Source organism: Phyllostomus discolor, chromosome X (genome assembly GCF_004126475.2).
Source record: "Phyllostomus discolor isolate MPI-MPIP mPhyDis1 chromosome X, mPhyDis1.pri.v3, whole genome shotgun sequence".
NCBI classification, from domain to species: domain Eukaryota; kingdom Metazoa; phylum Chordata; class Mammalia; order Chiroptera; family Phyllostomidae; genus Phyllostomus; species Phyllostomus discolor.
The window spans coordinates 23,301,955-23,374,043 of NC_050198.1; the positions used below are offsets into that span (position 1 = coordinate 23,301,955).

A 72,089-nucleotide genomic window follows, 5' to 3' on the forward strand; every position below is an offset into this window, starting at 1 on the left:
CTTTTTTTATTTAGAAAAAAAGACAGACAGAAAGAGAGGAAAGTGTACATGTGAAAACAACAACAACAACAAAAAAACCAGCCCCCACCTCCTCTCTAAGAGACAGCAAGCAGGTAATACACCACAGATAATACTTCTGGCTTCTTGGTGAAGAGAGTGGAGGAGGTTCCTGGGCCAGCCCCAGGAGAACTTGGCCTTCCCCTGTCACCTACTTTCAGCTGCTTTCAGGTACCAGGGAGCAACTTCTACAGGTGGAGTCCCCTCCTAGCAGTGGGGTAGAGCCTGGAAAATTCTCCCATAACTACTCATGGATGACCCACAGCTGGCACTGTGAGGCAGTAGGGAAGAGAGAGAAAGGATGCTGAGAGCTGAGGCTACATGACATGCACTGCTTGGATCCCTCCACTCCACTCCATGGCCCCTTTTCTCTCTGTGGCTGTCCTTTAATTGGTTCATGCAGCCTGGCCTAGGAAGGACCACACTTGTCTTGCGTTGGCCTGCGACCTAAGAAAACAGGATGATTCATGTATTAGTTTGCTCAAGCTACCATAACAACACACCACAGATCGGGTTACTTAAAGAACAGAAATATGCTGCCTCCCAGTTCTAGAGGCTAGAAGTTCAAGATTAAAATGTTAGCATGGTTGGTTCCTTCTGAAGGCTGAGGGCCTTGAGGAAATAATCTGTTCCAGGCCTGTCTCCTTGGTTTGTAGATGGGTGTCTTCTCCCTGTGTCTTGACATGGTCTTCCCTCTGCGTGTTTGTGTCCAAACTTCCTCTTCTCATAAGGACACCAGTCATATTTGATTAGGGCCCATCCCAATGACCTCATATTAAATTGATAACCTCTATAAAGACTCGGTCTCCAAATGTACTGACATTCTGAGGTCCTGGGGGTTAAGGTTTCAACATGTGAATTTGGAGGTAACACAATTGAGCCCATAACGCTGTAGCCTAAACATTAAAAAAACAATATGTTCATACCCTCAACTCTCTTTCCTAGCAGCAGTCTAGGCTACCTCTGTTATTTATCCTCCTGCCGTGCCTAAGGCAGTGGAAGCCCAGACTTTGCAGGCAAGTGGTTAAGAGGCTCTTTGAAAATCAGAACACTCGCGATGGACAAAATCTTCACACTCAAAAGACAAACACAGTTAACATGATCTTGATCTTGCTGTTACTCTGTCGTATCTTCTTCAGCTGCAGAGAATCAGGCGACTTCCATCAGGACAACTGGGCCTTCCTTTCCAGATCATAGCTGTAGACCCAAGATTCACCTCTAATTAAGACCTTCTTGAGGAAATCTGGTTCATTGGTAGCATTTTGAATCAAGTCAGTAGCAACTGCAGCACAGTGTTCCTTCTGCTCTGGTAGCAGAAAAGCTGTAGTACGAATTTTGTCGTGACACATTTCATGCCAAGATCCTGCATCAAAATCTCAGACACAGTAGTTTTTGGAATCCTGAGATCAGTTTCTAGTTCTCACACTGTCAGCCGCCGATCTTTGTTGATTGCAGCCCACACACATTCAACATCCTCAGGTGTTCTGCTTGTTGCAGGCCTTCCAGAATATAGATCACTTTCAACAGATTCTCAACCATATTTGAAAAGTCTGTGCCACACTTTTATTTTTGCTGCAATCATTGCGTTGTCCCCAAATGCCTTCAGAATCATCCAAATAGTTTCCATGGAGGAATGCTTAAGCTTAATGCAAAATCTGATGCAGATTCCTTGCTCTACTTGCTTACTTATTTTGAATGTGACAGCCACACAGTATACATGGTCACTCAATGGCATCTGCCATCCCCACTGACTAGTACAGTGATCATCATTTACACATGTGCATTCCAGTCCACTCTGCTCAGCTGCCAGGTTACATCAATGTCATGCAAACCATTCTCGTTATATTAACAATAACTGGACTTTTTCCAAACATACCTCATGCTTTCAAATTATGTTCAGAACTGACTACTTCTCACCTGCACTGCTTCCACTTTGGTAGGCCACTATCATCTGTCACCTGGATTATTTCAGCAGCTTCCTAAGTAGTCTCATTGCTTGTTTATACATACAAAAACCCCTTTCCTCCAGTTCAGTCATTTCTCAACCAACCAGTGAAAATGAGCTTATTAAAAGGCTAAATCAGATTATGCCACTCCTTGACTCAAAATCCTCCCATGTCTTAACTCAGAGGAAAAACCTATGACCTCTTAGGGGCCAACAAGGTCCTCTGTGTCTGGGCCCCTGTGATCTCTGTCCTCACTTCATATTCTTCCCCTCACTACTTGCATTCCAATCACATTGCCACCAAATTCCTCAAACATGCCAGGGCCTTCTTGTTTCCTCTGATGAGGACACTTTTTTTTTCCACCTTGTTCCCTGCTTCTGAAAAGGCTATGGGAAGTGGAAGAGGTTCTATAGCTTTCTTTTCAGGATCCAAGAGGACAGTTAGCATCCCTTCAAGTACAGGGTTCTCTGTACCTACCTCTTCCCTGGCCACAGAATGCCAAAAGGGACCAGTGCCCATTCCTTGCAACTTCATCAAAAATCAGTTGGCCATACTATTATGAGTTTGCTTCTAAATGCTTTATTTTGTCCCATTGATTTATATGTCTATCCCACTATCAGTACAATACTGTCTTTATTATTGTAGCTTTTAACTAGTCTAAAAATCAAGTAGTGTAATTTCTTTATTCCTTTTCAAACTTATTTTAGTTCTTCTAGTGCCTTTGTCTTTCTATACACATTTTAGAACCAGCTTGTCCATATGTACAAAAATCCTGCTGTGGTTTTATGTGGTGTTGCATTAAATCTATAAATAATTTTAGTGAGCATTGGCAGGTTGAACTTTAACAATCCATGACTATGGCATATCACTCCATTTCTCCAATTCTTTTAAGTTTTCTTTGATTTCTGTCATCACTGCTTTGTATTTTTCAGAATTCAGATCCTGTGCATATTTTGTTATATTTTATACCTAAGTAGTTCATTCTTTTTGAGTAATTATAAATTGTATTGCATTTCAAAAATTGTGGTTTACAATTGTATGTTGATACTGCATAGAATTACAATTTATCTGTGTATGTTGACCTTATACCTGTAACCTTGCTAAACTCATTAGCTCTAGGAGTTTTTGTTTTGTTTTGTAGATTCCTTGGGATTTTCTATGAAGGCAATTTCATTGCCTGAAAATAAGGAAAATTTTATATTTTTCTTTTTCAACATTATCACTTTATTTCTTTTTCTTGCCTTACCCACATGCCTAATCCACTGGTATTGAATTGAAGGAGTAATTGTGGAAATTCTTGCCTTTTCCCAATCATAGGGAGAAAGCATTCTGTTTTTTATAATTAAGTATGATGCTAACTGCAAGGCTTTTATAGACCCCCAGTTTGAAGAAGAGCCCTTCTATTTCTAGTTTGCTGAGAATTTTTACCATGAATGGATACTGAGTTTTTTCAAGTGCTTTTTCTCGGTCAATTGATAAGATCTTGTGGTTTTTCTTCTTTAGATTGTCAATATCATGAATCACATTTATCCATTTTTGAATATTTCTTTTTTGAGATAAATCCCACTTGGTTGTGTTATGGTTTCATATATTTATGGATTCAACTTGCTAATACTTTATTGAAGATTTTTGTGTCTATGTTCATGAGAGATATTAGTGTGTGCTTTCTATCTTTGTACTATTTTTGGCTTTGTTATCAGAATAATGTTGGCTACATTAAATAAGCTGGAAAACATTCCATACTCTGCTCTTCTCTGTAAGATATTTTACAGAATCAATGTTATTTATTCTTTAAATGTTTGGTAGAGTTTAATATCTGGGCCTAGATACTTCTTTTTTGAAAGATTTTTAACTACAATCTTAATTTCTTTACTAGTTAAAGGACTATCCCTGGCTGGTGTGGTTCAGTGGATTGAGTGCCAGCTTTCAAACCAAAAAGTCATTGGTTCAATTCCCAGTCAGGGCACATGCCTGGGTTATGGACCAGGTCCCCAGTAGAGGGTATGTGAGAGGCAACCACACATTGATGTTTCTCTCCCTCTCTTTCTTCCTCCCTTCCCCTCTCTCTAAAAATAAATAAAATCTAAGAAAATAGTTAAAGGACTATTCATGTTATTTTTATCTTAGGTAAATTTCAGTAATTTGTGAGTTATGAGGAATTGGTCCAATTCATCTAAGTTATCATACTCACATGCATATGCATAGAGTTGTTCATATCATTCTCTTATTATCCTTTCAATGTTTGAAGGGTCTGTAGTGATAGTCCCTCTTTCCTTTCTGATATTGGAAATTTTTGTTTTCCCTCTCCTCCCTCCCTCCCTCTCTCTCTCTCTCCAGTCTTGCTAGACATTTATCAACTATATCCATCTTTTATCTATTCCTTATTTGTTTTTCATTTCATTGATTTCTCCTCTTCATTACTTCCTTCTACTTCATTTGGATTTATTTTGTTCTTTTTTTCCTAATTTCTTAAAATGGAAGTTGTTGGTTAATATTTGAGACCCTTCCTTTTCTAATGTAAGCATTTAATGCTATCATTTCCCCTCTAAGCATTGCTATAGATGCACCACACATATTTAATATGTTGCATTCTTATTTTAATGCAGTTCAAACTATGCATATATTTAAATTCCCCCTGATAATTTCTCTTTGAATCAAGGGTTATTTAGAAGTATGCTGTTAACTTTCCCAGTGTTTGGAGCTTTTTCTGTTACCTTTCCTTTATATATTCTAAGTTTTAATTTAACTATGATCTGAGAGCATACTTTTTATAATTTCAATTCTTTTAAATTTGTTAAGATTTGTAGGATATTGTCTATTTTGGTGAATGTTTCACGTTCATTTGATAAAACTGTGTATTCTTCTATTGTTTGGTGGAATATTCTATAAATATCAATCAGATCTGGTTGTTACACATCATTGTTCAGTTCTGTATGTTTGCTGATTTTCAGCCTACCAGTTCTATCTATTTCTGAGAGGTGAATGTTGAAAAGTTTTTAATGATGATTGTAAATTTGTCTACTTTTCTTTTCAGTTCTGTCAGTTTTTTTGCTTCATGTAGTAGATACTTTTTTTTGTTAGATGCATGCACATTTAGTACTATTATGTCTATTTGGTGAATTTATCCTTTCATCATTATGTAATGCCCTCTGGTTCCTTAGTATTTTTCTCTGCCCTGAAATCTTTTTTGTCTGATATAACTATAGCTGCCCCAGCTTTCTTTTGATTACTGTTTGCATGGCACATCATTTTCCTCCTTTGAATTTTAACCTTCCTGTATTATTATATTTGAAATGTGTTCTTGTAGACAGTATATAGTTGGGTCATTTTTTTAAATTTTATTAATCAATTCTGACTGTCTTTCTTTTAATTGGTGTGTTTAAGCCATTTACATTAATGTAATTATTGATATGTTTGGATTAATACTGCCACTTCATTATTCAGTTTCTGTTCCCTCTGTTTTTGTTCTTCTGTTTCCCCCTTTCTTGCATAATTTGGATTATTTAAACATTTTTTATTTTAGAAAAAGTTTGGACTTACAAAATGTTGTAATGATAATACAGAAAGTTCTTATATATCCATCACCAAGTTTCCTCTAATGTTAACATCTTACATTACCATGAAACATTCATCAAAATAAACCAATAATTGGTTCATTATTATTAATTAAACTCCAGAATTTATTTGGGTATCACCAATTTTTCTACTCATCTTATTTTTCTAGTCTGAGATTGAATTCAGGACACCATGCTGTATTCAGCTAGTGTTATTTGAACATTTTTGTATTCAATTTTAACATACTTATTGTGATTTTTTACTATAACTCATATAGGTATTTAGTGGTTGTTCTAGGTACCCCTCTTATCCACATTTCAAGACCCCCCCAGTGGATGCCAGAAAGCATATAAAATACTGAACATTATATATACTATGTTTTCCCCTATACATACATACTATGATAAGTTTAATTTATAAGTTAAACAATTTCATGAACAGAAAACTCATTCTTACCATAAATCTTAGCAACCTAAGCATACGATTTTTTTCTTTTCTTATTAAGCAAAGGACTTTTTACCTTTTTACTTAAAAAAGAACTTTATGGCTTCTCTTTGGAATATCTGAATTGACAACATCACTACTCTTGTGCTCTGGCCCATTACTAATTAAAATAAGGGTTATTTTAACACAAGCACTGTGACACTGTGAAAGTCTACCTGATAACTGAGAAGGCTAATAAGTGACTGACAGGAGGGTAGAGTATATATCATGGATGTACCAGAGAAAGGAATGGTTCACATTCCAGGCTGGATGGAGCAGGATAGTGTTAGATTTCATCACACTGCTCAAAATGGCATACGATTTAAAACTTATGAATTGTTTATTTCTGGAGTCTTCTATTTCATAGTTTTACATTGCAGTTGACTGTGGGTAACTGAAACTATGGAAAGTGGGACCATGGATAAGAAGGTACTACTATTTACAAAATATATATTTAACTTTTCACGATCAATTGAGAATTAATATTTTACCACTTCAGTGGGAATGTGTAAAATCTACCACTGTTTAGAATCCCTTTGTGCTGTGTGTATCTTATATATTACATTTATGTATACTACAATCCTCAGAAGATAATGTTTTAATTTATGCTTTCAATGTGAAACATATTCTAAATACCTCAAATAGAAAAATATATTATATTTACTCTGATTTTGATAATTTCTGTTACTCTTCCTCTATTTCTGATATTCCCAATTTCCTTCTGTTATCCTTTCCCTTTTGTTTGAATAACTTGCATTAGCAGTTCTTTAGAGCAATCTGCTGGCTACAAATTCTTTAATTTTTCATCATAAGAGCACATCTTTATGTCACTTTCATTCATTCCTGAAGTGTATTTTCACTCCATTTAAGATTGTGTTTATAGTTTTTTTTTTTCTTTTAGCACTTTAAAAATATTGTGCCACTTCCTTTTGACCTCCATTATTTTTGTGAGCTATCAGCAGCCATCCAAATTGTTGTTCCCCTATAAGTAATGCATGTTTTTCTCAGGCAGCATTCAAGAGTTTTTCTTCAGTTTTAGTTTTCACCAGTTTCTGATGTCTCTAGTCATGAATTTCTTTGAGTTTGTCTTATTTGGGGTTTACTTAACTTCTTGAATGCATGGCTTTATGGCCTTTGCCAAGCTTGAGAAGCTTTCAGCCATCATTACTTCAAATATTTTTTCAACATTGTACTCTTTTTTCTCTCCTCTGGGTCTCTGATGGCATGCATGCTAAACTACACAGGTCTCTGATACGCTACTCATTTTTAAGTATTTTTCTGTATGTTATTTATATAAGATAGTTTCTATTGATCTATCTTCACATTCATAGATACTCCCATCCCCACCCTCTAATATAGTCTGTTCTTAGCACAGAAGCCAAAGTGATCCATTTAAAACTTGATTTGGAGCAAGTCACTCATCAGAACCCTCCATCTCACTCAGAGCCAAAGCCGAAATTTTACAATGACCTACCCAGACCCAACAATCTGGACCTTACTACTTCACTCATTTCATCTCATTTTTCTAGTTCTCTTTGTTCATTTCATTCTGGCCATTGGCCTCTTTGCTGTTCCTCTAATACTCCAACATGTTATTACTTCATGAGCCAATTTGCATTGGCTGTTCTTCCTTCCTGGGACTAACTATCAAGCTATTCATAAAGCAGACTCCCTCACCTCTAAAAGTCTTTACTCAACTGTCATCTTTTCAGTGAAGAGTTCCATGACCACCTTGTCTAAAACTGCAGCCCCACTTTTGCCTTTCCCCACTTTATTGTCTCCTACTATATTATGTAACATAGTATGTAATTTATTTATTCACCAATTCTCTATAATGTGCTCCATGAGGTCAGTTTTTTTTTATTTCCTCCTGTATGCCCATGGGTTGACACATAGTAGATGCTTGATAAATGTTGAAAGAATGAATAAAAATATTCCCTAGATCTGCGTCAACCATAGCCTAGAAGACAGAAGTTTTAGCCTCTTACTGAGTGTTTCTGAATGTGGACATCAGAAAGTTCCTAAGTATTTGCAAGAGCAAATTTGATGTCAATGGTGGTATAGGATCTTCTTTAAAAAAAAATCAATAGTTTAGACACTTCTTGCAACTGCATTTTCCTACAACTGAATACCAGAAATGCCGAGAGCATGATGTTCTGCACAGATTGACTCTTTGCAAGGTGTAAAAAACAGGTAAAAAATTAGAAACTGAAAGCTTTGTACTTGGATTAATTCACAGGCTTAAGCTTTTATACTTCCTAAGCATTGCAACTGCTGCTAGTTTCTGAAATATCTCATAAACCACCATCCCAGCTCTTGATAGTGTGTGAACATGTACGCACAGGTGCACTCATCTACTTCCCTACACCAGGTGATGATCCAACATAACTGATTCCCCACCCCACCTTAAGTCTGGAGTGCTAAGATGATTGTTCAAAGAAGCTTTTGCTAGGACAGAATTTTCCAAGCTCCCTGGTTCCTGAAGGAATGATATATGTCTGATAGTGTCCACAGTTCCCTCCCACATCTGTCAGCACAGTAATATAGGGCAGATAATAGGATTTCATTGCATTGTGGCAGTTTAAACAGGCATGACAAGATTGTGGTTTCAAACCTGTTTAAGTCAGACATCTAAATTATTGTGGCTTCTTTTCCATCTTACTGACAGGCAAGGTAAAATAGCCTAGTGATTCCTCAGGCTTAGGCCTGGCCCTCAGCCCTTGCTTTCCTTCCACCATGCAAGATTGGCCTTGTACCCCTTTCAGGACTTCCCCCTTCCTTTCACCATGGCCCTGAGTTCCCAGGAATCCAGCTCTCAAGGGCTAGCAAGTTCTGTGAAGGAAACTCCATGTTGGGTTTGTCACAGAGAATGGTTATTTGAGGTCCTTTGGGTTTTCTATGTCCATGTTAAGTGAGTTGGAAACATTCTTGTAGATGTAGAATCTGAGGAAAATGAGAGAATTTTTTTCCTGAAAAATACACTTAGGCTCACAATTGACTATATCATTTTATGGATGCCAGATCAGAGACTCCAGAAAGCCCAGGACAAGAATGCCACATCTACTATGTCACTGACTTGGGTTTTTTAACCAGCTTTACAGATGTGTAATTAACATACCAAATATACTAATTTTAAGCGTACAGTTTGATGAATTTTGACAAATGCATACTAACCCATCAAAATAAAGAAAATTTGCACTTCTGGTCAAGATGGAGGCATAGGTAAACAGGACTAGCCTCCTCACACAACCATATCAAAGTTACAACTAAACTACAGACAAATGATCACTCAGAACCCTCAGAAATTGAGTTGAATGGAAATCCAACAACAGCAGAGCTGAAGAAACCACATTGATCCAGAAGGGTAGGAGACACAGACATTAGGAACAGGCAGGTCCCACACCCACGTGTGATGGATAAAAATTAGAGAGGGATATTTCAGTAGCAAGGTGGTCCCAACCCCACACCAGAACTCCCAGCCCAGAGTTCCAGTGACAGAAAGATAAACCCCTATAACTTCTGGCTGTAAAAACCAGTAGGAGTTGAGTTGGTGAAAAAAAAATATTACTGGACTCCCTGGCAGTTCTTCTTAAAGGGCCCACCAAACTTACACAGATGCACTCCCTCTGAGCTGCAGCACTGAGTAGCAGCTTGAAAGGCACCAGTGGCATACAGGGAGGAACTGAAGTGTCTGACATCAAGACAAGAGCTGGGGGATAGCTTTCTCCCAGAAATAAAGATGGGCAGAGGCCACTGTCCCTTTTGTGAGCCCTACCCCCTCGGAGTCACAGAACAGGCAAGTAAGAGCTATATCTGAGACTTCACCAACCTGGCTTACACTGTTTGCCCTGTCCTACTGTTTACCTGAGGCTCTGCTCCACCCAACTTATAGGCCTTCTCCAAGCCCCATACCTCTGGCTAAGTGGCCCCAGGCCCAACACTAGTAGTAGCCAGCTTTGGATCACAGTTTGGCTCTGCCTGGAAATCTCCAAGCACAGCACAAGTAGCAGCCATCTGAGATTGCTTTGTAGCTCACACAGGGTGGCCCTGGGCAGAACACACATGGGAGCTGACCTTGGCCTGCATCACCTGGGAAACCCCGGGCCAGTGCACCTAGTGGACAGCTACAGACCTTGTTGGAGCACCACCACACTTCCCCTGCACAGCTGCTACTCCATGGAGGGTGGAGACTGGTAGTCAGTGGTCATAGCCAGTCCTTGCAGCTGACTGACCTGGGTAAATCCTTCCCATAGACCTGCCGACAGCAACCAAGGCTCAACTATAAGAGAACGGTGTACTCAGCCCACATGGAGCCCACACCTTGAATATGCAGTTTGGGTGATATGGAAGGCTGTGACACTGGACCCAACAGGCCATGCTACCAAGACAGGGAGTCACAGTGACTCTACCTAATACACAAAACAAACACAGGGTGGTTGCTAATGAAGAGTCAAAGACACATAGCCCAAATGAAAGAACACATCAGGCTCTAGCTGATGTGGCTCAGTGGATAGAGTGCTGGCCTGCAAACCAAAGGGTCACTGGTTTGATTCCCAGTCAGGGCACCCGCCTGAGTTTTGGGCCAGTTCCCTAGTAGAGGACGTGGAAGAGGCAACCACGCACTGATGTTTCTCTTCCTCTCTTTCTCCCTCGCTCCCCCTCTTTCTGAAAATAAATAAATACAATCTTTTAAAAAAGAAAGAACAGATCAAAACACCAGAAAAAGAACTAAATGAAATGGAAATGAGCAATCTATCAGATGCATAATTCAAAACCCTGTTATAAGGATGCTCAAGGAAGTCACTGAGTACTTCAATAGCATAAAAATGAGCCAGGCAGAAATGAAGGATATACTAATGGAAATGAAAAATTTATAGGCAATCAACAGACTGTATGAAGCTGAGAATCACAACAATGATATGAAACACAAAGAAACAGAAAACAAACAAGCAAAACAACAAGAAGAAAAAAGAATCCCAAAAAATGAGGGTAGTGTAAGCAGCCTCTAGAACAACTTCAAGGGAACCAACATTTGTATCATAGGGGTGACAGAAAAAGAAGAGAAAGGGCAAGAAATTGGAAATCTATTTGAAAAAAATGATGAAAGAAAACTTCCCTGATTTGGTGAAGCAAATAGACATGGAAGTCCGGGAAGCACAGAGAGTCCCAAACAAGATGGATGCAAAGAGGCCCACTCCACGACACATCATAATTAAAATGCCAAATGTTAAAGGTAAAGAGAGAATGTTAAAAGCAGCAAGAGAAAAGAAGTTAGTTACCTACAGGGGAGTACCCATAAAACTGCCAGCCAATTTCTCAAAAGAAACTGCAGGCTAAAAGGGATTGGCAAGAAATATTTAAAATCATGAAAAACAGGGAACTATAACCTGGATTGTTCTACCCAGCAAAGATATCATTTAGAATCAAGGGGAAGATAAAGAACTTCCCAGACAAGAAAAAACTAAAGGAGTTCTTGCTCACCAAACCATTATTATATGAAATGTTAAAGAGAGTTATTTGAGAAAAAGATCATAACTGTGAATAATAAAATGGCAAAAAACACATATCTATCAGCAATTAAATCTAAAAAACAAACTAAGCAAACAAGATGAGTTGAGACAGAATCATGGATACAGAGCACATTTTAAATGTTACCAGATGGGAGGGGTGTTTGGGGGGATGGGAGAAGAGGTGCAGGTATTAAGAAGTATAAGTTGGTAGTCACAGAATAGCCAGGGGATGGAAAGCACAATACAGGAAATGGAGTAGCCAAAGAACTTATATACATGACCCATGAACAAAGGTGTGGGGGAGATTGCGTGAGGGAAGTGGGGGCTGCTGAGTGGAGGGCAAAGGGAGAAAAATTGGGACTACAGTAATAGCACAATAAATAAAATATTGTTGTAAAAAAGACAGAAAATTTCCATCTCTCTAGAAGATGTGCTGTGTTCTTTTCCAGTCAAAACACACCTCCCTCCAAAGCAATCACTCTTCTGACCTCTATTGCCGTAGATGAGTTTTGTCTATTTTAGAACTTCACATTAATGGAATCATACAAAATGTGTGCTCTTTTGTGTCTGGCTTCTTTAAATCACCATGTTTTTGAGATTTATCCATGTGTGCAAGTGATTTACCAAATGCAGGAATTGCAATGGCATTGATGACATAGGTTCAACTGTACAGACTCTCACAATTCTAGAGCCTTTGGGTTCAGGCAGAGAAGCAGAATGAAGTTGCAGATGGTACCACTTCCTGGGAAGGGGCAAAGTTTTATATAGAAGAGCATCCTGCACTGCTCCCAACCTAAAGCCTTGGATGAGAGCATCGGCTTGGGAAATATATACTAGAGATCTGGGTCTGAGTTTCTGCTATGTTAGCAACAGATAGTATACATTTTTTAGCCTTCTAAAGCTAAAATTTCTTCACCAGCAAAGTGGAGGTGATATTTTCTTTCCACATCTCTTGAGCTGAAAGAACTTTGTGAAATAGAAGCACCTTCACAATCTGCCATGCTGTCTGTATAGACAATTTGCAGTGGAAGGATGTCTGGGTATGGGGCTGGAGGTGTCAAGTCAGATGAGAGACCCAGACTCAAATCCTGATGAAGTCCCATGCCCTTGCTTAGTATCTTGAACCTCAAGCCTCTCTATGTAGAATGTGGTTAGCGATGTCTTCAGGGTTAAAGTGAAGGAGTAAATGAGTCAAAGAATGTAGATAAAGTGCCAGGCCCAGGGTTGGACAGAGAGGAGCTGCTCAGTAAATGTGGTAGTGGCCACTTATGCAAAGGTTAAAACTACTTCCACTGTCTACTAGCCATGTGACTTTGACCAGCTGGAAGTTACTTATCCTCCTACCTCAAGTGTGGGGAAACAGACAGATGCAAATGGAGATGTAAGTGCAAGAGCAGCATTGAGGAGTGCCCTTGGGATCAACATCAGTGGGAGGGTAAAGGAAACAAGATTGGGCTAAGGGAGGAGTTGAGCTGCAATGCAGCCACAAAAAAGATGTAAGTGGACCCCCCTGGTGAGCAGTGGAGTTAGGGTGACCATGCTAAGTTTCTCAGAAGAACTGGGGCAAAATGGTAGGCTTTTATACTTCTGTGTGATTTTGTCATTGAAAGTGGGTTGCCCCTGTAAAGGGGAAGTGACCTTGAGGGGGAATGAAACTGACTTCAAGGGCAGTTTCTAAAGGGGTATTGAATGTGATACACCTTAAATATGTAAATTTTTATTTTTAAAAATTTTATATGTGAATTATCTGCTTCCTACACTCCCAATGGCTGGGGAAATGAGTATCACAGTCCTGAAGGGACATCTGGACAGCCCACCACAATCTCCACTATATACCTCTCTGTGCATAGTTTCCTTATAAAATGGAGCTAATAATAGTGCCTTCCTTATTGGGTTAAAATAAGGATTAAAAGCATATATATATATTATATATATATACTTTAAAATGGTGGCCAGTGCATATTGTTACTAGCACTAACATTTTAAAAAACATTCAATATATCCTTCTTTATCAAATATATGAATAGATGAATGAGCTCTTTCAACCCTGTCCAGAATGAAAGATAAATGTGGAGTTTGGCCATTTGGGAAATAACTCACCAGCCATGTGACAAAGCATTTGGCTAGAAAGCAGAGTATTCAATATATTTTTAACCATGGGACTTGTGTTCAGAGGAAATTTAAATCTCCCTCTCTGAACCTTTTCTGCACCTGAGGGTCCAACATTCCCTGTGTAGGCATTGGCAAAGTCCTTTACCCTCAGTGTATTGAGCTGCAGTATGGGGATTTGACAGCTGAAGACAGCTCAGCAGGTGCAGGAAAGCAGACATTTTATGTGCTTTGACGATACAAAGGGTTATATAAATGACCCAATTTCTGTAATTTTGCTGTAACTGTCATGGGAATTGCTATAGACAGATACAGAGAAGGTCCTGTTTATGCATTTAAATTTTAAAAGGTTTAACCACTAAACACACAGTCTCTTTCTCTTCCCCTACCTTCATAATCCTGCTTTTAAATTGTACTGGAGCAAGGGCTGGGGGAGAGGGGTTGGCACTTAAAATAAAGGGGTTGGCTCTATTTGCCCAGGTCCTGAACCAGAGGCCCATTTCTGACTCCTGGGTCAACTAGCCTGGCCAGCCTCCTCCTGGGGAGATTTCTTTACTTGCTCCCAGCAATCAGATGCAGAAAGTGGAAGAGATGGCAGAAATGAAATGCACACTCTCTGAGCTCAAGGCTTTTGCCCAATTTAAATGTGTTTCCTATCCCAGTGTTCAAAGCATGTTGCTGTTTGATTCTTGCCATCTCATCTTAGAAGACTTTTCCCAGGGTGGGGGTGAGGATAGTTCTAAAGCCAGAGAGGTAGGAGGCAGGAGGGTTTATACAGGCAGATACCACAGGCTTTCAAGCTAAGTGTCTTAGTGGGGAAAGCTCCTGCCTGCTGCTGACATCTCTCAGACAGGAGATCAATAAGTGGGCAGAGCTTGAAAAGCAAATCATGCTTCCACCTGCCCTGGGGAATCCACAGCAACTGTCATGGCAGAGGAGGCATCCCAGAGGAGGCCGGGGAAAGACAGGGGTATGACGATAGCCTTGATACAGCTGAGATGGGGGCGGGCAAGGAAATCAGGACTGTCCAAGGAGATGAAAGGGACAAATTCTGCATACCCCACCCCCACCTTTCCTTCGTAGTTTTTGCTGAATGTGATAAGATTATTGGGGGCCTCCTCCCAGGTAAAATCAGACACTTGGAGGTGGGTTTGCAGCCAATGTGGCATTTCCAGCTCAAATGAGCCTGGCTTAAATATAGAAAGTTGCCCCAGGTTGGAGATGCTATATCCATGATTGGGTACCTCCAAAAGACAGAAACCTTATTCCCTGCCCTACCAGCACCAGAAGAGGACTTGAAAGATTACTCCACACTTCACTCAGATTTACAAAGAATTTTCTATGTCAGACTTGAGCTTTCTTATGAGCCTGACATGTCTTTGCAGGTGTGTGTGTGTGTGTGTGTGTGTGTGTGCACATGGTATCTCACATGCACACACATGAAAGTGGGCAACAGAAATGGCAAGAAGTATGAAACTTGGTACCAACCTGGTAAGCCTGGTCCACTCCAACTATTTAAACAATTTCTTTTGGAAATTCATTTATTGTGCTTAAAATATTTACTCTTTCCATTTTGCTCTCCCTCTCTTCATCCTCTCCAAGATGGCACCTCCGAGATGGGTATGGAATAAGAGTATGCCACGTATTTATGATATTGGTGGGGGTGGGGTGCAGATCCATACAGTGTCTCTGCTCCACTCCCTGGATCCTTCATGTCTCCACAGCAGCCAACATTCACAATTTTGGCAACTGCTAAAGCCAATGGTTAGTAATCTTACTGTGTCCTCTCTGAGGACCTTGTGGTCCCCTCTGCTGACTCAGGTTGTCCTCAGCCCTGACTGCTATTGAAGATCTACTGAGTCATAAAAATAACCCCTATTTAGTCTCCTGGTCAGGTGGCTCAATCCAGTTCCTTTGACCCTAGGATCTTTTTCCGTTCCACACTAGTAACTTCCTTTAGTGAGTTCTCCAGCTAGTGTCTTTCCAACATCTATGTTTTTGTAGGGGGTTGTAGACATTTCTTGGATCTTTCGCATGAAAAATAGAGCCCAGGATATATCAAAAATGTTAACTCAGGCTTTCTTCCTGTCTAGCTGGAGAACTGTAGCTGTCCTAGGTTATTGCAGGTATGCCATCCTAGGTTGTCTCTTCCTGGAGTCCCAAACACAGAGTAGACAACTACACTTTGGCTCTGGGCTTTTGCCTTCACCCTCATCAGACAACTCCCCATTCTGAAACTTTGGCCCAGAGAGAGCCAGAGGGAGCAGACTTTTCCAGTTTGATTGGGACTTCAACCCAATCACATTCCTTGTATTTGTGACCCTAGCTTCCTCAAGGATTAGCCTTAGTGGCAGAGGATGGGCAGAAAATGAAATGGTTTCTGGTCTTAGTTTGGGTTCTCTTGAAAGCAGAGCATGACAGAAGCACTTGGACAAATGTAGGTTATTTGAGATGTGATCCTAGCAATTAGGAGTAAAGAAAAGGACAGAACGAGCCCTAGCTGGTGTGGCTCAGTGGATTGAGTGCCAGCCTGGGAACCAAAGGGTCCCCGGTTCGATTCCCAGTCAAGGCACATGACTGGGTTTCAAGCCAGGTCCCCAGTAGGGGGTGCATGAGAGTCAACCACACATTTTATCTCCCTCTCTTTCTCCCTCTCTCTAAAAAATAAATAAATAAAATCTTTTTAAAAAGGAAAAGGAAAGAATGAGACAGGAAAGGAAGAAATATAAATATAATGAAGGGCAACAGGGGCTGATTTTATAGGAAGTGTAAAGAATGCTTTACAAAATTGTTCACCGGAAGGTCAGGAGCCTGGGGCATTTATCCACCAATTGCCATCTGAACCTGGTTGAGAATTTCCTAGGAAGTGTTATTACCCTCACTCTTCTGAGCATCACACACACATAGACCAAGTGAACTCTTACATGGGTGTAGAAGGCCCAGAGGCAGAAATAAAATAGACATTCTCAGTTTGATATGAACCTGCTCCCTGCAGCTACTGCTGAAATTAGAGGTGGGCCAAGAAGATGATGAGAGTTACCAGTGGTGTCTGATACACTTTCCTAAAGAAAATTCAAATAAGGAAAAATTTTCCAGAACCTATTACTCATTACAGTAACCTTAAAGATCTTCTGTTGTAATCTTATTTTAAAAGTCTATAAGAAGTTGTGATTTATCTAATATCAAAATGGTTGAACACAGTCAAAACTAGAACTTGGGTGCCATAGACTCATGTCAGAGAGCTCTTTTTTCTATATCACATGGATCTATTCAACCAATAATTATATATTTATTGACCACATATGATGTTCAAAGCATTACAGAAAATAAGACATAATCCCTGCTTTCACAGATTTAGCAATCCAGATGATGAGAGAAGTTTGATCTTTAGTTACCATATACACTTGCTAGAAAGGGGACTGGGTTAAGTACCCAATTCAATCAGACAGGGAAACATAAGGAAGGGAGAAAAGGGGCTCAGAAAATACAGAGTGCCTGTGGCAAATATGTATTCATCCACTTGTGAAATATTCTCCCCTCTGAGGCCATGCCTAGTGACTCACTTCATCAGATAAAATAGGGCAGAAGTGATGAGATGTCACTTCAAAAACTAGATTATGAGAAGACTAGCTCCTGTTCTGGGTGATTTTTCTCACTCACTTTTGTTTTGCCTGTTCTAGGGATAGTCAATTGCCATGTTGTGAGGCAACACTATAAAGATGCCCAAGTGTGTGAGCTTGGAAGTGGATCTTCTGAGGCCTTCCAGCAGCCATGGGAGTGAATTTGGACATGAATCCTTCCAGTTGAGCCTTTAAATAGGACTTCAGCCTCAGTGATACCTTGACTGCAGCCTCATGAGAGATGCTGAACCAGAGGTCCTACCTAGCTAAGGCATACCCAGATTCCTGACCCTCAGAGACTGTGAGGTGAATTTGTTTTTGTTTTTGTTTTTTTTAGCTGCTAAGTTTGGGAATAATTTGTTACACTGTCATAGCTAACTAATAAAGAGGCATTGCATTAGAAGTTGACAATGAAATTATTAGTAATACAGGGGTATAGGAGCAATAACAGAAGTCTATTTAAACTATCTTAAGCAGAATAGAGCACATATTGGTACCACACATTTTTATCCACTTAACTATTGATGAGTACTTGGGTTGCTTCCATAGCTTGACTCTTGTAAATAATGTTTCAGTGGACATAGGGGTGCATCTATTCCTTCATATTAGCGCTTTGGGTTTCTTTGGATATATACATGGAAGTGCAATAGCTGGGTCATAAGGCAGTTCCATTTTTAGTTTTCTGAGGTTATTCCATACTGTTTTTCACACTGGCTGCACTAGTCTGCATTCACACCAACAGTGTACTGGGGCTCCCTTTTCTCCACAACTTTGCCAACACTTGTTGATTGTTGATTTATTTATGATGGCCACTCTGAAAGGTGTGAGGTGATATCTCATTGTGGTTTTAATTTGAATTTTTCTGATTAGTGATGTTGAACATTCTTTCATATGTCTATTGGACATCTCTCTGTCCTCTTTGGAGAAGTGTTTATTGAGGTCCTCTGCTGACTTTTTAATTGGATTGGTACATACATACCATGGAATGCTACTTGACCACAACAAAGAATGAAATCTTACCATTTGCAACAACATGCATGAACCTAGAGGGTATAATGCTAAGTGAAATACATCAGACAAAGAAAGAAAAATACTGTATGATTTTCTTATATGTGGAATATAAAGAACAAAATAATTAAACAAACAAAATCAAAACAGAATTGTACGTACAAAGAACATTCTGCTGATGTTGCCAGAGGGGAGGTGGGTTGGAGGGCTGGGTGAAAAAAATGAAGGGATTAAGAAGTACTAATTGGTAGCTTCAAAATAGCCAATGGGGTATAAAGTACAGCATAGAGGATATAGTCAATAATACCGTGATAACTATGTATGGTGCCAGATGAGTACTTAGAATGTTGAGGACAACACTTCGTAAAGTGTATGATTGCCTAACCACTAAGCTGTACACCTGAAACTAATACAAAATCATATTGAATCTAAACTATAGTTGAAAAATACATTTTTAAAAAGTGGAGCACATATCGAAAGGATTTTTGATTATCTCCCGGAACTCCAGGGCAGAAAGAGCACCAGGGCACATGAGGACAGGAATCAGAATGTAAAATCCACTGAAAAACAGGTAGTGAACCCCTTTTTTCTTGACTCAATATATTTACAAAGCTCTTAAAACTTTCTGTCTCAGCAACTGGCATTTTCTATTTCCTTTTGTCCATGGGGAAAATCAGGTATACTTGAGGGCCTTACATGTCCTTTTCATTTGCACACAACAGATACTTACTTTAATTCCTAATTCCTAGAAGAAATGGGAATTATGAGAATTCCTAGAAGAATTATCAGATACCACATCTTAAATCAGCTGTGTATTTTGGTGTTCCCAACAGAGGCTAGCAGATAGGGCTGGCTGACCAATCAGAAGGGTCTTTGAGAAGAAGGTATAAGAAGTGAAGGCAAAGCAAACAACAAATTGCTTGAACTGCCCTCAAGAAGCTTGCAATTTATTTTAGTGGGCTGGGAGGAAAGGTATCAGGACTATGGAGCATTTTACTGGTACATCCTTAACTGGAGAATGGAGAGTTTAATAAGAGAACTATGTGCCAGGTCTATCTAGATGGCTTCTTGAAAGTGACTACTCTTTTCTAGGCTTCAGTTTTCTCATCAATAAGATGAGTAAGTTGATCCCAGGTGACCTCTAACAGTCCTCCAGCTTCAAAATTCTGTGACTCTAAGGGAAAAAGAAAGCAAGGAAGACATCTTCAGACATCCTCATGGAATTGTGGTACATGGCATTGTATGATCAGATGTCCTTTATCTCTGGCATGTGCTAGAGGTGCTCTGCAAAGAGGAAAGGACAAGGTAAAGTCACCGCTGAGATTGGCCTTGAGAACAATCAAACCACCATGCCCCAGGTTTTAGAACAATATTTTTGGGTGAAGATGCAGATATATAGAGCTTTAGAAGTCATTCAGTGGCCTTGAGCCTTCTATAGTTGAAGGCTACTTGGAGAATTTTCAAAGCAGAACATGTTAAAAAATAGAAAACCAATTTCACCCTCAAGTCTGTGCTGCCTTCTTGAAGAAGGTTATTGGGATAACCAAGGTTGCTTTTCAAATGATGGGCTAGGGCCACAACTAGATGCAATTTTGGTCTCATGCACCCATCTTCCCACTTTCCTCTCTCTCTCTCTCTCTCTCTCTCTCTCTCTCTCTCACACACACACACACACACACACACACACACATTCTCCTGAGTCTTGATCTCAAAATCATTCCTCTCCATGCTTTCTCCCAGTTACTCAGAGCTCCGCTTGCTACTGACACCATCATCTCTAGAAGGCAGCACCAATCAGTTTGCTCCTTGCCTTGTATTATTTGCATGTCACTGTCTCATTCCAGTGCTGGTGGAGATCTTGGTTTTTGTTTTATTAATCTAAGTGTAGAAATGCCCTCTCACCTTTCACATTTCCATTGGCTAGAAGGGGAAATGGGTGGAAATAATTGCTTCTGTGCAGTTTAAGCCTAAAGTAGCAGGTTTGGCTGAAGTCTGGAATCTCAATAGGAGACACTTTTCTAGGAAATAAGACTTGAACAGGAAATACCAATTTAATGTGGCAGATAAGTTTTTCCTTTCCTTTCCTCCCCCACCCCATTCACAAAACAAAACAAAACAAAACAAAAAAAAAACAGTGTATGTTAAGGGGCTGAGAACTCTAGCCTTTTGTGAGGCTGAAAAGCCACCTCCCTTACCAGTGAGGATCAATTAGTTAACAACTGTTAAATGCTTTGAAATGAAATGTCTCTTGTACCCAAATACTCAATCTGCTTATAGCCCTCAGTATGATATTACAGGAGGGAGATGTAGATCCTGGCTGACATCACAGCTGTCAAAGTCTTTTTTGTGTGTGATCTCTGATAACTTCTTCCTCACTAGTCAAAGAATGACACATGGGAAAGGGGGAATGGCATTAGGGCCTCGTCCAATAGTGAGGGATGAGAAGGGAAAGAGAAAGATAGGGGTGCAAGACTCATGAGGAGAGGGAGGTAGGAGGTGGGGCTGGGAGTAGAGTAAGAGAGAAAGAAATTCAATTATTATCAGGATCACAGAGTTGTAGCCTACCCTTACATTTCTGTAAAATCTGCTGAAAGCAAATGTAGTCTTGGGGAAAAATAAGGTTTACTCTAAGAAAATAAAATGTTCCTTTTAAGTTAAGGTATCAGGGATTGTTTTAATTGTCTTTTCATTATCTGTTGGTTTATTTAGTTAGTGGGTTGCTTGGTTGGCTGCATTTTGTTATTTTAATTTGAATCTAACAAAATATGACTCTTGTAGTTTGCAAATGTGTTTTTTTTCTTTTTGCCTGAAATGTGAACTGATCACCTGCCCTAGACATAGGAAGATGCAGGCCCTCCATCACCTTAGCAGCAGGTCCAGCCTGCCTGGACCCTATTACATTCTGTTCTCATCTTTGCCCACCTTGGGAAGACCTGTGCTTGGGCTGTCACCCTGGCTACCCTCTGGTTGCAGGGAGCTGAGTGTTTGCCCTTAACCATTGGTCATGCTGAGCCTGCCAAGTTGGATTCCTTTCTTTATCTGTGGGGAAGAGGGCACAAGGCATCTTGAAAATAGAAAAGATAATGAACAATGACAAAATAGGGTTCCTGTCAGGGAAAATCTGGCAAAGAGAAGGTGTGAGTACTGCTGAGTCTGTGAGTTATCTACCCTGGAGGTTGTCAATGCCCCAGCCAGTGGGTGCTCACCCAGAATGAGGTACAGGATCATTCATTCATCCTTTTTCCTTTCTCCATTCATTCATTATCCATTTCTTTTACTGTAAGTTTATCCATTTACTCTTCATTCATTAATTATAATATCTATTCATTTTGCATTTATTATATATGTATTACTTCAATAAACACATACTGAGTACATTCTATGTTATCAGGTACTATTTTATGTTCTAGGCTTCCCATGATAAATAAGCCAAAGATGCTCACTTAAATAAATCAGACACATACCCAAAAAACTGTGATATGGATTAAGCATAATACATGTCCTACCAGAGGTACCAACAAAATTCTCTGGATGCTCTGAGGAGTTACATCAAGGTGGAAGGAACTCAGAAAATTTTGTAGGGAAGGTGGCATTTGAGTTGATCCTGGAGAGTTGAAAGGAATTTCTCCCCATGATGACAGGGATTGGCAAGAAATATAACTGGCATCAGACCCAGCTCAAGGAAGGGCATGGAAGCAAGATGTTGGATAAATTCCAGGGAAGGTAGGTCACTCAAGATGACTGGGGTGCAGGACAGAGGCAACAAGAGCAGGATATGGAGTGGAAGGATAGAGAGCCCAGGAGACCTAAGGACTTCTTACTGGGATGGCAGAAGTGTCTCCAAAGGCCACAGTTAAAGCATGATCACATTAAAAAAAATAGGAAACAAGACTGCATGTGGGTCTTCTGGAGTCTTTTTCCATCAGCAGTTTAGCCTAAATGAGTTTGTCATATTCACTAATTTCTATAAAAGAACCATGCATCTTAGTCCAAACTTATATGGCAAAATGATTATAAATGCTGGGTCTGGATTTTGGATTTCTCAGAGCAATATGATGCTTTAAAAATTAAAGGGAGTGCCGTAATGATGCCAACTTTTAATTTTGGCAAGACACAATATACTCAAAATTTGCCAATTTATTATCACCATCTGTGGCAAAGACTACTAATTACCTACAAAGTATCGATTCTCCCCTTCTTCCTAATAAACAGAATGCTATTTTAGTAATGGGGGGGGGGCAATATGGTCAAATAAAAACCACATTTTCCAGCCTCTATTGGTCACTGGGTGGAGCATCTGGGACAGCTTCCAATAGGGCCATGGGGGCTGGCTGGTTCTCATGTGTCTTTCTCTCCCCTCCTGTTCCTTCTTCCAGTTTAAAATTACCACCTTTGTGAGACCACAGTGCAACAGCATCATGTTAATACGGGGCTCACTCTAAGGAGCTTGTAACTTTTCCTAGGAAGTAAGGAACAACATACTTGCTCCATGCTTAGAACCCTCCAGGTCTCTCTTGGTATTTTTAGTTCCTTCAGTTGCAGCCTTCCCCATATTTGACCCTCATAGGTGTGTGAGGGGAGTGAGCATGCTGGCACCTGGTGTCTAGCCCTTCTCTCTCTTTCTGAGACTTGTCCTTCCATCACAGCAAGAAATTTTGTTTGCCCCTCCTGTCTAGTAGTAACTACCTTGTAATCATGACCTCATTTAGTAGATGGCATCATCTAAAATAGTATAAAGCACTCAAGGTATTTCAAAACAGGGGAAACTCAATATGTAGAACTGTGTACAAAAGTATTGGATAGGCAGAGGAGATGTGTGGTAGGCACCATGATGCTCCACCCAGAACCCCCCCCTCAAGGAAGGACTTGCTGTCCCAGCTGCTGGGAATATTGAGGATGCTGGGGGCAAAGAGCCTCTTGCTGTCAGCTGTCTTCAGGGTTGGCCTCAGATACAGAGAGCATTTGCCCAAGGCTATACCTTTCTTGGCCACCATTTTGGCCCATTGCCAGATAACTCTAATGGACCCTACATACTCCATATCTCCCTGTGGGGTTGCTCAAGGTTTGGTCAGACCAGCATCACAATTTGACTTCTCTCTCTACCCAATCCTGCAGACTCCTGCTCCCTCCCACAGGCTCTGATCCTTAATAAACATCCTACATGCCAAACTCCATGTCAGTATCAGCTTCCAAACAATCCAACTTATGATATGAGGTTACCCAGAGATTAATAAGTAACTGCAGAAAATCACAGACACCCCTAGGCTGAGCAACAGATGGCAGGAAGCATGTCACCAGAGTCAGGGAACCTGCTTACTACTGACATGGCTGGATCATTTTCTATAACAGAGCCATTGCTAAAATTCCAGAGCCCCCCCTGGAATCACCAAAATTGCTGGATCCTGGGCCCACCCACTACTGAAAAAGATGCCACTATAAATAGAAAAAAAGGAAAAATGTCTTCTATCTCCTTCTCACCTCTCCAGTTACCTACTACTTCCCTTAAAGAATCTTCCTGGAAGCCAGCTGGCAAAGGAGTCTAGGAATTTGTTTTCCCAGGGTTCCAACCTTGAGTGACAGAGGGGAACACAGAAGGGCAGGAACAGAGCTGAGAAAAGAAAACGTAACTGTCTGGCAGTAAACCCCAACCTTAAGAAAGACTGAAGAGGGGGCGGGAAGAGCTGAGCTTTCAGATGTGTCCTGGCCTGACTAACATCTTTATTGCAGCCTCATGAAAGACTTTGAAGCAAAGAACCCAGCTAAGATGCACCCAGACTCCTGACCTACAGATGATCAGGACATAAGAAATGCCTGTTAATTTAAGCAGCTAATTTTTTGATAATTTGTTAGAAAGCAATAGATGACTGACACAGTGAGTGATTAATAATGTGGGGTGGGAAAAGCCAAGGAAAGCATCTTAGTTTGGAATAAAAATGCTTTAGTAGGTAGCAAAGAGGACACAAATATTGCAAGTAGAGAGGACAGCAAATGCAAATGCTTGGAGGTATGAAGCTGCATGGTGTGTTCCAAGATCTACAAGCAGTTTAGTACTGCTAGATTGCAAAATGTTGGGATATATGGCAAGGGATGAAGTCAAAGTCAGGAAAGCTAGACCAGTGGTTTTCAAAGTGGAATTAGAACCAACCAGGGAGCTTTAAAAATACTGGTACCTTGTTCCCACTTCCAGAGATTCTGTTGTAATAAATGTGGGTTGCTTCATTGACTCAAATTTAAAACAATTCTCCAGATGGCAGGGGAGAGACTAGGGTGAAAGAGTGAGGTACTTGCTTTGGGTAAAAAATTTAAGGAAACACCAAAAAACTCAGTAATAAAGATAAGTAATAATTTAATACAATACTTTGAAATTAAAATTAATGCAAAAACTCCATGATGAACAAACTATTAAAGAATCCTCAGGTGATTCTAACATGCAGCCAGCATTGAGAACCACTGCTCTAGACATTGAAGGAACTTGTGTACCTTCCTGTTAATCTCAGGATTTGAACTGGGAAAAGGACCTCAAGCAGCAGGAAGCCATGATCAGATGTATGATTTTGGAAAGTTCATTTGGTTGCTGAATGGTAAGTAGGTGGGGAATGTGTAGGTGTGGTAGGATTACAAAACCATAGACTAGCTGGAAAGATACTGCATAAATTTTACTAGAAAGTGATTGAGTGTGCAATAAAGTCAGTAAATAATAGCAAGGATTTAGAAGAGAGGAAGGATGAGTCAGTGATGTGGTAGAGTTGGATGAACCCACTTGCAAGAGTCAATCATGTGCATCTCTTCTCCAACTTTATGTTTAGTGACATCATATTGGTAGTTTGAAATCAGCTGTGGTGAAGGCATTTGCACCAGAGAAATTGGCAAACACTACAAAACAGAGGTGGTTGTTTTGTTGTTTGTTTTTGTTTTGTTTTGTAGTCAGTTGTTAAACATTGACTAGTATACCCATGGCTGAGAGACAGGTTTATCAACACTAGAGAGGACTTGATGGTGAGTTAGACATGGAGGGTAGGGGAAGAAAAAGACCAAAGTGACCCACAAGATGACTGTATGGCACCGTCAACTACATTATGAATTTAAAGAAGAGAGAGCTGGTCCTGGGTTAATTGTTAGTTACAAAAGGCAGTGTGCAGGGAGACATCTGAGTAAAGTTTCTTTTGTGCCTTTTATTATATTCTAAAGCATCTCTAACAAGGCACAGGTCCTCAAAGATCTAGGGTATGCATAGAGACAAGCTGACTAGGGAGGAAACCTCTTCTCTTTCTCACTCCTTGGTCTGTGATGTCTAGGATTTTGTGTCTGGGGAGGAAGGAGCTGTGAACATCACTAGTATGGAGGGCCATAGAAGCAATTGCATGATTACTATAATCTAGTCAACTGTGAACTAGGCTGGGAGTGTTGATTCTATGGTCTGGTCTGCCAAGATGTTGGCTAACTAGGACAACTTGTTAAACCTCTTAGTGCCTCGTTTTCTTCATCTGTAAAATGAATTTACTAGTTCTTCCTATGGTGTGATTATGAACATAAAATGACATAATAGCTGTTAAGAGTCCTCTAGATTTTTTAAACTCTTCAAATACCATATATAATCACATAATTGTGAAAATCATTATTATGCTAATAGCCTTAAGATTATCATCTAATAATTTTCAAAGACCTGGATGGACCACTGTGAAGTCATTGTATACAGGAAACTTCCTAGGAGGATTTGGAAAGCTAATTAAGTTTAAATTCTATGGCTGGGCACTAACTAAAATTTTGGTTTACTTTTTACTTCTTCCTTCCTTCCTTCCTTCAAAGTTTAAGAAACTATTGCTTTCCCTCAAAGAAAGGAAATTGATTTGGCTTCATGATAAGAAATTTCAGCTTAGCTTACCTACTTGCATTTGAGTTCGAAGTTTTTCTAGATATATTATCATTTAAACTGGAGGAAAACAATCTTCCTTAACTAGAGCATGGGCCATGACCTTTCCTACATGATGGGCAGCTAATCCACTTAGAACCAGTGACTTACTTTGTATAATTTATAAGCCCCCATGAAAAGACAGGCCTCCATAGTTTAATATTTCAGCCATCTTCCCTTCCATTTCTTCCTGTAGATGTAGCAGCAACAATCACATGAATCATTTCTGAAATGAGTCAATATCAAATATCTGGAGCTTCATCTGCATTCCATGAAGGTTCAGCTCATTCAAGGAAGTTCCTATAGGATTTCAAACACATGGATGATTTACCTTTGACACCTGTTACCCCAACGTGTCATTTTTTTTAAATAAAGCTTTAGATTCTCTGACACCCCTCTTATTTAGAGATGAGAGTCTGGGTCCCCTTCTCTTGAACCTGGGCATCCTTGTTTCAGTATAGTAGAAGTATGTTATGTATGTGACTTCTGAGGTTTTGTTATAAAACTCCATGCACCTTCCTCTCCCTTGAAATATTTATTCTCTGAATACTTTGTCTCAGGACACTCCCTTTCAGAACCTAGCTGTCATGATGAGTGAAGCCGAAGCCACAAGATGATGCCATATATAGATGCTTTGGTCAACCATTCCAGAGAAACCCAGCCTTTGAATCATCTCTGCCTAGGCACCAGACATGTAAGTGAAGAAGCTTTCAGGTGATACCAGACCCCAGCCGTGGATTCACCCAGCCATTCAAAACTTCCTACTTGAGGCATGTTGCAGAACAGGGACATTATAGAGCACAGATAAGCCATCCCTGTTGTGCCATGTTTGAAATCCTAACCAGCAGAATTCATAAAGACAACAAAATGGTGGTTGTTTATGCCACTGAGTTTGGGGTACTTTGTTATACAGCAATAGATAATTGGAACACTGGCTGGCTAGATGTTTCTTTTCTTTTTTCAGGTCCATGAAAAATTACTGGATTGGTCAATGAGGATAAGTTTCTTCAAAACAAGCAAAGTATTCTGTCCTTCTGGCTGAAGTACTAAACTAGTTTCTCTGTGAGAGATCTAGATTATTCTTCCTTGTGTGTTGACTTCTTGGTAAAAAACAGTTTTTGGTGGTTTTGGTGTTGAATTTCTTTTCTCTGTCTATTTTTATAGGTTTTTGATGATTCATTCACTAATTCACTTATTGATCCAATAAATATTTATCAAGCCTGTTCTGTAGCAGGAACTCTTTTAGATGGTCAGTATATAATGGTGAGCAAAGCACACATGATCTCAGTCTTTCTGGAGATGGAATCCTGTGCAAGGGTCTTAATCTTTTTCATGCCACAGACCCCTTTGAGATCTGGGGAGGTCATGAACCATTTCTCAGAATGTTTTAAGGTACATAAAATATATGCTATGAAGAAAACTAGTTATATTGCAGTAGTTACCAAAATATTTTAAAACCACACTTGTGATACATTTATTTATTAATGCATTAAATAGTGCATTAACATCTGGATGTGAGGCTAATAAATTTTGAGGTAGAGATGAGTCAGCCCAATATATTGAGATACTTGCAAAAACTATATTATGAAAATACTCGTGATTTCTGTTGATGACAAAGTCACAGGTGCAGTCAATACTACTATGGTTTATCATCAACATACCTAATAAAAGGAGAAGGTATATTTTAGTAAGATTTAGTGCAATAAATTCGAGATATTTTTATTTCCCAAATTAATGAATCTTCTGGATTCTGTAGTCCATGGATTCAGGTTAAGAACCCTTGGTCTGTGGCACAGACACACATAAACCAAATGACAGCACCAATATATATAATAATAAACTGTGATGGCTGCTATGTGAATATATTAGTTTCCTGAGACAGCTAAAACAGAATACCACAAACCTGGTGGCTCAAAACAACAGAAATTTATTCTCTTTCAGCTCTGGAGTCCAAAAGCCTAAAATTATCATCACTGGTCCATGGTCCCTCTAGAGGATCTAGGGAGAATCCAGATACTTCTAGCTTCTATTTTGGCAATCCTTGGCTTGTAACCACATTATTCTAATTTTCAAGGCCAGTATCTCCAAATATCTCTGTTTTGTCTTCACATTGCCTTCTACTCTCTGTGTGTAACAAATCTTCCTCTGGATCTCTCTTAAAAAGATACTTGTGACTATATTTAAGGCCCACCTAGAGAATCCAGAGTAAGCTCTTATCTCAGCACCCTTAATGTAATCATATATGCAAAGTCTTTGCCATGTAGGTACATTTACAAGTTCCATGGATCAAGATGTGAATAATTTTTGAGGGACCATTTTTCACCCCACCATAGTAACCAGGAGTGCTGATGCAAGCTGGGATAGTGGTGTGCCAGGAATGATTTTCCTGAGGAAGAGACTTTGGGCTGATAACTGAAAGAAGAGTAAGAGTGACTAGATGCAGATGAGATTGTTTCAGATAAGGGGGCTAGCTCAGGCAAAAAAAAAAATCTAGAAGTTGGAAGGTTTATACAAAATCCTTGGTGTGGAAGATAGATAATATGTCTAGGTCCCAGAGGGGGCCAGGTCAAGAGTTGAGAGATGCCCAGGAGAGGTCAGTGGGGACCACATCATAAAGCATCTTACGGGATTTGGTTCTAAGTATTTCCCTTATAGCAATCAGAAGACATTGGAGGGTGCTATAGGATGATTGTCTGTGTCTTCTCAAAATTTATTATATTGAAATTGTAACCCCAAAGTGATGATATTAGGAGGTGAAGCCTTTAGGAGATTGTTAGGTCATGAAGGTGGAGACATCATGAATGGATTAATGTCCTTATAAAAGAGGCCTGAGAGAGTTCCTCCCACCTTGTGGGGACACAGAAAATTGGCAGCCATCTGTGAACCAGCATGTGGGCTTTCACCAGACAACAAATCTGCCAGTGCTTTAGTCTTGGACTTCTAAGTCTCCAGAACTGCGAGAAATAAATGTCTGTCATTTATCAGACATCCAGTCTATGGCATTCTGTTTATAGCAATACAAATGGACTAAGACGGTGAGTGTCCTATGCCCAGAGTTGAGATTTTGAAAGATCACTGTGGTTTAATTGAGGAGAATAGATTATGGGGTACAGAGTTGCAAGAATGCATAATAAGAGGGAACCAGTAAGAAGGTGTGGTAGGGGCCCAGACAGCTATGAGAGACTACTCAGTCTAAGGTGGAGGTGATAGAGGTGGTAAGAATTTGAGAACAGGTTAAGTAAATGGACATGTTAGAAAAACCAGTGACTCAGGACACAATATAGGCTTTGTTAACTGTAGAAAAGCATGGACAATGTAAATTTTCAGTAAATATAAATGTAAGAGTTTTCATTTACAAATATGGGTGCAAGAAGTGAAATGTGTCTTTATTTTCCTAAATTCAACTTAATTTGCTCTGAGCTGGTAGAAAATTAAATTTCAATTACTACTAATTCCACATGCCCCCTTCCCAAAGCTGTATGAAAGGTTTGAGCACTTTATACAAATGACGTTTGAGGAAGGGCCCTGCGGTATGTTTAGTGCTCAGTGATCATGGGTCACTGCTGTCATATATATAATCTTGGTGTTCAGTGGACTACTTCCGTGCAATATCAAAGCAGTCTATACCAACACTCACAGAAGCTCTTTGATTCTTCTTGGTAGGCAGTTATAGCCACCAGAAACTTTCAGATAGAGAAGAATAAGCTATTCTATTTTTAATATTTTATTTATTTATTTTTGGAGAGAGGAGGGGAAGAAAGAGGGAAAGAGAAATATTGATGTGTGAGAGTTACATGGATTGGTTGCCTCTCGCATGCCCTAACTAGGGACCTTGCCTGAAACTCAGGCATGTGCCCTGACTAGAATCGAATCAGCAACCTTGTAGTTGATAAGCCAGAACTCAATCCACTGAGCCACACCAGCCAGGGCAACTTTTTAAAAAAAATTATATATTATTGATTATGCTATTACAGTTGTCCCAATTTTCCCCCTTTGCCACCCTCCACCCAGCACTCCCTACTTCCCTCAGGAAATCCCCTTACCTTTGTTCATGTCCATGGGTCATGCATATAAGTTTCTTAGCTACTCCATTCCTATACTGTACTTTACATCCCCATGGCTACTCTGTAACTACCTGTTTGTATTTCTTAATCCCCTCACCTCTTCACCCATTCCCCCACACACCCCATATCTGGCAACCATCAAAAAACGCTGTATCCATGAGTCTGTCTCTGTTCTTCCTGTTTGCTTAGTTTGTCTTTTAGATTCAATTATTAATAGATATATATATTGCCATTTTATTGTTCACAGTTTTGATCTTCTTTTTCTTAAATAAGTCCCTTTAACATTTCATATAATAATGGTTTGGTAATGATGAAGTCCTTTAGTCATTTCTTGTCTGGGAAGTTCTTTATCTGCCCTTTGATTCTAAATGGTAGCTTTGATGAGTAGGGTGATCTTGGCTTTAGGTCCCTGCTTTTCGTGCCAATCCCTAGCCTGCAAAGTTTCCTTTGAGAAATCAGCTGACAGCCTTATGGGAACACCCCTGTAAGTAACTAACTGCTTTTCTCTTGCTGATTTTAACATTCTCTCTTTAATTTAACCTTTGGCATTTTGATTGTGATGTGTTTTGAAGTGGTCCTCTTTGCACACATCTTGCTTTGGGCTCTCTGTGCTTCCTGGACTTACAAGTCTCTTTCCTTCACCAAATTAGAGAAGTTTTCTTTCATTATTTTTTCAGATAGATTACTGATTTCTTGCTCTCTCTTTTCCTTCTGGCACCCCTATGATGCAAATGTTGTAATACTTGAAGTTATACCAGAAGCTGCTTACACAATCTTCATTTTTTTTTATTCCTTTTTTCTTCCTGTTGTTCTGTGTGGTTGTTTTTTGCTTCCTTATGTTCCAAATCATTGATTTGATTCTCAGCTTCATCCATTATATTCTTGTTTCCCTGTAAATTGTTCTTTATTTTAATTAGTGTATCCTTCATTTCTGACTGAATCTTTTTTACATTGTTGAGGTCCTCACTAAGTTCCTTGAACATCCTTATAACCAGTGTTTTGAACTCTGCATCTGATAGATTGCTTATCTCCATCTTGTTTAGTTCTTTTTCTGGAGTTTTGATCTGTTCTTTCATTTGGGCCATGTTTCTTTGTCTTCTCATTTTGGCAGCCTCCCTGTGTTTGTTTCTATGTATTAGGTTGAGCTGCTATGACTGTGTCTTGGTAGTGTGTCCTGTAGGGTCCAGTGGCACAGCCTCCCCTATCACCCAAGCTGGGTACTCGAGGTGTGACCTTTGTGTGGGTTGAGTACCCATGAAGAAAAGAGTACCCTTCTCTTGTAGTTGAGCCTCGGTTGATGTTGACAGGTCAATGGGAGGGATTTACTCAGGCCAGTCAGCTGCAGGGACTTGCTGTGACCACTGACCACCAACCTCCACCTTCTGTGAAGGATCAGCTGTGCAAGGGCAGGGTGGTGGAGCTCCAACGTGGTCTGTAGTTGGCCACTGAGTATGCAGACCCTGGGGTTTCCTCAGTGGTGCAGGCTAAGGTCAGCTCCCTCCTATGTTCTGTCCAGGGCCACCCTGCCTGAGCTGTGAAGCAATCTGAGATGGCTGCTAATTGTGCTGGGCTTGGAGATTCCCAAGCTAAGATGAACTGTTAATCTAAGCTGGCTGCTGCTAGTGCCAGGCCTAGGGCCACTTAGCAAAAGGGTCAGAGACTGGGGATTCACTGAGACTGGCTGTTGCTTGCTTGAGAGGATTTAGGAAGTTTTGAAACATGAGCCAAGACCAGCCATTCATATGGAAAATCAGTGTTAACAGCTTGGGTGGGCCCATAAGTTGGGTGGGATGCAGTCTCAGGGGATCTCCAGGGTGAGGCAAACAATGTTAGCCAGGTTGATAGAGTCTCAGATATGGCACCCACTTGCCAGCTCTGTGGTTCTGTCAGAGTAGGATTCATAAAAGGGACAATGGCCTCTGCCTACCTTTCTCTCTGGGGGAAAACAGTCCCCCAGCTCTCCCGTTGATGCCAGACACTTTAGTTCTTCCTTGTATGTACTGGTGCTTTTCAAGCTGCTACCCCAGTGCTGGAGTTGAGAGGGAATGAATCTGAGTAAGTCCATGTTTGGGTTCTTTTTTTTTTTAAAGATTTTATTTACTTTTAAATAGGGGAAGGGAGAAAGAGAGAGAAGGATAGAAACATCAATGTGTGTTTGCCTCTGGAACACCCTTACTGAGGACCTAGCCCACAACCCAGGTATGTGCCTTGTCTGGGAATCAAACCAGCAACCTTTTGGTTCACAGCTCAATCCACTGAGCAACACCAGTCAGGACCCATGTATGGGTTTTTTAAGGGAAACTGCTTGGGATTCCAGAAGATTCTTCTACTGACTTGATCCCCACTGGTTTTTGCAGCCAGAAGTTATGGGGACTTGTCTTGGCACTGGAACCCTGGGCTGAGTAACCTGGTATGGGGCTGGGACTCCTTGCCCTTAAGATATCTCTCCAAAATTTTTATTCACCACACATTGATGTGGGACTAGCCCGTTACATGTCTCAGGTCCTCCTATGAGTCCAGATGAATGTGGTTTCTTTAAATCTGTAGTTGTCAGGCTTCCATTCAACTCAATTTCGAATGGTTCTGGGTGATGATTGTTCTCAATTTTAGTTGTAATTTTGATGTGGTTGTGGTTGAGGAGGTGAGCCATGTCTGCCTACATTGATATCTTAACTATTTGTAGCTATTCTTTTTATAACCTCACCAACAGAAGGAAAGTCTAAACACATTTTGGCACTTGCAGGGACATTTATTAACTCTTTAAAAAAGGAAAACACAAGAACAGTTCATATAACCTGTAAGCTTGGAAGCCTTGGCTTTCTATTATTTCAAGTGTTTAAACAACCACCTTGCTGAAAGTTTCAGTTGAGGCAAATCTCAAAATTCCAGAGGTGGGGTTCTTGAATAATATAATCAAATCTCTTCTATTCAAGGCTGAGTACAAGATCATTTAGAGCTTGAGTCTAGAGCTGCTTATGGATGTGGGCTACTGGCTTTGCTAGCTTCTTACAGTCTGTTTATGCTTCCCTTTGCATTCTCCCATAAACTATATAGTCCATTTTTAGAGGTGAAGAAACCAACACTAGGAGAATGGATAGATGAGCCTCAGGAAGAAAGGCCAGTCAGTGAAAGGTATATTGTCAAGCCAGTTACCGCTGTAGGTGACTAGAGCCTAAATATGCAGAGAAAATACTTAGAGCCAGTGTAGAACACAGGCCTCAAAGTTATTCCATCTGTTGGGAAAGGAAGCTGTGGAGCTTATGTACCAATTCTAGTTTATTATTGATTGAGTGCTACTCAAGATGAATTAATTTCCTGGCACTTTTGTCTAGTAACACAGGAACAAAGTAGGCTCCAGTGGCAAGAGAAAACTTTTAAGTTGTGCAATGCATCTGCTGACAGTTGACAGTGAGGTGGTGTGCCCAAAGTGTAAAGGTGTGGGAACACATATGGCATGCTTACAGCATTGGCTACAAGTAGAAAGAGAGCGCATCTCTGGCATTCCACCTTTTATATAAGAAGTCACTAATTCTACCAATGAAAACCATTTCAGACATCCACTATAGACTAATTAAGAAAGCCTCAAGTGTTGAATGGAACACTATCAATGACACGTTTAAAGGAGCCACCTCTAGAAGGTGGCTTTTCTGATCTAAAGTCAGTTGAGAACTCTTGGAGTGAGAAGTCTCCAATAGGCAAGTATGGCTCCTAGAGTTGAAGCTTAAGTCATCACATACATAAAATCACAAGGTCTATGCTGAAATCATTTAGAGTAAATCACAGACATCATACTTGCTATTTAAAAGCCCTTTATTTGGGAGATTTGACTCTACTTAGTCACTGTGCATGGGAACAGGTTTCAAGTCCCCCACTGCCAATAGAACCTGTGAGAATCCAATCCTTTTCCTCAAAGATTCCCAAAAAGTCTATACCTCGTCTCCCTCTTTTTTATTTGTTTATGTTTCATTTATTGATGAGAGAGAGAGAGAGAAACATCGATTTGTTTTCCACTTATTTACGCCTTCATTATTTGATTCTTGTATGTGCCCTGAATGGGGATCAAACCCACAACCTTGGTGTATTGGGATAACATTCCAACCAACTCAGCTATCCAGTCAGGGCCCCCTCCTTCTTAATGGAGATTTTCCTTCTTAAAATCCTTGAACTTCAAATTTTCTACTCGATTTCCTCATTCCCCTACATATGCACAGATGCACACTGTCAATGCAACTCCTTTCAGTGGCTCTAGATTTCTGTAAAGCATGAGACTGGAGTTGCACTTCCTAACCTGTGTCCTACAACCCTCAACTCTAATTTTTAGTCATTCCACAGTGAGCCCCTGAGGCAAAGGAACACCCTGCATATCTTCCTGTGGGAACTGAGGAGAAGGAAAAATATCTAGAGCAGTAAGATCAAACTGCAAATTAGTATCTTAACACGTTACCCTGCCATGTTTGTGTAAAACTTGTGCTCCATGCTTTCATTTAAAAAACAAGGTAATTTAAGGGGACTAAATGCTAATGAAAAATACAAAACAAGAAATTAAATACAAGGTAATTTAAAAATACATAACATATATTGATGCTACTACAGTATAGTTACCAATCCATTGGCTGTCTCCTGTGTTTCAGGGTCTATGACAAAATCAGTATATACATTATATCATTAAATTCCTATGAATCATTGAAGCATAATTATCCTATTTACAAGTAAGGAAAATGAGTTTCATAGGGATTTTTTAAAAAACATGTTTTATAATCATAAAATAAGTTAATTGTAAGAAAATTAAAAAGCTCAAAAAGGAAATAGAGATCCTTATAATTTCTCAATCCATATATTATAATGTATTATATTTTAATTATATCATTACCATAATTTTGGGGGGGTCTCTGATTGAACATATATTTTAAAAAACTAAAATTGGGTCTTTTGGTAGCAATCTTTTTTTTAAAGATTTTATTTATTTATTTTTAGAGAGGGAAGGGAGGGAGAAAGAGAGAGAGAGAAAAACATCAATGTGTGGTTGCTGGGGGCCATGGCCTGCAACCCAGGCATGTGCCCTGACTGGGAATCAAACCTGCAACACTTTGGTTCACAGCCTGCGCTCAGTCCACTGAGCTATGCCAGACAGGGCGGTAGTAATCTTTTTTATTTATCCTCTGAGAATGCTGAAGGACAATTTTCTGACATAGATTTTCTTGAGCAGGAAACTAAATCTTCACCAAAGCCATCCAAAAGCATGCAGCCTTCAGATCATTCATGGTTTGAGGAGATATGTGGTAAACGGGGGTGTGTCAGTTTAATTGTACAATTTCTGTGGGTTCTTTGCAAGACTCTTGGCCTGCTGCTTACAAAAACTTTTCTTGGCTTGCTAAATAGCCCTTCTCACTTACCCCAGGATCTTCCATCTGGTTGAGCATCTGCAATTCAGATTGTGTTACTTTAAAATTTTAGGCCATTCTCATTGGTCATCTGAGACCATAACAAAAATCTACACATTTTATTCATCCTCTTTTCTTTCTCAGATGAAGACAAGTTTGAGAACTCTAAGTCTAAAACAATATTTTTAGAGTGCCTCTCAAAGAGTGAAAGGAAAGAAAAGAGAAACCCATTTTGAATCTCCTTGCCAAACTCCCCACAAGCTCACAATTGTCTTGGGTTTGAATCCCAGCTGAGCCAGTACATTCCCTGCCTGGGGCAAAGACAGAGCCTGGCTTCAACCCAACCCTCCTCATTGTGATAGGATGCTGAGACCCGCCACTGTTGCAGTGCAGGGAATGAGGATGATTGGAAACTCCATGCCACAAGAGTAGGTGACCTCACTCCTGGTAACCAGGGTCTCTGTGGCTGTAGTTCTTTTCAGGAGCACTCACAACCTCCCTCCCCTGCTTGCTTCTTTGCTGCAGACCATAATAACCCAGACTGTGATTCCTTTAAAGCAAGGACTATATCTGACCTATTTTTGAATCTTCAGACCCTCGTAGTGCTCAAATTATGTTTACCAAATGAATGAATGATCTAATTCCCCTAACACCAAGGCATTCACCACAACTAACTGGCTCCTTTGACCTTCAATGAGCCAAATGCACAAGATATTTTTTACAATACCCACACCTATGGAAACAGAGGTCCAGGTGCCAGATTAACCAACCAGGGCCAAAAACCCCAACATGCTCAACTTCTCTCTTTCACGCTCCCATGCCTAGCTTGCGAACCTCAGAAGAGAGGCTCAGACCCAACCTCTGCTTGCTTGTCAACCTCACTGGCAAATTTAGCCAAGACCTTCATCCTATCTCTCCTATCACAGTGGGATCTAACCAATCCTAGAGCAAAATGCTTCCATTTAATGGAATTTTACACAAAAGTTTATATCAGACTAGTGAAAGCTGTTGATCTGGATAAAGGTGAAGGTGTCCCCCACATGCTACTCTAAACCTACTGTCAAGTGGAATCATGGGCTCTAGGGACACACTTTGAAACCAATTGACCAATATTTCTTTTTTTTATTTTTAATATATTTTATTGATTATGCTATTACAGTTGTCCCATTTCCCCCCTTCTCTCCCCTCCACCCTGTACCCCCTTCCCACCCACGTTTCCCCCCTTTAGTTCATGTCCATGTGTCATACTTATGAGTTCTTTAGCTTCTACATTTCCTGTACTATTCTTGCCCTCCCCCTATCTATTTTCAACCTACATTCTATGCTACTTATTCTCTATACCTTTTCCCCCTCTCTCCTCCTCCCACCCCCCTGCTGCTAACTCTCCATGTGCCCTCCATTTCTGTGGTTCTGTTCCTGTTCTAATTGTTTACTTAGTTTCTTTTGGTTTTGCTTTAGGTGTGGTTGTTAATATTTGTGAGTTTGCTGTCCTTTTACTATACATGTTTTTTCTTTATCTTCTTTTTCTTAGATAAGTCCCTTTAACATTTCATATAATAAGGGCTTGGTGATGATGAACTCCTTTAACTTGACCTTATCTGAGAAGCACTTTATCTGCTCTTCCATTCTAAATGAGAGCTTTGCTGGATAGAGCAATCTGGGATGTAGGTCCTTGTCTTTCATGACTTGGAATATTTCTTTCCAGCCCCTTCTTGCCTGTAAGGTCTCTTTGGAGAAATCAGCTGACAGTCTGATGGGAACTCCTTTGTAGGTGACTGTCCCCTTACCTCTTGCTGCTTCTAGGATTCTCTCCTTCGTTTTTACCTTGGCTAATATAATTATGATGTGCTTTGGTGTGTTTCTTCTTGGGTCCAACTTCTTTGGGGCTCTCTGAGCTTCTTGGATTTCTTGGAAGACTGTTCCCTTTGCCAGATTGGGGAAGTTCTCCTTTATTATTTGTTCAAATACGTGCTCAATCTGTTGCTTTCCCCCTTCCCATTCTGCTACCCCTATAATTCGGATATTGGAACATTTAAAGGTGTCTTGGATGCTCTTAATCTTTTCCTCAATTTTTTGAATTCTTATTTCATCATGCTTTCCTGCTTGGTTGATTCTATCTTCCTTCTGGTCCACTGTATTGTTTTGAGACTCAGATTCCTTCCTTTCACTATTGGCTCTCCTCCGCATATCTTCCTGCATCTCTTTTATGCTAACCTGCATCCTTTCATCTAAATTGTGCCCAAAATCAACCAATTCAGTGAGCTTTCTGATCACCAGTGTTTTGAACTGTGCATCTGATAGATTGGCTATTTCTTGGTTGCTCAAAAGGATGAGTCCTGGGGGACTGATCTGCTGCTCTATTAAAAACATATTTTTCCCTGTCTCTCCTTTTTTTTTCCCCAGTCTGGTCGCTCTTGTTACGGTGGGGGGCGGAGCCTTAGGTGTTCACCAGGGCTGGGCACCCCAGTCGCTAGATTGTAACATTATGTGTGTGGGCGGGGGCGGGAGCGGGGACGGGAGGGAACAATGGCGGTAGTTCCATTCTCCTGGGTTCAGACCCTTCTCTGGGCTCCCGGGCTGCGAGTTCTGCCCTGGTCCACAATCACTGCCCCTCTGGGTCTGCCAGCCCCAGCTTGCATACTCAGGGATCACTGCTGCGTTCTTGCGCCCAGGATAGCTGTCAAGCCAATTTCACGCCAAACTTTCCCCGACCTCCGTGCGCCACCGACCCGCGCCAGCCCCACATCCGCCCGGCTCGTCTTCTCCTACCAGTCCGGATGAACGTGTCTACTTCAACTTCTTGGCTGTCCGACTTCCATTCAGATAAATCCTCTATCAGTTCTGGGCATTATTCTGTATGTAAATTATTGTTGTAAATTATTGTTGTTCTAATCTTGGTTGTGCGAGGAAGTACGGTGCGTCCACCTATTCTTCCATCTTGCCGGAAGTCCAATTGACCAATATTTCTACAACAGTCTTTCACCTAGCTTCCCTGCCCAAGTTTTCTGAAATGGACATCTAATCATGTTATTTTTCTTCCTAAAAACTTGTATTGCTTCCAGTTATAGATAGGAAAGCATCGTAAGTCCTTAGCTTGCATGCAAAGTCCCTCTCAATCTGGCTCATTTCAGGCCTGAATTTTCAGACCTATATCTCATCATGCTGCCCAGTGTTCCCTGGGTTCCAACCTCTTTAAGTGTCTCACTCTTGCCTGAGCATCCCAAGACTTTTCACAACCACATACCTTTACATATAACATGTCATCACCCAACAATGTTTTTCACTTCCATTTTTTGTCATACAAATTCAAAATATTCTTTGGGATCTTCATCATGTGCTATTTCTTCCATATAGCCTTCTGTGAGGACTATCTGTTCCTTTTCTTCCTTATTATATTGTGGGTTTCCTGGGTGTCATTCAACTCAGTACTCCAAAGTGCCTAGCATAGTGCTTGGTACAAAAGCAAATAATCAACAAATGTTAGTTGAATAAATGGATCATCAAACCAAGAATAGATCGTTGTTAGTTAAAGCCATCAAAGATTAATTCCCAGAGAGAGTGAAACTCAAGCCAAATTCTGAAACATAAGAGAGAGTGGTGTAAGTAGAAACTAGTTAAAGGATTTTAATATACTGCTGACTTTGGTGGACAGAGGTCAGGATTATTGCTCTGGCTGGCCTTCATTAAGAAAGGATAGATAGGAACTGAGGTAGGAGTCCTCAAGGCCTTTATTTACCAGAGTAGCTCATGAGTTAAAATTTCCAAAGTGAATCTCATCCCCGCTAAGCCATAGGCACTATGCTAATTATTCTTCATCTCACCCTCACCCAATCCAACACCCATCAATTTTCTGCTTCTCTTGCCCTTGGAGATTGCATCTCTTGGCTCCTTTGCCAACTGATCTTTGATTAAATTCTGAAATTGGATGCTCTGGCAGGAGATCTGGAATGTGGGAAGAGAGGAAGTTCAGAGTCCCTTCTTTCTCTTTGATTTTATATCTTTGGCAGAGGCTATGCCATTCAACTATAGTAGTAGATGTGAGGACAGAAGCAGCGATTGGAGTGATGAAAGGAAGGAGCCATGAGGCAGGTAATGTGGGTAGCTTCTAAAAACAGCAGGAAATAGATTGTTCCTTGGAGTCTCTTGAGGAAACACAGCCCTTCCAACACCTTGATTTTAGTCCTATAAGAGTCATTTCAGACCCAAGAACTGCAAGACAGTGAATTTGTATTATTTTAAGCCATTAAATTGTGGTAATTTGTTACAGTGGCAACAGGAAAAACCCAAGTTCTTATTGGATTACCCCTTCTGTGTGGCCCTTTTGTGGCTTCAAGGTTCTACTGGGTTTAAACAGTTGCTTATTTCCTTGATTCTCATTCCCTGTTTCCTGCTGTTGGTCTCTGAGTGCTTCAACATTCCTTGTTGGCTTCGGTAATCCTTCCCACTTGTTTGTGAGTTTTTCTCCCATTAGAGTCTCCAGAGCAGTGATTTTCAACTAGTGTGCTGCAGGAACTTTTAAAACATGCAATACCCGGCTGAAAAGAGGTCAGTCAGGGGCACTGACCTCTTTTCCCTTAGATTGTCAAATTTAAAAAGTGACAACTGCCAACACAACAGTAGCCTTTGAGTGTGAATGAATCAAAATAACACCTATTTTTTGCCAGATTGACAAAAATCTATTTTCTGGTGTGCCTCAGAATTTTAGTAATTAGTTATGTCTGCCATAAAATGAAAAAGGTTACAAATTGCTGCTCTAGAACCATTTAATCTGGATTCTACTTCCTGCTAGGCCTATGCCTAACTCTCCACCTCTGAGAAACATGGCAAAATGATTTCTCTGGCCACAATCAGAGCTCTCTATGGACTAAAGTGGCCATGCACTGTGGTCAGAGTGCCTTCTCAGTGGAATCTGTTTTTTTCCAGAAGCAAAATGCCTACCAGCCTCCACAAAAAAAGTGTGTTAGAATTTGAAGATATCACAACAGCCCCTTTAGCAGCAAAACATGAAAATAAATCCCACTATTCTTTCTAGCTTAGGGATTTGGAACCTCAGTGATTCCTGACTAGACTTAGAAATGAGCTCTGTAAAATGCTGAAAGTTGCAAATTTTGTGTGCAATTTTGTGCATATGTACAAGGGGAGAAGGGAGAATGGTCTAGAGATTTCACTAACAAGATTCTCAAGGGAGCTTTGCTCACTCAGCTGTTGGTATTTCCCTCACCATCTCATATTTTGCAAATGCTTTCTGTGTCCTGTGTCACATCCCCATAGCCCACCTCTGATTTCTGTGAGGCTACTGAGGCCAGTTCCTGTGAATGCAGCCCCCCGCCTTTATGGGTCTCTCCACTTTTCTACCTTATTGTTGTCTCTGAAGTAGTGGAAACCTGCAAGAATAGCTTGTAAGTGTGGAGGAGTTAACACCTTTGGGAGCAGAAGTCAGTGGATAAGTGCCCAATCACCAAGCTCCCCACTGGACTCTTCCAGGAGGCATTCTGTACACTTCACAAAAGTGTCTGCACAAATCAAATTCCTGGTGGTGATAAAACCTTGATAAAGCACTCATATTGGTTTGCTCTGTTCCCCTGTCTCACTTGCCTAGATTCTTCATTCCGACTTGCTGGGGTCACCTCTAAAATGAACTACTTGTATATCATCTCAGGCTCTTCTTTCTGGTAAAAACAGACCAAGACACCAGGAGAGTTTGACAGAAACCCAAATCCGGCCTTCACATGTAGACCATTGCATCACTTACACAGTGATGCCCAGACCCTCAGGCCCACTGGTACTTGAGAAAGTTTCCCTGTTCCACCTTGGAAGCCAGAAAGTCCACAGCTGAAAATTGTTCTTTTCAAAAGAGTGAACCATTTTTCTTTCTTAACCTTCTGGAACTCAGAATAACCAACTCTTTCTCTCATTGGTGATCTTTGTCACCCAACAACCCTCTCTAACACCCAAACCCACACTTGCCCGCAGAAGCCAGGAGAATGGAAAAATTTACCATAGTCCTAGAGGAAGGGAATTCCACTGGAGCCTTATAAAGCTTTCACTGCCCGCTAGTCATACCTATAGCCCAGGGATGTCAAACTCATTTTCACCAGGGGCCACATCAGCTTTGTGGTTGCCTTCAAAGGGCTGAATGTAATTTTAGGACTGTATAAATGTAACTAATCCATAACTAGGGGTAAGGAGCTCCGTGCTGCCACTGGGTAGAAAAAAGGTGCCGGGCCAGATAAAACAAGGTGGAGGGCCAGATTTGGCCTGAGGGCCTTGTGTTTGCCACCTGTGCTCTAGCCAAGTGGCTGCTGCTATTACCAGAACACCTCAACCAGATCTAGCACATTTCATGCATAGGAATAATGGGACATGAGGAAGATAAAGAAGGGCCGAATCCATGTTTTAATCTGTCTGGGGGAAGTCTGGATCACTATTATTAGTTTTTATTGCTACAGAAAAAATTCCCACAAACTTAGAGGTTTTAAACAATACTCATTTATTATCTCAGTTTCTATGAGTCAGGGGTTCAGTACAGCTTGACTGGATCCTCTTCTCAGGGTCCCACTAGGCTGCAATCAAGGTATTAACTGGCTCAGGGTCTTCTTCCAAGCTCATGTGGTTGTGGAGCAAATTCAGTTCTTTGCAGCTGCAGGAATGGTGATGGCTTGCCTCTTCAAGGCCAGCAGCAGAATCACTCTGACTTCTTCCATCTCTGACTTCTAGACTCTTTTTAAAGGGATCACCTGATTAGGTCTGACCCACATATACTCAAAGGGAGGGGATTATACAAGGGTGTAGGTAATTGGGGATCTTCTTAAAATTGTTCCTCACAACCACCCCAACTGGCCTCCTTTCTCTTCAGAAAAGCAAACTGGGGAAAATGATTACATAAAGAGAAAGAAGCTGATCTGACCTTAGTTGCTTTCTCTAGTTGTCATTCTCTATGAGTTATGTCTTCTATAATGAGAAAACATTTTTCATTTTTAAATTAACCATCAAATGAGAGAGAAAAGCCCTCAAAGTTTTAAGAATACAATTAACTTCTTTGATATGATTATCAGGAAAAAAAAAAAACCCACAAGGCTCTCTTTACCTTTGCTATCACCAGATCCTCAAGTCCAAAATTAGGGGTAACCCTTGACACTTCCATCTTCTTTTGCCATATAGATTACCAAATATTGTCCATTTTACATTCTCAATGCCTCATGAATTCGTGACTGCTACAGAGGTCTCCTAACCATCTCTCAACTTATGTACTTGCCTTCTGCACTCTATTTAACCCACAGCAGTCTTAACTGGGTGATCACACTCCTGACCCAGGGCAGGGTAATACCCTCCAATTGTTTTCCCAGGATGTTCAGTCTGTGGATGGCTCCATCACTGTATTAATTTCCTAGGGTTGTCATAACAAAGTATTGTAACCTGGGTCACTGAAAACAAACAAAAAAATCATTATCTCACTGTTCAGGAGGCTAGACATCTGAAATCAAGGTGTTAGCAAGGTCACACTCCCTCCAAAGGCTTTAAAGGAGAATCCTTCATTGCCTCTTCTAGCTTCTTGTGATCCCAAGCATTACTTAGCTTGTGGATGCATAACTAAAATCTCTGTGTTGATCTTTACATGGCTGTCTTCCTTCTGTGTCTGTGCATCTCTGTCCTTCACACAACATTCTCTCAGTATGTCTGCCCAATATAAAATTTGATATAAATTGATACACTCTGATTCCCAAAGTCGGCTTAGGTTCCCCATCATCTACTCTCCCATCCTCCATTTTCCTTCACAGAAGCCTCATGGGCAATAATGTTACATCAGTGTGATTTTTTGAATTCACATCTACCTCTCCCCATAGACTATAGGCTCAATAAAGTCAAGGCCTGTGACAATTTTGCTATTTCTTTTTCCCTCCCCAGCACCCAACCACATACCTGGCAATGAAAAGGGATTATATAAATGTTTTATTAATGAATAAATGAGTGAATGCTTATAAAACGATTTTCAATTCCTGGACATCTTGACAAATGGCAGGAGTTGAGACCAGTTGGAGAACTATATAGCCCTGATATTTGTGATGGATGCATCTTTTATGAGTCCCCAAGTCTCTGAAAAGGGAATGTTTATATCGGCTTTTCCTGAAATTATATTCCCATGGAAGCCAAGTTATTCCCCCACACTAACCTCAAAGTCGGTGCAATTTAAATATGTACTTTAGCAAAAGATCAAGGCGATGTTATGGACTTTCATAGCTGCTTATGAAAAACTGAAGCTTCTTATTTTTGACCTGGCGATGGCCAGGATCCACTGGGAACATGAGGAACACATGGAGGCATCATAGAGGAACATGGAGCCCCACTACTCAGAGCATGGTCTCTGGATCAGCAGCATAACTAGTATCTGGTAGCTGGTTAGAGAAGCCAACTCTGAAACCCTCCTCCCTCCTATGTGATCAGAACCTGCATGTTAAAGAGGGTCCCAGGTAAGCCATAAGCACAGTAATATTTAGGAAGCATTAAGACAGAGTAGAAATTGTCTCTCCCTGGGACTAGGGCCACTCACAGCATGGCAACTAGATCCCAAGAGAGAGCATCCAAATAGAGGGTGCCCACAGAGCAAGCACGCCAAGACATCAAGGCAGAAGCTGCTAGATTTCTTTTGGTTTAGTCTTGGTTGCCACATGATATCAGCCCTACTATATCCTTTTGGTTACAAACAAGTCACTCTCTCAAATTCAAGAGAAGGAGAATTAGATTTCACCTCTCAATGGGAAAAGTACCAAAGAATGTGTAGCCATTTTAATCTGTCACATATCTTTTCTCTCCATGAATCAGAAATTGGTGTCTGCTACAATAGTGTGGTGATTGTGGGGTGTAGGAAGGGTGGTGGGGGTAGAAGAATGTATACATGGGATAAATGGTAATGGAACAATACAATTAAAAAATAATAGAGAGCCCTGGCTGGCATAGCTCAGTGGATTGAGCGCGGGCTGAGAACCAAAATGTCGCAGGTTCAATTCCCAGCCAGGGCACATGCCAGAGTTGCAGGCCAGGGCCCCTAGCAACCGCACATTCCTGTTTCTCTCTCTCTCTCTCTCTCTTTCTCCCTCCCTTCCCTCTCTGAAAATAAATAAATAAATCTTTTTAAAAAATAATAGAAAAGTTGGTGTCTGCTGAGGTATTAACAGGCACATGGTGCATACACCTGAGATTGAGAGGTGCATTAGTTATGATTCTCCAGAGAAACAAATCCAGTAAGATACATTTATATATAAGAATATATGAATGATATATTAATATATATGAATAGATTAAAAGGAATTGGCTCACATTACTACAGAGGCTGAGAAGTCCCAAGGTGTGGAGTTGGCAAGCTGGGAACCTAGTAGAGCTGATAGTGTAAGTTCCAGCTTGAGTCCAAAGGCCTGAGAACCAGAAGAACCAATGGTATAAATTGCAGTCTGAGAGCAGACAGGCTCAAAATCCAGGAAAAGCTGATGTTTTCTGAAGGCAGAAATAAACAAAAACAAAAGACAAAATGAAACCAACAACAACAACAACAACAAAAAACACAATGTCCCAGTTTAACCAGCCAGGCAGGAGGAATTTCATCTTATTCAATCCTTCTGTTCTCTTCAGGCCTTCAACTGATTAGATGAAGCCTACCCACATTAAGGAAGTCACTCTACTCATTCTGCTGATTAAATATTAATCTCATTCAGAAACACCCTCATAGGCTCACAGTTCTGAAGACTAGAATAATGTTTGATCAAATACTGGGTTGGCCAAAAGTGTTTACTTTTTTCCATAAAATAAAAGACACATTTTTTCATTTTCACCAACAACTTTATTGATTTGGATACTTTTAGTATGTCAGCTATCTCCCACATGGTATAATGTTGATTGTTCTCAATTATTGTGACAATTCAATCACTACCAATTTCAACTGGTCTACCTGACCATGGAGCATGGTGCAGCGAGAAATCTCTAGCACAGAACTTTGCAACTCACTTATGACACATGCGATTGGTCACAGCACCTTCTCCATACACTGCACAAATCTTTTCTTTTTTGTGTTCCAGTTGTGTCTTTATGTTTTTGAAATAATAAAGCATAGTATGCCAAAAATGTTGCATATTTATTTTCTTCCATCTTCAATATTTAAATGACCCCACAAAAATTCACTAATTTTGATAAGTTTTTTTTTTAATGCATACTATTATGACAGCTGTCACAATGCAATCTAACAAAGTTGTTTCAAATGAAGTTAAAGACAACTAAATGCTACCAGAGGCATCTTACAGAAAAAAAAATGAACCTTTTGACCAACCAATATTTGGGCACCTTATGGTCCAGTCAAGTTCACACATAATAACAACTATCAAAGGAGGTGAAATTAGTAAACTGAATTCCTGCTTCTCACTCTGTGAGATCTTAATCATATCCTTTGGCTTATCTGAGTCTATGTCTTCACATCTTTGGAATAAACACAATATCTTTGTCAGGGGATGATGAGAAATTCTGATAAATTGTAAGTGGTATACAAATGGTGGTTACTACTGTGATTAATAACAATAATTATGACAATAATGGGCTGAGCTATATGTGTTTGATTACTACCAGGGGATTTCTAAAAATAAAATTTTAACCCCAAAGAGTGGATTCAAATTTCAGGCGGTATGAAGATTAAGGGGAAGATGTTTCTGAGGATGGCTATTTTTCTGTGGCTGTGACCAACACTTGGATTCATGGTTGCCTTTGACATATTCCACAACCTGAAGTTCCTGGGAATAAGGATTACATCATGGTCACAGCCATAAAAAACAGAGTGCCTCTGGCTCTGCTCCCACTTACTCTTAAGGAACTAGGAGCCCTTCAGATTCCCCCTCAAATAGCTCTGAACCTTCTTGCTGTTTTCAGCAAGCTTGTGTTCTTGTCAGCCTGTGGTTTCACCACCACCTCTCTCCCCTGCAGCTGCCATGGCAGAGCCTTTCATCTATACCTAAGCCAAAATGGTCCGTTCACCCTCAATATCTGCCAAAGGGCTAAGCAGCCCTGCCAGAGATACCTTGGCTGCCACTGGCAACTACCAATGTCTGATCAAGGTGCCAAAATCCCATACCAGATGGCTGGTACCTGAGCCACCTCTAGTAGGCCACCAAGGGGCTGGTATCAGAATATCCAGGCTCTCCCCACATGTTCAGTGTCCTGCCAACAGTAAGGAATTCCCAAGCCCTTTTATTATATATCCTTCTTTCTCATTGCCTCAGGGCTTAGAAGGACTATGCTAATGAAGGTTGATGGTGCTGACCAACTCCGTGCCACTGTCCAAGAATCAAGGCAGTGTGACAAGATGTTGAAAGTACTGGCTCTAGAATCAGTCAGCTGGAGTTGAGATCCTTGGCTCCACCCTCTCCAGCTATGTGACTTTAATCAGTAACAACCTCTCTGAGACGTGGTCTTCTTATTTACAAATAAATATATTGATAGCACCTATGATTGTTGTGATGCTTAAATGAGATGATCCATGTAATGCACTTAGTGTAATGTCTGGCGCATAATAAATACTCAATAAATGTACACAATTCTTATTTGCTACCATCTTCCACACTTAGGGTTAGTTCTTTCCCAGGGGTCTGTGATCATAAATGCTAATAAATTGGTGGCAATCTCAAGCCACTCCTTATCAAGGTGATTGGACAAGTTTAAATCCTATCGTGATCATAGCTTAAGCTCAACATGGGACAATTACTATAGTCAGAATCACTGTTCTTGGATTCAACAAAGAGTTTAGGTTTATTTCACATAACATGAGTGCTAACACCAATAATTATAAGAGCTAACACCTATTCAGTGTTTGCTATATGCTTGATACTGGGCATATAATAAGCTTTCAGCTTATTTAATCTTCATGACAACTCTATAAGATAGGTGCTATTATCATCCCCACTTGACAGGTGGGAAAACTGAAACACAGAGAAATTAAATAATTTTCCCAAGGGTAAACAGCTACTAAACAGTGGAAACAGGGCTCAAGTCCAACTTTCTAGCTTTAGAGCCCCAACACCTCTCTGAAACATTAGACTTTTTAAAAAAGATTTTATTTATTTTTAGACAGAGGGGGAAGGAAGTAGAAGAGAGGGAGAGAAATATCAATGAGTGGTTGCCTCTCACATACCCCACACTTAGTACCTGGCCTGCAACCCAGGCATGTGCCCTACCTGGAAATCGAACCAGCAATGCTTTGGTTCACAGACTGGCACACAATCCACTGAATCACCCCAGCCAGGGCCAAACATTAGACTTTTATACCTTCATTAACAGATAGATAAAAGTTGATGCTAAAAAGCATCAAGTATCTTTTGTTGTATATAATTACCCCAATGTTGAGTGGCTTAAAAATGATTTATTATTTCTCTTTATTCTGTGGATTGCTTACAGGTTCTTCCATGGGATTTGCCATGTGGGCTGCATTTAGCTAGAGGGTTAGCTGGGGGTTGGGCTCAGTGGGGGTGGCTGGGACAACTGAGCATCCCTTTCCACATGGTCCTTCATCCTACATGGATGGTGGTGTTCAGAACATATTGGTGTCAGGATTCCAAGAGAGCAGAAGTAGGATCTGCAAAATTTTGTGAAGCCTACCTTCTTCTACATTCTATTGACCAAAGCAAATCACAGGGTCAGTTCAGATTCAAGGTAGAGGGCAACAGACTCCACTTCCTGAAGGGAGAAGCTGCAAAATTACATTACAAAGGAATATGCATACTGGGATAGGAGAAATTTGTAGCCATTAAGGTATATACCACAAATGGACAGATAAAACCTGGATACTGTATTACATGTAGCACATCTCGGTTAATGGGGACTCTTGGTTACACATGACAGCTTCAACTCAAACTGGCTTATTAAGACAAGGAAAGGGGAAATTTATTGGGTCACTTTCTTTTTAAATCTAAGGGTTAATCTGGCCTAGTCACCAACACTTGGTCTCTTGTTCTTTCCTTCTCTCGAGTGGGACCACTTCATATAGAGGTAAGCTCAATACTATCAGCTTCATCCTTACATTACCACTAAAAACAACGTTTTCTTCCAAATTTTTCCAACAAACATCTCAAGATTGCATGTCACTGGTCTGGCTCTAAACATGCATTCATCTCTGAACCTATTACTGAAGTCAGGAGGTTGGAATATGCTGATTGGCTATTTTTGGATCATATAACTATGATATGGGGTGTAAGCCCAGGGCTATGCTGAAAAATATTTAACAACCAGCTCTGGGGTGGGGAGAAGATGCTCATCTGTAGTGTTTGTCAAGCTCAGTGGTATAAATACTCCCACCATGGCTGACTTCAAGCTGCCATCATGATGTCCATTGAACACAGAGTTGGGCTGAGATGGTATAATCACAGCTAGTAGAAGTGGTTTTCACCACACCACCACATAATCCTGTGCAAATCACAAGATTAAGTATGCAAGAAAAGTAGTGTCCTAGAGGGAAATCAGTAAATGGAAACTAAATAGGCAAAAACAACAAATTTCCAACATTATTTCTCTGTGTTTCCCCACAAATGGATGCTATTTAATGAACTAGTACTTTGCCTGATATTCTGGTTGTCTTTAATAATCAAAGTCAAAAGGATGTGTGGAGATGGATGTTCACCATGATAAAACCTTCCTGACTATTTATTTGACCACTGTGTATAGAACACTCAGAGGAGACAAAAAGTGAAAGCATCCTGAGGTGGGGAGTGGAGGGGTGGGCCTCTCTTATGGCTAATGTGTGTCCAGTAAACCTTGGCTGGGTTGGGTGTCTTTTTCAGGCTTAAAACAATTATTTGTGGGGTCTGGGAGTTTGGATTTTATGACCTGAACCCTTAGCCTTTTTGGGGCCTGAGAGAGAGGCCAAGAGAAGTTGTTGACACATTTAATGTTTGGCCTTTGTTTGACTTCTAGTTGTTTTGCAGCTGTCCCTCAGCCTTTTGTCATCTATTGTGGGGAGTCTCTGGACACACAACTCCCAAACTGGAGTCAGGCTGAAGGTATAAAAGGGTAAGAAATGAAATGAATGTGAGGACTCTGTCTTCAGAAGACAGTAAATAGGACACAAGGAAAGAGCAGAACCCTGCACATTGGCATGACATTTCCAGAGAGCCCCTGTGCTTAAAGCCTTTAGAGCTCAATGGAAGGAAGGAGGGAAAGCTTTTTTGGAAGAAGAGGGCTTTCTATGACTATTCAAAGGTCATACATAGGCATCTTGAGAGGAAGGCTAAAAGCATTCAAGTTGGAGGAATAATCTGTGGAGAGGTAGAGCTGAAATGTTCTGGGCCTAAGAAGGAAGTAGGAGGCACAAGACAGAATTGAGAACAGATAGACAGGGAAAAGGATAAGGAAGCCCTTGAAGCTAAAATAACAAAACAAACAAAACAAAACAAAACAAAACAAAACAAAAAAAAACTGCTCCAAGGCTGGGGCAAATAGGAATACTGAAGATTGCAGATAATACAAACATAAAGAAGGGTAGAATCCCTGTTTTCCAGGAGCTTGCAAATGATCCTGTTTTAAAGAGAATCTATGTTATTTTGGTAATCCAGGAAATTGGAAAAATTTTGAGAAACCCCTTGGAAGACAGCATCATCCAGGCCTCTGCTGTACAAAAGTGTCTAAGTTTCACCCTTGGATGTTTTTCCTCTACCAAGACAGTTTCCTTTCACCCATAACAACAAACCTACAGCTGAGGAAGGAGGGGGTGGTGATTAAAAACAAACATTCCAAGAGATAAATCTTGTAATACTAACCATTGAACAGCTGGCCCTTTAAAGACATGTATAGTAAAAGGACAGCAAACTCACAAATATCAACAACCACACCTAAAGCAAAACCAAAAGAAACTAAGTAAACAATTAGAACAGGAACAGAACCACAGAAATGGAGGGCACATGGAGGGTTAGCAGCAGGGGGGTGGGAGGAGGAGAGAGGGGGAAAAGGTATAGAGAATAAGTAGCATAGAATGTAGGTTGAAAATAGATAGGGGGAGGTCAAGAATAGTACGGGAAATGTAGAAACTAAAGAACCCATAAGTATGACACATGGACATGAACTAAAGGGGGAAATGTGGCTGGGAGGGGGGTACAAGGGGGAGGGGAGAGAAGGGGGGAAATGGGACAACTGTAATAGCATAATCAATAAAATATATTTTAAAAATAAATAAATAAAGCTTAAAAAAAAAGCACAGAACAGCCATTTAGCCATTAATCCATCCCTTTAAAATTCAGAACCACCCTTAACACACACATACACATAACAAACACACAGAAGCACACACACACATGCATGCACATGCACACACACAAAAGGTAGTTCAATTTCATTTGGTGCAGCTACAGCAGCCAGTGCTTTTGTACTTTTTATGTCCACAAATACACCTTTGGCTTTAGTTTAAAGAGCTTAAACCATCAACATGCATCAGAGAAGGAAAAGGAAAGAGAAGCAACAAATTCTAAGTGCCTTTTTATTAAATTCCTCTTTAGGTACTACCCATAATCCTAGATCCTGACACAACAGTACCTGGTTCCATTTCCAGATCCTCCTGTATTCCCTGGGCTTCTCACTTTCTTGGAAACAGTCCACAGGGACAGCTGTAACCATCAAACCCTGCAGTCCACCAGACACTCACCAGCTCTGCCTCCCAGGCCCAACTCTGCTGTTTCTCTATCTTATTCCCAACGGTTATCTTGAGTGGTCTCTACCACATGTTCTGATTGTGCCTAATTGCTGTAGGAGTTTGAGGACGTCATTTTGTTTGTCCCTCCCTGCTTGCCATGTGAATAGCTGCTATGCATCTGTGGTTTTGACCTTCCTGCTGAGAAGGAAAGAAGTAAAATTAAACTTTCTCTCTCTCTCTCTCTCTCTCTCTCTCTCACACACACACACACACACACACTCTTCTCTTTCAAACCTGCCACTCACAACCATGGTGTGTGTGTGTGTGTGTGTGTGTGTGAGAGAGAGAGAGAGACAGACAGACAGACACAGTGAGAGAGAGAGAGAGAGAAAGGGAATGGTGAATCACATGAGGATAGGATAAATTGGTTAGCTGACAGATATAAGAAAATTAAGGCCATTAGCTATTTTCTATATTTTTTTCTGTCATGTCAACAAGATTAGCAAGCCAATGCTCAAGGAGCAAGTTTGGGGGACTTTAGAGTGCTCCATGAAATCTGCAAACCTCTGCTGAGGGAGAGTGCCTGGGATTCTCTCCCGCCTGCCCTTTCAGTGGGTGACAATAACAGGAGAATTAGTGAGCAGACAGATGCTTCATGCGATGGTGCACAGCACTTGGCGTTGTATAATAATGAATATATTCACAATGGCTGTTTTAATGGTTGTTGCTTAAAATGATAAAGTTAATTTTGCTGGGACTCCTTTATTTTTTAAACCTAAGCATCACAAAAGATAGAAGCTAAAATCATGTCTTATTCTTTCATTCACAATGGTTTCAGTATGACATTTGGAAATATGAACCAAAAAAATATGTTCTGCAGGGAGCTTGGAAATATGCAAAACCTGGTACATTCTTCCAGCATCTGGATATCCAGTGATCATTGCTTTGTTTTGATTTTGGTTGGTGGTCAGACAGGTAAACAGGGTCCTTGAGCAGTGGGATATTATTGTGATTTACTCAAAATCTGAGTACGGTTTTAGTCTACTTATTATGTGATTGATGTTATCTCAATAATAGTCATAGCAGCTGTAATGGTACATGGGGTGCCTACTATGTGCATGTCAGCACACTCGGTGTTTTTTGGATATTATTTCTTTTTAAAGTTTAATTATGTTTTTTCCATTACTATTTAGTCCTCTTATATTCCCCTCCCCCCACAATCTCCACACTATTGTCCATGTTCATGAGTCCTTTTTATATTTTACTCAATCCCTTCACCCCATATCATCCCCGCTTAGTTGTCATCCTACTTTCTATCTATGAGTCTGTCCCTATTTTCCTTGTTAGTTCAGTTTGTTTCATCCACATGTGAATGAAATCATATGGCATTTGTCTTTCTCTGACTGGCTTATTTCACATATCATAATGTTCTCCAGGTCCATCCATACTGTCACAAAGGGCAAAACTTTCTTCTTTGTTATGGCCGAGTAGTACTCCATTGTGTAAATGTCCCATAGTTGTTTTAGGCACTCATCTACTGTTGGACACTTGGACAGCTTCCATATCTTGGCAATTGTAAATAACACTGCAGTGAGCATAGAGGTGCTTATGTTCTTTTGAATCAGGGGTTTGGGTTCCTTCAGATATATTCCCAGAACTGGGATCATGGGTCAAAATGCAGATCCATTTTTAATTTTTAAGGTATCTCTGTGCTTTCCACAGTGGCTGCACCAATCTGCATTCCCACCAACAGTGCAAAAGGGTTCCTCTTTCTCCAGCACATCCTCACCAGCCCTTATTGTTCATTGAGTCATTGATGGTGGCCATTCTGACAGGTGTGAGGTGACATCTTATTGTGGTTTTAATTTTCATTTCTCTGAAGATTAGTGACATTGAAGATCTTTTCATATGTCTATTGGCCTTCTGTATATCCTCTCTGGAGAAGTGTTTAAATTATCTCACAAACCCTGCAAGGTAGGCCTTAGGTTGAACCATATTAAATTCCAGTTTCTGTATATCAGAATATCAAACAGGTAATTTTATGTATTAAAATTAATGTTATTCCTTCATTTTATAAAGAAGCTGTTTCAGAGGTGTTAGTTATTGGCAAAGGTCATGCACCAAGTAAAGGACAAAACTGGGGCTTGCAGAACCCAAAAGTTCTTCTCTACTCCAAGCTCAGTTCAGCTTGGTTCAAAGGGTGTTATTATTATCTTCTGTTACATACAAAAACATCACAGCTTAGGGAAAAAAATGACTAGGATATATATCCAGGAAGAGATAAGGAAAAACCCATACCTTATGTCTTGGAGGAACTCATTGATCTTTCCCATTTTGCAATAAAAACTCAAGAATAAGATAAGGACTTCAGGCCAAGAAAGAGACACAGGTAGACACACTGTGCCTCCTCACACACCAAAAAAAAAGACAACAACAATTTAAAAACAGAAAACAACCAGAACTGACAGAAAATCAAACTGTATGGAAGTCGGACAACCAAGGAATTAAAGAAGAAATATCCATCCAGACTGGTAGGAGGGGCAGAGAACAGCAGCCATGCTGAGAGGACTCGCGGCAAAATGGCAGTCAGAGCTGGGGCAGGTAGGGCAGTGGCTGGCAGACCCAGCAAAGCAGCAGATTGTGAAGCAGGGCAGCCAAGGCTGCAGCTGGCCTGCAAAGCTGCAGCTGGCAGACCTACACGGCAGTGGCTGGTGGAGCAGGCAGTCCCACGTTCACCTGCACATAAACTGGGAGGAACACCTGGGAATTGAGGCCGACCTCACAGCCCAGGGTCCCGGAGTGGGGAAATGAAGCCTCAAACCACCAATTAAAGACACCTGTGGGGGTTGAGGCGGCAGTGGAAGAGACTCCCAGCCTCACAGGAGAGTTCATTGGAGAGACACACAGGGTCCTACAATGTGCACGGGCCTACCCACACACCTGGGAGTCAGCACCAGAGGGGCCCACTTTGCTTGTGGGTGGTGGGAGAGGTGAGTGGAATCTGACAGAGAGCAGAGTAAGTGTGATTGTTCCCCCTAGACTCCTTCCCCACATACAGCATCACAAAGCAGCTACATGGGGTGCCCCGCCCCAGTGAGCACCTAAGGCTCTGCCCCTTATACATAGCAGGCCCACTGAGACAAAAAAAAAATGGCCCAAATGAAAGAACAGATCAAAGCTCCAGAAAAAATACAACTAAGCAACAAAGAGATAGCCAACCTATCAGATGCACAGTTCAAAACACTGGTAATCAGGATGCTCACAGGATTGGTTGAACTTGGTCACAAATTAGATGAAAAAATGAAGGCTACACTAAGTGAAATAAAGGAAAATGTACAGGGAACCAATAGTGATGGGAAGGAAACTGGGACTCTAATCAACAGTGTGGACTAGAAGGAAGGAAGAAACATTCAACCAGAAAAGAATGAAGAAACAAGAATTCAAAAACAATGAGGAGAGGCTTAGGAACCTCCAGGACATCTTTAAATGTTCCAACATCTGAATTATAGAGGTGCCAGAAGGAGAAGAGGAAGAGAAACAGATTGAAAACTTACTTGAACAAATAATGAAGGAGAACTTCCCCAATCTGGCAAAGGAAATAGCTTCCAGGAAGTCCAGGAAGCACAGAGTCCCAAACAAGTTGGACCCAAGGAGGAACACACCAAAGCACATCATAATTACATTAGCCAAGATTCAAATGAAGGAGAGATCATAAAAGCAGCAAGAGAAAAGCAAAGAGTTACCTACAAAGAAGTTCCCATCAGACTGTCAGCTGATTTCTCAAAAGAGACCTTACAGGCACAAAGGGGCTGGAAAGAAATATTCCAAGTCATGAAAGGCATGGACCTACATCCAAGATTGCTCTATCCAGGAAAGCTTTCATTTAAAATGGAAGGACAGATAAAGTGCTTCTCAGACAAGGTCAAGTTAAAGGAGTTCATCATCACCAAGCCCTTATTATATGAAACGTTAAAGGGACTTATCAAGCAAAAGAAGATAAAAAATATGAACAGTAAAATGACAGCAAACTCATAGTTATTAACAACCACACCTAAAACAAAAATAAAAGCAAACTAAGCAAACAAGTAGAACAGGAACAGAATCACAGAAATGGAGATCACATGGAGGGTTATCAGCAGGGGAGCAGGAGGGGGAGGGGGAAAACATACAGAGAATTAATAAGTACTATAAATGGTAGGTAGAAAATAGACAAGGGGAGGTAAAGATAGTATAGGAAATGTAGAAGCCAAAGAACTTACATGTATGACCCATAGACATGAACTAAATGGGGGGAATGTGGGTGGGAAGGGGTGTGTAGGATGGAAGGGAATAAAAAGGGGGAAATGGGACAACTATAATAGCATTATCAATAAAATATATTTTAAAATAAGATAAGCTCCGTGCAAAATTGCAATGACAGATGAGCTGGCACCTTTCCACTTGGCAATCAGCGACTTGTGTTGCGGTTCTTGCACCTAGTTCCCACATCTCCCCCAAGACACTCTCTAATCCTTTTCTTGCCCAGGGTATTATCCTGAGTTCCTCTCCCACATTTCACTCATAATATGTTTACTCATAAAGCCTCACTCATTTTTGAACCCCTGAATTCTTGGCACCCTAGAGTTGTGGCATTAATGAAGGGAGTTTGAGGCACTTGTCTTAGTTTGGGTTCCCCCAGAAGAAGATCCTGAGACAGATTTAAGTGCAAGCAGTTTATGTGAAAGTTAATTCTAGAAACTGTGATAGAGGAATAAAGAAATGAGACAAGGACAGAAAGGACACAAATACAATGTATATTTCAAGCAAATGACTTCAGTGGTCTACTCATTGGAACTCAGTCCAGCTGGGGACCTCTGGGAGACAATGTAGAATATATCAAGGGTTATCTCAACCAGGAAATGAAGATGCTAGGGTATTTATCCACCACCTCATTGATTGAGGGTTGCTTAGCTTGATATAAACTCCAGGTTGTCTTCTTTGGGTCCTGAACATGTTCCCATGGCTAGAATCCTTAACAGGTATATAGGAATAAGTGTCAAGGGCGTGAGGGAAAAGCATCAACCACACCTGCTACAAGAACCTAAATATCATTTGAATGTAAAGGAATTCCTCCATGACCATTAAGTTCAAGGACACCTCTAAGATCAAGAATAAGCAGTTGGGTCGAATATCATATGGCATGAGCCCTGGTGCCATTGACCAGTACAAAAAAAGCTACATATTCCTAACATGAGTCCTAACCAAAATAGGACTTCCAGAATTTCTCTTTCCTCTTTCCAGAACCCCTTATGCACAAATGTGAAATTTCTCTGTAGTGCATCTTCTCCCTTATTTGTAAATAACTGTGAAAGCATGATTTTTCAGCTTCTGGTTCCTCTTGAGATCACTTTCACCCTAGTAAAATAGATGATTTCTTGGAGAGACTGGGAGAAAGGCATCCTGCAAGTTTCAGACCTTGATTGGTGATAGAAATTTTTCTCTTTCTTTCTGCCTTTAATGTATCTCTAATTCTGACTTTATGGAAGAGCCATGAAATCAAATTAGGAAATGGGAGGACATGAGCAATGCCTTCAAGCACAATCAACTTCTGGTAGCTCCCCCAAAGCTCTAACAAGTCTGTGTAGACCTCCAGTAATAGAAGTTTGCTTTTTGCAGCACTTTGTTTTTCTACCATTCTAATGAGAAAATGACCTAAAGTATAGGTATGCAGGTAGCTAATGCAACAAGGTGTTAGAAGGCCTTGTATTTTACCTCTGAGTGGAGGAAGCCTTGTGGGAAAGCAAAGAGGTTGATGAGAAGGAAGGGAACCCATAAGCAACCGCCCTAACAACATCCAACCTGATGGTATGTCTGTTATGTATAAGCCAAAGTGCTGCAACATGATGTGTGGAAACAGAGATGGAAAACATAATTCCGGACCTTAAATAGCTAACAGGCTGTTTTCTCAGAGCCTTGCTACTCAAAGTATGAAGTAGCAGAATCACTATCACCAGACAGCTTGTTAGATATGCAAAGTCTAACCCCCTGCCCTGCAAAATTTAAACTGAATCAGAATCTAAATTTTAACAAGATCCCCGAGGGGATTTATATGTGCAATGACGTTTGAGAAGAATTGGTTCAAGAAATTCTAGATCTGATCATGTCACAGACTTTCTCAGAACTCTGTCCTAACCTCTGTCAAACTTCCCATCATCAGCTCACACCACTCCCTGTCATCCCTGGGAAGTCTGTACTCTAATCATGATCACATCATGTCCTTCCACCCATCCTCATACTGTTTCCCCCAGCAGCAATGCCCTAAACTTTATCTCTGTATACAGAAAATCCTCTTCATTTTCATGCTCAGGTATCTCCTCTCTGAAGCCTGACCCAATACCCCAATCAGAATGTGCCATTACTATTCATTTGACACTGCCAGTCTTTATTATTGTTGGATGTTTGCACACAGCATCATGGTAAAAAGGATGGACTTTAGAGCCTGATCATCCTGAGTTTGAACCCAGTTCTACAAGTTTTGATCTGTGTGCATACATTATATCAGTTTTTAATTTTTCATACCCTCCATCTATTAGAATTATACATCCATAGCCTTTTCTATGTGACTTTGCAGTTTCTCAGACTTGGTTGGGTATGCAATACTTCTGTGTCCATTGATGTTGGTCTTGTCATATGAATCAAATTGGTTCAAGGAATATAGGTGGAAGTGACAGTATGTGAGTTTTGAGCCTAGGCCTTAAAAGGCCTTAAATGGCCTTAAATGTGTTTCTAGTTGTCCCCCTGTGTTTCCACCATCACCATAATCAGAACATACCCAAGGTTAGCCATTGGTGTTAGCAATCAAAGGCTCACTATCTGATGCACATAGAAGCCAATACTATGGCACTGACTTTTGAGAAATGAAAAAAGCTTTCAGGGAATGGGAGAGGTAAAAGAGGGCATGGAGAAATAAATGGTGATATAAGGAGACTTGACTTAGTATGGCAAACACACAATATAATATACAGATGATATATTATAGAATTGTACACTGGAAACTTATATAATGTTATTAACCAAAGTCACCCCAATAAATTTAGTTAAAAATGAAAAGTAAAAAGCTTTTATTGCAAGGTTAACTGGCAAAGAGACAGGAAGCAAGGATCAAATCTGTCTTCCCAATTCAGGGTTCAGGCAAGGTTAAAGGGGTTTCAGAACCAGATCTCCATGGACGATGGACCCTTCACATGTAAAGGGTTCCATTCAGGTTCCAGTCATGTTCCTGTCCTTTGGATCCATGGGGAGGGGAGAGCAGTTAAGGGTGCACAAGTGTTACTTTTGAGTGGTGGTATCATGGGGATACTCATGAGTGCTGTATCCAAGGTTTAAACTTTGGTTCCAGGTCTTGTTAAAATCAGAACAAGACAAGTTGAAGCTGGTTATGCAGTTACATTGCTTTCAAACAGGATGAGATACACATGGAACAGACTTGAGCTCACACAGTGGTCAAGCTAAAATGACCCACATCTTTTTTTTTGTAATTTTATTTATTGATTTTATTTTTTAGTATATTTTATTGATCATGCTATTACATTTGTCCCAATTTTCCCCCTTTGCCTTCCTCCATTCAGTAGCCCCCTTCCCTCCAGCAATCCCCACCTCAGTTCATGTCCATGGGTCATGCATATATTTCTTTGGCTTCTTCATTTCTCATACTATTCTTAACTTCCCCCCATCTATTTTGTACCTACCCAGTTATGCTTCTTAATCCCTGTACCTTTTCCTCCACTCTCCCTCTTTTCCTCCAAGCTGATAACTGATAACTCTCCAAATGATCTCCATACCTATGATTCTGTTTCTGTTCTGGTTGTTTGCTTAGTTAGCTTTTTTTTTATTCAGTTTTTGATAGCTGTGAGCTTGTTGTCATTTTAATTTTCATAGTTTTTGATCTTCTTTTTCTTAGATAAGTCCCTTTAATGTTTCATGTAATAAGGGCTTGATGATGATAAACTCCTTTAGCTTTACCTTGTCTGGGAAGCACTTTATCCACCCTTAAATTCTAAATGATAGCTCTGCAGGATAGAGTAATCTAGGTTGTAGAGCCTTGCTTTGACTTTGAATACTTCTTGCCAGTCCCTTCCTGCCTGAAATATTTCTTTTGGGAAATCAGCTGACAGTCTTAGGGGAACTCCTTTGTAGGTAACTCTCTGCTTTTCTCTTTCTGCTTTTAAGATTCTCTCTTTATCTTGAACCTTTTGCATTTTAATTATAATGTGTCATGGTGTGGTCTTCTTTGGGTTCAACTTGTTTGGGATTCTCTGTGCTTCTTGGACTTATATGTCTGTTTCTTTCACCAAATTAGGGAAATTTTCTTTCATTATTTTCTCAAATAGGGTTCAATTTCTTGCTCTTTCTCTTATCCTTCTGGCACCCCTATGATTCAGATGTTGGTATGTTTAAAGTTGCCCCAGAAGTTCCTAACTCACTTCTCATTTGTTTTGGGTTTTTTTTGGTTTGTTATTGTTGTTGTTTCATTTTGAATTATTGTTTCTTCATTCTATTTTGGTTGAATGTTTATTTCTTCACTCTGTTCCAAATGATAATTTGAGTACTGGTTTTGTTGCCTTCGCTGTTGGTTCTCTGTATATTTTTCTTTTTTTCACTTAGTGTAGCCTTCATTTCTTCCTTTATTTTAAGGCCATACTCAATGAGTTTTCTGAGCACCCTGATCACAAGTGTTTTGAGCTCTGCATCAGATAGTTTGGCTATTTCTGTTGCATTTAGTTCTTCTTCTGGTGTTTTGTTCTATTATTTGGCCCACATTCCTTGCCTCCTCAATTTGGCAACCTCCCTGTGTTTGTTTCTGTGTATTAGGTAAAGCTACTTTTACTCCCTGTCTTAGTAGCATGGACTATGTATAAAAGCCACCTGTAAATTGTGTGGGATGGATCTTTAGGTAATTGCCAGGGTAGGGAAATCCACTTCACCACTTTGTGTCTCTGTGTGTGTAGAGAGTGCCCAGAGAGGAGACACTGCCATTACCTGGTTTCTGGAGGCCTGTCTGACACTTGCCCCGTATCCAGTCACCTCACCCACCTCTTATATGTGATAGGCATCCTTCCAGACGCTGCTGTGGAGTTTGCATATATTCTCAGCCCATTCGGGCCCTTTAAGTGTTGAAAATCTGGCAGTTTCTTCCACCACCCCCGTCCCCACTGGTTTTACAGCCAGAGGTAATGGGGTTTCATCCTCCCAGTGCTAGAACCCTCAGCTGTGCAGTCTCACCTGGGGCTGGGATCACTCGCTCCCAAGGTATCCCTCCCAATTTTTATCTACCACATGTTAATGTGGGACCATTTGTTCCACTTCCACTTCCATTGCCACTTCTCTGTGCCATACCACCTCTCTGCTCCGTCTCCATGAATGTAGCTTCTTGATAAATCCTTGGATGTGGGACTTCTATGCAGCTCAAATTTATGACAGTCCTGGGTGTTATTTGTTTTTGAGATTGGATTGTCATTCTTTCTATGGTTTTACAAGGAGGAGAAGTGCATCTACCTACCCCTCCATCTTGACTGGAAGCTCCACATCTTGAATCAGAACTTCCACAGCCAACGCACAGACCCATGTCCAATAAAAATAAGGCTTGTTATGGTGTGCCACTAGGTTTTGTGGTGGTTAGTTGCACATCATCTTTTGTAGCACTAGGTAACTGATAACACTATTCCTCTCCAAACCTCAATTTTCCCATCTGTATCATGAATTATAAATATCTATCTCATATTATTGTTGTGATGAATAAAATGTGATAATGTATGTAAACTAAGTTCACAGTAGTGTTTTATAAATAGTAGGTAAGTTCTTCTATAGTATTATAATGTTTTCCCAGTAGACTGAAGACTTTTTTCTTTTTAGTAGGATCTTTGTCTTACCCATTTTCTATCTTCACAAATGCCCACTGGACAGCTAGAAAGCACTCATTCAATGAACAAAACCAAGTATTAATATAGAAAGTTACTCTTTTGCTTGAGCAGTTCTTGCCATGTAAATCCTTACTGAGTCTACAGTGATGAGCTTGAACTTGTCACAGTGCAGATAAAAGCTCCAGGACTGAAGATCTTCTGTACAAAGCAAAGGTTATAATAGGCCTTGGGGGTATTTTGTTGAGTTTTATGTGTAGTTAAGGAATCAAATAGTGTTTGATTTGTTTCTCAATTGGAAATGCTACACTTCGAATTTCATGGCAAAGAAGCATTTCATCTTCAAAGGAAGTTGTGAGGAATATGGAAACACCTGACTCCTCTGCCTTCCATCTTCAAGTGGGAGCCTTAAGTGAATTCTTAATCAGTCTGGAGTTTAACCTTTGAAAAGCTAGCTATCAGGGTGAGAGGGAGTGATGACTGGGGCAGGGCCTGGTGGCATCTGTCTCTTTAAGAAACAGAAATGAAACTTAATTAGCATAGACTAGCTACAATTAACATATAAGTCCCAGTCCTGGGAGTTGGAGGAAGGGAAAAGGATAGAGGTAAAACTTAATGGGGTTTTGTTAGACAAAATTAGCTTCCACAGAACAGCCATAAAAATATCTAAATTATGAGAGTCTCTTGCCATTTGCCATTAACACAAGGGGACATGCTAATATTTAGTGGCGCCATGTCCTGGAAATTAACTGCAGTGAAGGAAGCCCCAGGGGCATCCCTGTGAGCAATAAGGGCATGTCCACTGTCTCAACTGTTACCAAACTTCTTGACTAAATGTTTTACAGAAACTTAGACTCTACAAATCACACATGTCTCAGCCAGTCTTTTTGGCAATGGTTCCAGAACTGTAGGATGACACTTCCATGGGTGATATATGGAAAGCTGAAGTCTCTTTGTACAGTCTTTGAATTTGGGTACTATTTTCCTCAAAAGAAGGCATTCCTAAGGCTGATTCTGAATATTTGAAAATGTCTCCAATCCTTTCTCTTTCCATCCCTTACATCCTCAAGAAAATCAGCCCTTTGCTATTTGCATAGCACCAAACTAACTGGTATGAGTTTCAGCATAAACTCTTCCATTTTATTTTATTTTTTTGCCTTTCCTTGAGGGAAAGGGTTAAACCATTATCCTCTGTTTGGGGCTCCTAAAAGTCACCAACAATCACCTAAATATATGAAGGATTTTTTTCATGGTCCTCTGTCACCTCAGCCTCCATTTCATTAGACATAGTTGACCAATCTCCTCTGCTTTAAGTTCCATACCACTTTTTTTCTGGGGCTCTTTCACACAGCCTTAATTCTTTTAGTAGGTCCCCTTTTTCTTTTCACTTCTGTAGGCATTGCCCATGACTCTGGTCCTCTGCCCTGAGGTCTTCTTGTTATTCTCTTTGAAAATGAATCACTCTTTATCAGGTGGTGTCTACCTTCACTTATAGGTAGATGTCACTCATATGAAACATAGTCCTAAATATTAGTTCCATACTTCAAACTTCCAAGACATCTACATTTAGAGTTCCTACTTCTCTTCCAATTTAGCCTGTTCACACCCCAGTCCATTAGCCTTGCCTATTTTATAGAGGTGCTCATTATTTCCTCTCTGCCTCTCATCTGCCTCTTTATGGCCCTGTAAAGGACACCCTGTATATGTATTATTCTCATCCTCCTCCACAGCTGTTTGGATCAAAATCCATGAACACTTAACACAGGAGCTCATCTATTGAATGGTCTACAACATATCAGATTACCCCTCTCAAGGATTTGAACTCAATACAGAATAAGAGCACATGGAGTTAAGATCCATAATATCTTGCTACTGAGATCTTGAAACGTAGCCACTTTCTTGCCCCTTTTAAGGCTTGTATGGTCTGCTTTCCCTTGCAATCTGCTGGATACCTCCATTCTTCTGATAAATTACAATTTTAAGTGGTTCTAACAATTTGTGTGCAGCCATGAAATTTCCAAATGAATAATACTTCAGTTGCTTGCTCTTCCCAACTTTCCTTTCAATAAGTTTGATATTGCTGTTTTCCCAGGATCCAAAAGGATAAACTCTGGAAGCATCTTTGAGGCCATTCTTTCCTCTTGTATAGCTTATCTACCTTAATGTCTTGCTATTTCTTCCTCAGAAATGCTTCTAAGATTTTCAATCCTCCTTCATCTAAGCCCTGATCACCTTCAAACTGGGCTTCTCCACTCTAAGTTTATCTTACAATCTGTTATTTATTTTTAAGATACTATTATTATCAAAATATGCTTTTTCCATAAAAACCTCTGAGGGTTCTTGATTGTCTTTTACTCCTCCTGATGCTCAGGACCTTCATTTACCTTTACCACCCAATTTATTTCAGTCTTTTCATATCAATTTATCCTACATACAAACTTAGCTATTACCCAGTGAATCAGTTTTAGTTGTATAATAAGCCATTCCAAAATTTAGTGATTCAAACCAGTACTTATTTTATTTAACTTTCAATTCTATATATTGGCCAAGTATGACTTCTGGTCTGAAATGCCTTGACTGGTCTCTGCTGTATTTGCTCATGCATCTGTGGTCAGCTAGTGAGTTGTATGATCTAGAATGATCTCCCTCATGTGTTTTGTGGTTGGCAGGTTGTTGGCTAGGTTGCCTGGGTTCTCCTCCATGTAGCCTGTCCAATAGATTAGTTTAGGCTCATCCACATGGTGATCTTATGGTTCCAAGTGTAGCAAAATACAAGCCTCAGTGTGTAAGTCTTTTTCAAAGCTCTGGCTATATATCATTTGTTAATGTCCCGTTGGTTAATGTCAGTTGTATGAACAATCTAGATTCAAGAAGTTAGGGAAGTATACCCTATCTCTTAACAGGAAGAGCTGCAATGTCATATTGCAAGGAAGTGAATGCAGAGAAGTGAATAATTTATAAGCATTTTTTATAATCTAACACACTCAGCATGAACTGGGAGTTGGTCTCATTAATATTCTCTTCTTGTCCATTCTGTCATGGGAATATCCTCCTTCTCTGCTCTTCTCCCTTCATTCAAATTCTTCTTCTCAAATGTTAGGGACAACTTGCCTTATTTGAACTCTGCTCTAAGGACCCACAAATAACCAGTTCTCTGTCATTTCTGATCTCTGCTTCCTCCCTTACTTTTTACCATTTTTATATTTATTAAATTACATAATGAATACTTTTCATATCCTTATTTATTAAATATATATTTATACTATTCACATATCTGTACTTTCCTGTCTAGTACCATGTTTAGTATCTGGAAGGTGTCAAATAATACTTTCTGTTTATTTGCTATCAAGGAACATCTTAGGCTTTTCCTAAAAGTCATTTTACTCTTACATTAATTTAAATTAAAAAATATAAGTATATACCCTTAGCACTCCCAAGAAGGTAACTGAGAAAGCTCAGATAGTGTAATAATTTCAGCTTCCCAACTAGGTGAAAATCACTTCAACTGTCCACTTGTCCTATCCTTGGACTCAATGAAATCTTATGTGCTTTCTTGGATAGATTTTTCCAATCCCCTAGCCATACAACTGCTCTTCAAGTCCCTTAGCTAACACTCTGTATGTTCAAAATTATATTCCATTGATGGCAATCAGCACCTTTCTCAGTAATAAAATGGCATTTGAGAGCATTCCATTAAAAAATTAACATCTCCAAGGCTTCAACAGTTTTGAGAACTATAATCTGGAAATACCCTCTTCCTGATGGATGAATTTTTCTTGGCCTCCCTTTCAGACAGTTAGGGTTTCCTCCTTTGTGCTGCCAAGGACCCTCCGCAGACAGGCTGGCATAGAACCTGCCTCATGCAAGCCTCTGCTCCAGTCAGGCTTTTCATCGCTTAGATTCTCTTTGCTTTCCCAGATTTCTTCATCCAGGGACCTGTTTTCCCAATTTGTTTGATACTGGACTATGTTTGTCTCTTGGGTTCCATGTCAGGCCTACTCTCAGAAATACCTTCTAAAACCTGACACCCTTCTCTCATTTCCCTTTCTGGGAATTTGAAGAAGAACCCAGGAAACCCTAGTCATATTTAGGTACTGATTTTGTTTATAATGCTCTCAAAGATAAAATTAGTTACCAAATACTAAAACAAAACTTAGCTCCTAGATGGTTGGAATGATGTGGAATTATGAAGCAAATTCAAGAATGCTGTACTTGTTTGTGATCCTGAGTTTTTACACTGAGGGTTCTTTCTGATGATATAGGACATTAGTTGGTTTTGGAAAGATAGAGAAGAATGGATAAATAAAGTGTGTGTGTGTGTGTGTGTGTGTGTGTGTGTGTGTGTAAAGAACAGCAGTTTTCTCAGCCTAAGAAATTTTCCAGTTGTGGGACAAGATTTGTGTGCCCTGCTGTGTTGCAGAGACTTGGTATGTTTGCAGCACGTAGTTGGGATGTCTGCATCTCAAATCAGTGGCTCTGTGCAGCCTTGATGAGGTGCCCGATTTACATATTCTCAATTTAATCTAAAGTAGGTACTAATTGATTACTGCTGAATGTCTGCATGCTCTGATTATCTGTTCAGATCCTGAGGAGGATAGGGGGGTAGCAAGGGATATTTCTTATTCTATAAGTAGGATTTTATTTTTTCTGATCCAAGGAGCACTTACCTGCCAGGCCTGGAGGTCCAGTGAGCTGCCATACCACACCAGGCCTTTCCCTACTTTCACCCCCAACTGCTAAAAATAAATACTACCAGCTCTAACACTGGTTCTTTTTATGTTGTAGAATAAACTTCTCTCTGTTCACTTAATCAGCATTTATTAAGTCAGTATTTTGGAACAGTCTCACAAGTATATGTTATCGTCATCTCTATAAAAGCAGGATTCCACAGGGCTTCCAAGCACGGACTCTGGAGTCAGATTGCTGGATTTAACCCAGGCTTTGCCATTTACTGTGTGATTATGGCAATTGCTTAACATTTCTGTGCCTTGGTTAGCCTCCTATAAATGGATCAGTAGCATCCCCACCTCACAGGAGCATCGTGAAGATTAAGTGAGTTTGTATTTGTAAAGCACTCAGCACCTCATCAATCCACAATATAGTGTTGTTTCTTCACAGCTCTATGGAGTGTTTGCTGGGGAAGTCAGACCAAGATCTTGAGTAAAGTTTCCCCTAGAGAATTTTATTCCTTTGTCCTTCATTTGTCCTTGCCTTACTTGTCTTGCATCTTCTCAGGAATCAACCCTGACAGGGAATAAGAAAGTGTAGATCTTGCTACAGTGGGGTCTTGTTAGCCAAAAGCCTTCTGAAAGGCTTTTCCTGTCAGTTGGATATAAGAGTACAAAGGAGGAAGAGGAAGCTAAAGGTGGTGGGCCAGTGAACATTCACTGTATGCCAGGCTCCAAGTTGATAGTAGTGACACAAACATGAAAGTTATGGCCTTGTCTTTGAAGGAGTTAACTGTTGGGTGGCACTGTTCCAACCACTATAAGTAGCCCTCTCCCCCTTATCCATGAGGGATACATTCCAAGACTTCCAATGGGTGCCTGAAACTGCAGAGTTCTGAACCTTATATGTGCTATATGGTTTCCTATACATACATACACGTGATGGATGGCTTCTCCTTGGCCTATCCAAATTGCCCACATCATTACTCTTGTGCTTTGGAGCCATTACTAAGTAAAATAAAGGTTGCTTGAACACAAACACTCTGGCACCATGACAGTCCATCTGATAACCTAGATGGCTACTAAGTGACAGGCAGACAGCATATACAATGTGAATACACTGGACAAAGGGATGATTGGAGTCCTGAGGGAACAATGCAGACCAGCTCAAGATCTCATCATGCTACTCAAAATGGTGCAAAATTTGAAACTTATAAATTATTTCTGGAATTTTCCATTTAATATTTTCAGATCACAGTTGGCACCAGGTAACTGAAACCATGGCAAATGGAACGGCAAATAAAGGGGGACTACTGCAGTACAACATGTTTTCTCTGTTGTTGCTCCTCAAGCATTTATTTTAGGTTTTATTCTCACAGCTGAATTGCTGGTCTGATTCTTTCCTTTTTACTGGTGTGTAACATACACACTGAAGAAGTACACAAGTTGTAAGTGCATAGCTTGATGAGTTGTCACAGAGTGCACACATTGTACAAGCAGCAATCAGGTCAAGAAACAGATCATGACTGCCCCCAGACGCCCCCACCTGACTTGCATTCCCTTCCAGTCACTACCATATTCCAATAGGTAATCTCCTTCCTGAGTTTGAGTCCCACCCTCAGGTTTTCCAGGTGGGTGCTGGTCCCCGGCCAAGAGGACATCTAGGAGCAGGGCTGGGAGACATGACAAGATCAGGAATGATGGGAAATATCTGAACTATTATAATTCTGGTCCAACCCCTGGTGCCTATGTGACTCCCCTTAAGGCTGTTTTGACTATTTCAAAGGGAAAGCCATCCTTGGCTTTTTCACACCAGAGCCACCATAAGACAGAGAAGGGCAGCCTTTCTATTGGCCCAAGCAGTGTATCCAGAAATGTGTCCTTGGCTTACCCATTGAAGGGCTGGGATTTTCCATCCATGGCTGACCTGGCTCTTAGTATCTCTTATGAAGAAAGGCATATTAGCAGAAGAAAGTCTTCTCATACCTTGGTGGACTGACGATTAGCTAAAAAATAGTTCAGCATGGTTGAATGTAGTTAACACTCTCAGAATTTTCTCTTATTCAGAGACTTTAGGTTCTTCAGAAAATGAAAAACACAGAGTTAGATTTTGCCATGGTCATCTAGAACATCATACTGGGGAGTGCTAATCAGTCAGAGGACATTGCCCTGAAAGACCTGAGGGAGACTAGCAGAGCAATTATTCCAGTTATTTTTGCTGCTTCAAAAACCTCTCCAAATTTAGTGAAATGAAACAATAACCATTTTATATGTTCATGGAGGCTGTGGGTCAGAAATTCAGACAGGGTACAGCATGGTTGTCTTATCTCTACTTCAGCTGGAAAGGTTTGAACAGCAGGAGGTGGAGATCATCTGGAAGCTTCTTTACTAGATGTCTGGCACCTAGGCTAGGGTAATATGAAGGTTGGTCTCAGTTGGAACTATTGGCACATAGCCCACATAGTGCCTCCAAGTGACCTGGGCTTTTCACAACACAGAGGATGAGTTTTGAGAAGGTGCACGCCAGAAGAGTGTCCAGAGAGCAAGTATCTCAGGGGCCCCAAGGGAAGCTGTATGGCTCCTTCTCACCTAGCTTAAAAGTCACAGGGAACCCTGGCTGGCATAGCTCAGTGGATTGAGCATAGGCTGCAAACCAAAGTGTCACAGGTTCGATTACCAGGCAGGGTACATGCCTGGGTTGGAGGCCATGACCCCCACCCAGCAACTGCACATTGATGTTTATCTATCTATCTATCTATCTATCTATCTATCTATCTATCTATCTATCTCCCTCCCTTCCCTCTCTAAAAATAAATAAATAAAATCTTTTAAAAAGTCACAGGGCATCATTTCCACCACACTCCACTGATTATCAGCAAGTCACTAAGGCTGGGCCACATTCAAGGGGAGGGGAATTTGACTCCTCCTTCTGATGGGGGTATAGCAGGTCCTATTGGAGAATTGCTTGTGGGATGCAAGCTTTTGTCACAACCATTTTGGAAAATACCACCTGCCACTGTGGTTAATAGCTAGGACTCTAGAGACTTATCTGGTTTCATTTTCCTGGCTCTGACACACATTGCTGTGTAATCTTTTAATTACTTTGTGCTTAACTTCCATGGGAATAAAGTTAGAGTAATAATAATTCTGTCCTCTTAGGGTTATTGTGAAAATTCAATGATGTGAGTCATGCACAGTATTAGTAAATTGCCTTACACATTGTAAGTACTCAGAAATGTTACCTTAACTGAAAACTGAGGGAGTGATTGTTCAAGACCAGCCTCACCTATGAAATCTTTCCTTGGACCCCCTCTAGGTGAGAAAGTGAGTCATGAAATCCCCATACTAAGTTATATAACATCCCAGGACTCACTAGTAGTTAACAGGATGACAGAGGCCAAGGACTAGGATACAGCACTTGACAGTTTACAAAGCACTTTCATAGTCATTCTTCATTTAATCTTTCAGACAACCCTGTGGGGCATACAGGACTCCCATTTTACAGATTAAGCTTATCAAAATGTAACTTAACTAAGAACACATAGCTAATAAATTACAGAGTAGGCCACACCCCAGAGTTCCCCTCTAAAGTCCTTGCTCTTATCTTCTCTAATGATCTCAAGGGCATTGCTAAGTTATCAAAGGAAAAATACTATTTAATTAGAATTTAACTAATTTGAAAAGTGACCTGAAGTCCTACTAGAAGTGGGGAGAAGGGAAAGAGGTCAAATTTTTAATGGCCTTGGAGTGTCATAGCCAGGGCAGAAAGGTGACTCCCCTGCACAAGTGGGAACCCAAAGTTATCACTTTCCTCCAAAGGCATTCCTGAAAAATGCCCTGTAATCCTTTTCAAATTTCATAGTTAATCATTCAAAGAGCATCTCTTTCTCTGAGAACCTTGAATTTCTTAATTACCGTTTATTCCTTACAACCAAGAAATTAGTTGTGCCCTCCTCCATGTTTTCCTTCAGATTTCAATCCACCTGCATCAACATCAAAATGAACAAATGCTTGGAAAGCATTGTAAATTCTACCTTTCTGGTATTTTCCATTTATGTGACTGGAGGAAGGATGGTGCAGTCACTTTTGGAAACAAACCAAAACCTCCATAAATATTCAAGCTTTAATATTGACTTAAAGCTCAGTTACAGTCCAGGCTGCAGTAAGCTTCTGATTATCCATGTGTGACTTATCCACAGCTAATTTTAAAACTCAAAATTACTTTCTTTGAACTTGTGGGGCACCCTGGACCCCCTCTGCAGGCGTCTGCTCAGGGTGCAATGTGATGAGGTGGAACTGTGCCAAGGTGAGGGTCTGATGATCCTGCTTCTGCTCTTGACACAACTCTTGATTACCTGTGTGACCTTGAGCACATGTCTTTACATCCTGGGTCATCCTATGTTTCTTCAGCTGTAACATGAGGAAAACTTAGCTTTATGTTTAAGATCTTTTCTCACTGTAAAATTCCATGAGGTAATAAAGTATCCAAAAGAAAGGGGAAGGCAAGTTTGCTTCAAATGTACAACATTGAAATCAGTAGTCTAAATGGCTCATTTTTGAGAAGAAATTGTATGTGGCCTCAGAACTGGCAAGTGGCAAATCCAAATCTCATACTCGAGACTTCAGTAGTTATTTCATGAATTCCAAGAGTAAACGTGCAAGATTTTTATATTTCCCAAATTATTATTCTCATCAATGGGCACAGACATTCAAAGATTCAGCTTTCTCTGAACATGGGAAAGGCTATTTTCTTTCTTCCCAGAACTTTGGCATTCCCTTCTGATGGAGCCAAGGTGTAGACCAAGAGCTGTATGTCTATGAGAGTCAATGCCACTGTCCACTGTCTTGCTCCCAATAAAGCTCAATGGAGAGGTCAGGAGGAAAGCTGCTGTGTCCTTTTTCTCTCCCTCTCACTCCACCAAACACCATTTCTAAGAAACATGAAAGATCCTCCCTGTGTTTCAAGGCAGAAATTTCTGGAGTCTTCTGATTCTCTGCCTCAAGTTCAACCCCCCAGACCCAAGTTCTCCTTATAGAAGCAGACACAGTAGAGTGATGGTGGAAAAGGACTTAAAGTAGGGATGAGAGTGGATGTGATGGGATCACACTGCCATGCCCTTTGACTGAATGTATCTCTAGTGGATGTTCTGTGCCTGGCACACAGAAATAAAAAAACAGATACCTATCCTGCTTGTAAGGAGATCTTGGGCTCAGAAAATAGTAGAATGAGACATATACAAACATGGTTTTCGTAGTATTGTAGATGATATGAAAGATGTTCAACACCAGGTGGTGGCAGGGATGGAGAGGACATAGAAGAGAAAGTCATCAGTTTCATACAGGGCAAAAATGTTATCAAGAAACAAACTGGAGAAGGTGGTAGTAGGTCCTTGAAGTGCATCATCTCAGCAACATTTTAAATGGTTTTTCAGTTTTCCAGTAGTGTAGCACTGTTGGCTCTGTTAGTTAAGTTTGATCAAAGGTTAAATAACAGGTGGGGTCGCCCTAAAAACCCAAGGATTCTTTATATCATTTGTGTGGGACAGGCATTCTATGTGCTAAACAACTTGTAAACAGCCTTTAGAACACAGTGTTCTTTAAATGCATACTGCCTATGTTTTGCAGAAAGACACCATTGACTACCTGAACAATTCATGGTGTGAAATTGCAAAACCACAACACCTTTGACATTAGACGCTTTGAGGTCTGAACAAGTGCTTCCCTGTTTGGGACCCATGCTTGTCTCCAGCTAGGTGCAGTTTGCTTAGGATTAACAACAGCTGAGAAGGCATACTTGGTGAAAAGTCTATTACCCAGGAAAGATGTGAGAAGAGAGACTCCTCTAACCTATTTGTGGATTTGTTTGTACTCCCTCTGGTGGCTGCTACAGATCTGCATGTTCTGTCCTTTTGGTCTGTGTAGCAACCACACCCTATGTGATTACAGAAGCCCAGGATACTGTGGATCTTCTCCATGCCCCCATTAACAAACATATGAAGATTCATCATTTGTTCTGGTTTGGCTTTTAACTAGCTATTGGTTTTAAAGTTTGGATACTCATGATTTAAATTAATATATCTTATTCTTTTTGTACCTATCATACAGTTTGTACCACATACCCTTATAAAATTTCATAGAATTATAGACTTCAAACTCTTGTTCTTGTTAGGCTCTTTTGAGTTTAAAGAAGCAACAATTAAGTTTACCTCAAGATTATCTAAAGCAAGTACTATATGGC

General features: G+C 40.4%; 1 long non-coding RNA gene across 1 annotated transcript; it reads left to right on the forward strand.

Moving 5' to 3' along the window:
- The first annotated feature begins 30,544 nt into the window (after nucleotides 1–30,544).
- Nucleotides 30,545–37,353, forward strand: LOC118498414. The gene is made up of 3 exons (XR_004900900.1): nucleotides 30,545–30,632; nucleotides 35,534–35,537; nucleotides 37,281–37,353. It is a non-coding gene; the product is annotated as an uncharacterized LOC118498414 (long non-coding RNA).
- The last annotated feature ends 34,736 nt before the right edge of the window (nucleotides 37,354–72,089 follow it).